This window comes from Chiloscyllium punctatum, chromosome 3, assembly GCF_047496795.1.
Source record: "Chiloscyllium punctatum isolate Juve2018m chromosome 3, sChiPun1.3, whole genome shotgun sequence".
NCBI lineage: Eukaryota > Metazoa > Chordata > Chondrichthyes > Orectolobiformes > Hemiscylliidae > Chiloscyllium > Chiloscyllium punctatum.
This window is the reverse complement of record NC_092741.1, coordinates 23,074,531-23,146,619: the sequence shown is the minus strand read 5'-3', so window position 1 is coordinate 23,146,619 and position 72,089 is coordinate 23,074,531. Positions and strand designations below refer to the sequence as shown.

The 72,089-nt window shown below is 47.1% G+C and overlaps 1 protein-coding gene across 4 annotated transcripts; it reads left to right on the top strand.

Moving 5' to 3' along the window:
• The first annotated feature begins 15,519 nt into the window (after positions 1-15,519).
• Positions 15,520-58,093, top strand: LOC140456921 (vascular endothelial growth factor A-like). Of its 4 annotated transcripts, XM_072550815.1 has the most exons (8): positions 15,520-16,428; positions 20,337-20,376; positions 30,700-30,896; positions 33,958-34,034; positions 36,155-36,187; positions 37,957-38,028; positions 47,759-47,890; positions 57,325-58,093. In XM_072550815.1, exons 1-8 carry the CDS (start codon positions 16,363-16,365, stop codon positions 57,344-57,346), a joined length of 639 nt encoding a protein of 212 aa, XP_072406916.1. In that variant the 5' UTR covers positions 15,520-16,362; the 3' UTR covers positions 57,347-58,093. The 4 variants fall into 4 exon arrangements, with proteins under 4 accessions (XP_072406916.1, XP_072406919.1, XP_072406917.1 ...); XM_072550816.1 differs by lacking the exon at positions 37,957-38,028 and having other exon boundaries at positions 15,537-16,428; XM_072550817.1 differs by lacking the exons at positions 15,520-16,428; positions 20,337-20,376 and adding an exon at positions 23,102-23,265.
• Positions 58,094-72,089: the final 13,996 nt, after the last annotated feature.

Sequence of the window (72,089 nt, the reverse complement as noted above, 5' to 3'; positions counted from 1 at the left end):
GTCGTAGAGTCACAGAGTTGCACAACATGGAAACAGACCTTTCTTTCCAACTCGTCCATGCCAACCAGATACCCTGAATTAATCTAGTGTCTTGAGATGGATAGAAAATTCACTCAAAGCCTGTCGACAAAGAGTAGGAATGAAGAGATCTCTACCCGAATGGCAATGAGAGATGGGTGGGGTACAATGGGAATCAGTGCCAGGACCCCAGCTATTCACAATACCTATATTAATGACTTAGAGAAGGGAACTAAACTTAACATTTGAATCGACTCCACAAAGCTGGGTGGGAGGGTGAGCTGTGAGGAGAAGGCAGAGATGTTGCAGTGTGATTTAGACACATCGAGTGAGCGGGCAAATGCATGGCAGATGCAGTCTAACGTGGATAAATGTGAGGTTATCCACTTCTGTAGCAAAAAGGCAGATTATCATTTGAGAGTAAATTGAGAGAACATTCAATGAAACCTGGATGTCCTCACGCGCCGGTCGGTGAAAGTGAGGGTGCAGGTACAGCAGGTGGTGAAGAAGGCAAATGGTATGTTCGCCTTCATAGTGAAAGGATTCAAGTCCAGGGGCAGGGATGCCTTGCTGCAATTGTACAGGGCCTTGGTGTGACCACACCTGGAGTACTGTGGGCAGGTTTGGTCTCCTTATCTAAGGAAGGATGTTCTTGCTTTAGAGGGAGTGCAGGGAGGGCTTACCAGACTGACCCCTGGGATAGCAGGACTGATGAATGAGGACAGATTGAGTCGGATAGGATTGTATTCACTGGGGTGTAGAAGAATGAGGAGGGATTCTTGTAGGAACTTATCAAACAAGACTAGACAGGGGAAATGCAGGAAGGATCTTCCTTATGGTGGGGGAGTTCAGGACCAGGGGAGAGAGATTAAAGATAAGGAGAAACCCTTTTAGGGCTGAGGTGAGGAGAAAAGTCTTCCCCCAGGGAGTGGTGAGCCTGTGGAATCCATTACCACAGAGAGTGGTTAAGGCTGAAGGATTAAGGAGGAGGTAGATATAGTTCTTGTAGCCACAGAGATCAAGAGAAAGGAGGAAGAGTGAGATTAGGGAATGGAGGTTGATGATCAGCCATCGATCATATTGAATGGCAGAGCAGGCTCGAGGGGCCGAATGGCCTACTCCAGCTCCTATCTATGGACACCCACAGGATAAACTGAATGGATGATGTTGCAGTGAGTGTTAGCAGAAGGCTGAAGGCTCCTGTGTCATCAGCACCAACTTTAAAGTCATCAGGGTGATCCTGGTTAGGACTTGAGAGTAAGACCAAGTGCAGTCAGAGAGGACCAAACTGCGGGCAGCAGAGCACTCAGAGCAGAGGGTATCTGTGGCAAGAAGCAAGCTGATAGGTTTGATTTGTGGTTATCTATACTTCTGGATCAGGAGATCTGAGCTCAGGTGTCTGAATGGGCTGCAGGGATCTAAAAAGGGGGCGATTTTAAAAAAAAAAACTGTGTAAGAGGCAGATAAAGATTACCACTGCTGTAGACCATGTTTATACTGCTTGCAGTTTAAACTGTACTGCAGCTCGCTTCGCCTTTTAACTGGATAGATTTCCAGAGCAATTGCTGGTCTCCCTTCAGCTGGAAGAGGGCGCACTCACCTCGCTCTCTCAGCCTCCGCAAGCTGGCATCCAGCGCCTTCTGCTGGCCAAACGCTGCTCTGCAGGAGGACAATCCTCGCCTTTCGTTTCATCTCGCCGCTGAACAGGGCTGAGGGCTGAGGTGAAAGCAGTTTTTTTTTTGCGGGGTGTTAGCGTGGAGAAATACGTGCATGCAAAGCCGCTTTGCACAAGATCGTGTCCATAGCTACTTAAGAAAGCAAGCGGAGGGCTTTATTTCCTTTCCCAAAGTTATGTGACTCCTTACTTTCCGATACAGGGTGCAGTGGTAGGGATTGGTTTTAAAGACAACATCCACTGTTTGAAAAGAGAGAAAAAAAATGCAGCCGGATCCCTCAAGGCTGAGTTTTAATCGAATTGACCTTTTTAATGGAACCATTAATTTGAACTATGGCGTCCTTTCTTATTGAAAAAATTGGAGAGGTTAATGAGGATATTTTAACCAGATTTGTCACATATTAGACAGATTCAATTAAGATATTAAGAGCCTTAATAAAAGTCAACACGAATTTCTTTTTGGACTCTTGAAGAGTCTAATTCATCTCCCACCCCCCCACTCTCAATTCCCCCCCTTCCCCCTCCCCCCCCAACCCCCCCCCACCAGCACCAGTATCTGCCATTTGTTGATCAGGTCAGAAAGATACTGATTCCTCATTTCTGCCTCCAATCAATTCATTAATAGGATTATGGATTGTTATTCTGTACTGTCTCAGAGCTTGACGTCAGTATCATTTGATATAAGCAGGAGGCTCTATTTTTAAAATGCTAACATCAACATCTCAAAGTTTGCCAATTGTACTTCACTGTAAGTTGCCAGGGTGTTCAGCAGAGATTTTGTTGATCTCGGTTTGTCTGCAATCGTTTTACTGATTTCTCTCCAGGTGCGTTCTATGTTCTTACATTTGTTTTCACCAACCCTGGGGACAGAAACAAATTCCTCTGCCCCTTCTCTCCACCCCCCCACCACCTATCTTTAACTCTATTCCCCTCCCACTTTGCCTTTTACCAACTGTATGCCAGTCACATGTGGGCTTCAGATTACCAATTTTCCGAGATTGGCCCAGAATTCCTAGGATTTAAAAGATCCCCCTCTGGATACTACAGCCAGCAACCGGGGCGAGTTATAAACATGGGCATCGAAAGGAATGGGGTAAGTTGTTTACTTTTTAAAATAACATGTTGCTCTGTTGATACTGGCACTGACCTACAGAGAAGGTGCAGCTCAGAAACAGTCCATTCCTCGTGCCTGGGTTCATGCACTGCTCACCAACTAAACCCTGTCAACATTAACTTTTATAGTCCTGCTCGCCACTGCCACAAGGCAAAAAATGCTCAGGACCATCCAGAGTGCAAGGTCACTGTGTAAGAGGCAAGTAAAGATTACCACTTGCTGCAGGTCTTGTTTATATTGCTAGCACTGTAAACTATACTGCAGCTAATGGGAAATACACCTTGCCAGAGCCACTTCTGCCAACATGGACAGGCTCAGGGCCTGCTCTGTAACACTGGTGGGCCCAAATCTTTGAGAAAGTAAGGGCAGCTCTCTGGAGCACTGAATTAAAGACTGAGATTGCCCCCTTTTTTTTGTTGTTGTTGGAAAAGGGAAATGGAACAAAGGGAGGTAAATGGAAAGGGGTCAGTCAGAAAGTGATTCAATAGAAGTGAGGTTAGAGAGACCAAATGGCAATGAAGAATTATGTTGTGAATGTAAAGACACGTTCAAAAGACACACGTAGACTTGGCTCATGTTCCTTTGAGTGTACAATGTCAGGGTGTTTTAATATGGTAAAATTCTCTGACAGGGTAAAAACAGAGAAACTGTTACCCTTACTGGGGGGATACAGAACTACGGGGGGGGGGAGGGGGGGGGTGCAATGTTAAAATTGAACTTAGGCCATGCAGGAGCAAAACCAGGAAGCACAGAGGGTGATGAGTATTGAGCAGCAATTAACTGTCAATTTGACAGACTGACTGAAACAGTCCGGCTTAATATGGTCAAGAACTAGATTAGAATTAATTACACTTTGAAAAAGGAAGGAGACAGACAGAGAGGAAAATACATTGAAACCATAGAAACCTCTTTTTGTCTTTCTAAAACCTCAGTCTGTGCAGACTTGGAGCACCAGTGTCCTTTTAGTGAAATGCATGAAAAGAACATTTGGAAGCAAATTGGGGGCCATGACAGTACCCCTCCCTACTTTGCCTGTCTATGTATGGGCTTCTTATTGTGTCTGTATCAGCCCTTTATCCCAAAGTGTTGCTCCACCAGCGATTGGACTGTGAAGGGGAGGGATTTACCTCACTTCTGAGCAATCCTCATTCCCCTGTATTAACTCATTACCAGTCTCTCCCACTCTGGTATGGAGCATTAGTTGGATTATCATGAGGACCCTTGTACCAGGAACAGGGGAGGCATTGTGTGAGGCCTTCATTAGAATTGCTTAAAAAGGAAGTCCTTCCATGTGATTTTAAAAAAAATCAAATAATCCCTCCAGAGTGTTTTTTTGTGCAACAATGTCTATAGAGGACTGCAACCTCTCCATGTCTCCATGTACAGGTGAAGAAAACAACACTGCTACGTGTACAGACACACACAGGAGCAGATACAGACATACACTGAAACGTACACAGATACACACATTAATACAGGCAATTGGGACAGAAACCTATATGTACACAAAAAAAGGACAAATATGCAGGCATGCAAATACACACAGAAACCTTCACATCAGTATATGTATCTGCATATTTACTTAAAATGCACACAGACAATAAGACAACAATACGAACACATGCAGACTCACGAATACACAGACACCCATTCCTAAAGATTGGATATAACCCCATAGATACACAATTCCTTCTTATAAACTCGACACAAACCCACAGACACACACAGTCCCTGTTATAGACTATGTACAAACCCACAGACACACACAGTCCCTGTTATAGACTATGTACAAACCCACAGACACACACAGTCCCTGTTATAGACTAGGTACAAACCCACAGACACACACAGTCCCTGTTATAGACTAGGTACAAACCCACAGACACACACAGTCCCTGCTACAGTTTGAAGGAGAACTGGGGTGGACCTGCCAATTACAGTCCAACTCTCTAATATTTAATTAAGTGATTTGGAAATTCTGGGAAACGCACACACCGGGGGACCATTCGCCTTATCCAGTCTGATTTTCTGACGCTTCACACCGTTTTCCGAAGCTCTGATGTCATCGCTTCCACCGCCCCCTTTGACCATTCGTTCCCAGCCAGTACCTTGTTAAAACCAGACAGAACCTCACCTCCTCTCCTTGGCCCCCACCCACCCACCCAAGCATTGTTCTGAATCTCTCTCCCCCATCTCCCTGCCTGGTGAGGAACGGTTTAATGACAGTTCTTAATTTCCAGCCAAGCCACATCCCAGACACAGTATCACAGGGAAGGGGACAAGGAATGGACGTTGTGAGAGACAGAGACGGTGTATACCTGTGTCACTTTGCCTGGCGGCTTGAGTTGGTTGCAACAATTGAAATCCACCCCCCCCCCCCCATCCCCCTCATCCCCCCCAATCCCCCTCATCACCCCCCCATCCCCCTCATCTCCCCCCTCATCCCCCCCATCCCCCTCATCCCCCCCATCCCCCTCATCCCCCCCAATCCCCCTCATCACCCCCCCATCCCCCTCATCTCCCCCCTCATCCCCCCATCCCCCTCATCCCCCCCCATCCCCCTCATCCCCCCCCATCCCCCTCATCCACCCCCCTCCCATCCCCCTCATCTCTCTCTCTCTCTCTCTCTCTCTGCTTTAATTCAATTCATTCGGCCTGATCCAATTCATTCAGAGTGTCAAAGTAACCAAACAAAACTGTCCCGAGTTGTGTGTATGGAGGGGGAAGTGAATATCCGAAAAGCAGAGAACTCCCAACCCCCCACTTCAAGCTGAAATCGATTTGCGGTTTCACTAAAGTTCAATGAACCCGTTGATCCCAACGGTAGAGAGCGGGCGAGAGAGGCACAGAGAGAGAGTGTGTGTGTGCTGCAAAGCACCGGCCCTCCTGACAAATTCATGTCGCTTTTCAGACTTGGCCCGGGTGTAATCAGTCCTTCCCCACGTCCAAGCCAACAGAGCTGCTGCAGACAGTGACAGAACCGTTTTCAAAGCCGGCAGTTTCCCATCTACTGTCTCCAATGCACAATGTCTATAAAACAGGATTCCATCCAGGCCTCTCCCGGCCAGGTGATGGGTACTGTCCCTAACAGAGAGATAGCGGTGGTCCGCTTTATGCTCGGCAAGGGTCTTTTGCCTTTATTGTCTGTCAGGTGGGACCCACCAATGTGAGAGCCAGAGAAGGGGACGTGTGTAACTGCATGTACAGTACAGCCCTCCTGCCTTTTATAATCGCAGCCGGGAGATGGAATTAAAAGGGAAATGCACTTGATCGTTGGGTTCACCCAGTGTGGAGTCCAGGGGCTTATCCAGCCACCACCTCCCTCCCGTTTCCCCAGTAACTCGAGACCCCCCCCCCCCCCCCACCCCCACCTTCCCTTTTGACAAACCCGCTCCTGCAATTATTGGCCACCGTTGACGGTGCTCGGCAGAAGATTAGAGTGGTGCTGGAAAAGCACAGCAGGTCAGGCAGCGTCCGAGGAGCGGGGGGAATCGACGTTTCGGGCAAAAAAAACTCTTCATCAGGACTGACTGATTCAGGAGACTGTCATACAACTTCCCCACACACGCTCCCACAACCCTATCCACTGTCCCACCCTTCGTTAACACATCCAGTTACAAACCCTGAGGGGGGGGGAGAGTGGGGTCCCTCTCTACATTGTCCCCAGCTCCACTTCAGCTGGAGAGACGGAAGGAGACGTACTTGCACCCAGAGTGGGAGGGGGTGGTGGTGAGCTTGAACCCGGACCTCCTAGCTTAGAGGTTGGGACACTACCACTGCGCCACAAGAGGCCTGAAGTCAGCTGCTATTGCACAGCAGCGAGTACAGGGCCGAAAGCAGCTGGGTCTCATAACAATGGTCTCTCCCATCTCCTGGGGGGGGGGGGGGGGGGGGGGGTGTCACTGATGGGGAGAGGGGCTGCAGTGAGAATTTGGGAAGCAGGCTGAACGCTCCCTCTGTCAAACACAGCTCAGTAATTACAGGGGAAAGAAAAAGGGGAATTGAAGACGAAAATAACCTTCACCAGAAATAGCATGAATTTGGCAAGTTAGCAAGAGTTATTCTGTTTTTTTTTTGCCCTAGGCACGATTGTAGAATTTGAGGCATGTTATTCAGGGAGACAGTAACTACTTGCAGTTTTACAAGGCAAATTGATGCCATAAAGCACTCCAAGGTGCGTTCATGGGCGGTGGTCTCAAGCAACGTTTGACAGAGTCACTTCGGGGGGAAGCAAATGGGGTCTGAACCGCTATCTCATAAGGGGCAATGGCACAGAGAAAGGTCGAAGGAGAGAGCCAAAGGGATGGCCTACACTGTAGGGTTTGTTTTTCTTGTGTGTGGAGGGGTGGGGGGGTGGGGAGAGGTGAGCAATTGACCTGGATTTGAAGAATGATGAGTGTTGCAGGGGCTGGAAGAGGTTATGGAGACAAGGGGCTGAGCAGTTCCAACTGAAAATCCCAGAGTGAACTCCAAAAGGACTTGGGAGCTGCGCCAGGTTGGATTCCTGGCTTATAATGAGTGGATAAGGGGAAGGGACAAGCGGAGCTGAGGTGGGAGGGTGGGGGAGAAGGGGGAGTGAGGAGGTGAGTCTCCTGCAGGTGAGTTGTTGGATGCCTACTCTGGATAGCACAAGGGAGGAAGCGGTTGTTTGTAGCTGATGTTATGGCTAGTCACTGACCAGGCCTTGTTGCCAGCAAGCTCAGAGAACCCAGAAGATTGCGTGCAAAGTGCTGAGCACAGCAGACTCCTTCGGCTGTGAATTTTTTGGTGTCACTCTATTCAACCTCGCCCTGCATGAGACAGGGGACGGTAGTTGGTGACAGTGTGTATCCTGGAGTTCACAGCCCGCTCTCAGTCAGAGGGACCCACTGCAGAGAGACTTTTTTTTTACAAAAAAGCATGGAGAGATATTTTCTGATCACCCCGTTCTGGACCAAGTGGGTTAGAGGTTGGGGCACTACCACTGCACTACAAGAGGCCTGAGATCAGCCGCTATTGCACAGCAGCAAATACAGGGAAAGAGGCTGGTCTGACCACCAGCCAGGATGCTTTCTAGGCATGTGATGGACACACTGTCTCAGCCTGATCTAGATCTATCAGCAGTTCAAACACACTGCTGTCCTGCTGCATTACAACCGGCCTCAGCAGCTCATTAGGACCCGGGAGACAACGATTAAAACAAACTCAATAACCTGCATTTTTTAAACTGATAGTGGTTTGGCACGCACTGTAAACCCATCCAGTTCTCTCAGTCACTTGTTGCATCAGGGACTCGGATGGTTAAGTAGTGGGTGGATGATCACGTGGCCTAGAGCTTAATCAGTGATTGGGCGGAGCTCCCTGTGTTACAGACCGGCACCTTCCAAGAAAGAAATCATTTCATCAGGTGGAATGGTACAGGTGCAGAGTGAGAGACTGGGGGGAGTGGTATAGGTGCAGGGTGAGAGAGAGGTGCAGGGTGAGAGACTGGGGAGAGGGAGAGGTGCAGGGTGAGAGACTGGGGGAGAGGTGCAGGGTGAGAGACTGGGGGAGAGGGAGAGGTGCAGGGTGAGAGACTGGGGGAGATGGAGAGGTGCAGGGTGAGAGACTGGGGGAGAGGGAGAGGTGCAGGGTGAGAGACTGGGGGAGAGGTGCAGGGTGAGAGACTGGGGGAGAGGGAGAGGTGCAGGGTGAGAGACTGAGGGAGAGGGAGAGGTGCAGGGTGAGAGACTGGGGGAGAGGGAGAGGTGCAGGGTGAGAGACTGGGGGGAGTGGTATAGGTGCAGGGTGAGAGAGAGGTGCAGGGTGACAGACTGGGGAGAGGGAGAGGTGCAGGGTGAGAGACTGGGGGAGAGGTGCAGGGTGAGAGACTGGGGGAGAGGGAGAGGTGCAGGGTGAGAGACTGGGGGAGAGGGAGAGGTGCAGGGTGAGAGACTGGGGGAGAGAGAGAGGTGCAGGGTGAGAGACTGGGGGAGTGGGAGAGGTGCAGGGTGAGAGACTGGGGGAGAGAGAGAGGTGCAGGGTGAGAGACTGGGGGAGTGGGAGAGGTGCAGGGTGAGAGACTGGGGGAGAGGGAGAGGTGCAGGGTGAGAGACTGGGGGAGAGGTGCAGGGTGAGAGACTGGGGGAGAGGGATAGGTGCAGGGTGAGAGACTGGGGGAGAGAGAGAGGTGCAGGGTGAGAGACTGGGGGAGAGAGAGAGGTGCAGGGTGAGAGACTGGGGGGAGAGAGAGAGGTGCAGGGTGAGAGACTGGGGGAGTGGGAGAGGTGCAGGGTGAGAGACTGGGGGAGAGAGAGAGGTGCAGGGTGAGAGACTGGGGGAGTGGGAGAGGTGCAGGGTGAGAGACTGGGGGAGAGGGAGAGGTGCAGGGTGAGAGACTGGGGGAGAGGTGCAGGGTGAGAGACTGGGGGAGAGGGATAGGTGCAGGGTGAGAGACTGGGGGAGAGAGAGAGGTGCAGGGTGAGAGACTGGGGGAGAGAGAGAGGTGCAGGGTGAGAGACTGGGAGGAGCGGATAGGTGCAGGGTGAGAGATGGGGGGAAAGGGATAGGTGTCAAGTGAGAGACTGGAGGAGAGGGATAGGTGCAGGGTGAGAGACTGGGGGAGCGGTATGGGTGTAAATTGAGGCTGGGGGAGCGGTATGGGTGTAGAGTGAGAGACAGTGGGGAGCAGTATAGGTGTAGAATGAGAGACTGGAGGAAAGGGATAGGTGTAGAGTGAGAGACTGGGGGTAGAGGGATAGGTGTAGAGTGAGAGACTGGGGGAGAGGATAGGTGTAGAGTGAGAGACTGGGGGAGAGGGATAGGTGTAGAGTGAGACTGGGGAACGGTATAGGTGTAGAGTGAGACTGGGGGAGTAGTATAGGTGTAGAGTGAGAGACTGGGGAACGGTATAGGTGTAGAGTGAGACTGGGAACGGTATAGGTGTAGAGTGAGACTGGGGGAGTAGTATAGGTGTAGAGTGAGAGACTGGGGAACGGTATAGGTGTAGAGTGAGAGACTGGGGAACGGTATAGGTGTAGAGTGAGACTGGGGGAGTAGTATAGGTGTAGAGTGAGAGACCGGGGGAGCGGTATAGGTGTAGAGTGAGAGACAGTGTGAAGCAGTATAGGTGTAGAGTAAGAGACAGTGGGGGAGTGGTATTTAGATTAGATTCCCTCCAGTATGGAAAAGGCCCTTCAGCCCAAAAGGTCCACACTGATCCAGTGAAGAGTCATCCACCCAGATCCATTCCCCTACCCTGTGTATGCCCCTGACTAATGCACCTAACATTATGGGCAATTTTGCACAGCCACTTCACCCGACCTGCACATTTTTGGATTGTGGGAGCAAACCAGAAGGAACCCCTGCAGACATGGGGCAAATGTGCAAACTCCACACAGACAGTGCCCGAGACTGGGGGAGAGGGATAGGTGTAGAGTGAGAGACTGGGGAGAGCGGTACAGGTATAGAGTGAGAGACTGGGGGGAGGGACAGGTGTAGAGTGAGAGACAGGGGGATGGACAAGTGTAGCGTGAGAGACTGGGGGAGCTGTACAGGTATCAAGTGAGAGACTGGGGGGAGCAGTATAGGTGTAGAGTGAGAGACTGGGGGAGGTATAGCTGTAGAGTGAGACTGGGGAGTGGTATAGATGTAGAGTGAGAGATGGGGGAGTGGTATAGGTGTAGTGTGAGAGACTGGGGCAGTGGTATAGATGTAAAGTGAGAGATGGGGGTGGGAGTGTTATAGGTGCAGAGTGAGATGTGGGAGTGGTATAGGTGTAGAATGAGAGACTTGGGGGAGCGGTATATGTGTAGAGTGAGAGACTGGGGGGAGGGACAGGTGTAGAGTGAGAGACTGGGGGGAGGGACAGGTGTAGAGTGAGAGACTGGGGGAGAGGGATAGGTGTAGAGTGAGAGACTGGGGGAGAGGGATAGGTGTAGAATGAGAGACTTGGGGGAGCGGTATAGGTGTAGAGTGAGAGACTGGGGGAGAGGGATAGGTGTAGAGTGAGAGACGGGGAGGGACAGGTGTAGAGTGAGAGACGGGGAGGGACAGGTGTAGAGTGAGAGACTGGGAGGAGGGACAGGTGTAGAGTGAGAGACTGGGGGGAGGGACAGGTGTAGAGTGAGAGACTGGGGGAGAGGGATAGGTGTAGAGTGAGAGACGGGGAGGGAAAGGTGTAGAGTGAGAGATGGGGAGGGAAAGGTGTAGAGTGAGAGACTGGGAGGAGGGACAGGTGTAGAGTGAGAGACGGGGGTGGGAGTGTTATAGGTACAGAGTGAGAGACTGGGGAGAGGTATAGATGTAGAGTGAGAGACTGGGGTAGTGGTATAGGTGCAGAGTGAGAGACGCGGGAGTGGTACAGGTGCAGATGAGAGACGGGGGAGTGATATAGGTGTAGAGTGAGGGACTGGAGGTGTTATAGGTGTAGAGTGAGACTGGGGGAGTGGTATAGGTGAGGAGTGAGAGACGTGGGAGTGATATAGGTGCAGAGTGAGAGACTGGGGGAGTGGTATAGGTGTAGAGTGAGAGACTGGAGGTGTTATAGGTGTAGAGTGAGACTGGGAGAATGGTATAGGTGAGGAGTGAGAGACGTGGGAGTGATATAGGTGTAGAATGAGAGATGGGGAGTGGTATAGGTGTAGAGTGAGACTGGGGGAGTGGTATAGGTGCAGAGTGAGAGACGGGGAGAGGGACAGGTGTAGAGTGAGAGACTGGGGAGAGCAGTACAGGTATAGAGTGAGAGACTGGGGGGATGGACAAGTGTAGCGTGAGAGACTGGGGGAGCTGTACAGTATTGAGTGAGAGACTGGGGGAGTGGTATAGGTGTAGAGTGAGAGACTGGGGGAGAGGGACAGGTGTAGAGTGAGAGACTGGGGAGAGCAGTACAGGTATAGAGTGAGAGACTGGGGGAGAGGGACAGGTGTAGAGTGAGAGACTGGGGGGAGCAGTATAGGTGTAGAGTGAGAGACTGGGGGGGAGCAGTATAGGTGTAGAGTGAGAGACTGGGGAGTGGTATAGGTGTAGAGTGAGAGACACGGCAGTGGTATAGGTGTAGAGTGAGACTGAGGGGAGTGGTATAGATGTGGAGTGAGAGATGGAGAGGAATATACGTGTAGAGTAAGACGTGGGTTCAGAAGTGAGAGACAAGGAAGCAGTGTAGAGTAAGGCAGACGGGACGGGAGGCGGCGGGGAGGTGTAAGTAGTCAGTTACAGTTAATAAAACAGAATAGAATACTCATCCAACCCCAAAGGAGAGCACTCAGATTTCTGCTCTCCCGTCAGACCGCGGTATTCCCGCTGGTGAGCGGTCCCTTCTTGATGGACCTTGAATTGAGATTGCGGCTTGCTCTTTCGGGTCTTAACTCCTCCAGGATCGTTGACTTTTCTGGACTTCAGTCTCTCTCTCTCTTCCTTCCATACCTCGCTCGCTGTGGAGGGAACATTGGGAACCGCTGTCCCCTTTCCAAAGTTTGCGTGCGCGGGTTTAATTGAACAGCACGGAATTAGAAATGGACCCAGCGGGGAATTAAACCAATACGGAAAGACCTGGCAGTTGCGAGGTGTGTAAAAGGAGCAGGGGACAGACAGAGACTGAGTGGAAAGCGAAGAAGAGGTAGCGAAGCATATTAAGGGAGAACGGAGGTTATCGTCCCTCTCCCGCTGTTTTCCCCGGACAGTTCTAACGAAAGGGTCAGAGCATTATCTTCACACAGGTAAAAGACTAAAACATACCTGCCCATCAGTCATGGTAATTCATGGCAATAGAGAATTAGAGAAACAGATAGGAGAGCCGGATTATGTACATATAGTGTGCATATATAATTTTATATATAGCGTGTGCATATAATTTTAGTGAGTATAATTTTATATAGCGTGCATATAGTATATAAAGTCTGTATATAATTTTATATAGCGTGCGTCGAATTTTATAGAGTATGTATATAAGTATATATAGTCTGTGTGTATATAATTTTAAATAGTGCGAGTATAATTTAGTGTGTATATAGTTATATAGTCTCTGTGTACATAATTTTATATAGTGTGCGTCTAATTTTATGTTGTGCCTATATAATTATATATAGTCTCTGTGTATATAATTTTATACAGCCTGCGTCTACTTTTATAGAGTATGTAAATAAGTATATAGTCTGTGAGCATATAATTTTAAATAGTGAGTATAATTTATAGTGTGTATATAATTAGATAGTCTCAGTGTATTTCATTTTATATAGTGTGCGTATAATTTATGCTGTGTATATAATTATATATAGTCAGTATATATAATTTTATATAGTGTGAGTATAATTTGAAACTGTGTACATAATTATACGTATATAGTCTATATGTGTGTGTATATATGTAGAAACAGAAAGAGGTAGAGAGAGGGAGACTAGACACAGAAAGAAAGTTCGAGAAACAGGTGACCGGTGACAATTTAAAACCAACACTATCTGACAGGGAAATATAATAGTTACATTCTCAGGGAGAGATAGGCAAAGAAATGGTTGCAGATATAAAGGAGGGAGAAGAGAGAGAGAGAGAGAGCAAGAATATCTCCGTTTGTTTTATTAACCGGACAGCGAGGCAATGAAGAGAAAGGAATGGTATCTGAATTAACTGTCAGGCAAGCTTCAACAGGGCTGACAATCTTCATCTCCAGAAAAGAGACTGGGAGGGGGCTAATTGAGGCCTTCAAGATTAGAGAAGGGTTTAAAATGTGGATTAGGATGCTCAGACCGAGGGCCTTAGGAACAAGAAAAATCCAACGGGGAATTCTGGTGAAACCTCTTTCGGGTTCAGGTGAATAGTATCGATGTGGAATCTGGATAAGCTTGTGGAGGGAGAAAGGTACTGTAGGATATACTGCTCAGGCTTTACAATTCCAGGTCCTTCCTATGTAACCAGTTGTTAGGGTTGGCAGGGCTGGGGCACTGCGAGGTGGTGTCAAGCATTAGAGAGACACACACACATTAGAGGGACTCACACACACATTAGAGAGACTCACACACAGAAGCTTCCATATAGATTGTGAACTGTAACCTGTTGCTGTTAAGTTCAATGTCCACCATCTATGGAGTTTGTCCCACTACATTCAAATCTTATAGTAACAACACAGGCCCTTCAAGTTTATCTTATTTCTTGTACAAAAGCGTAACATCAATGCATTGTGCATCACCTTCACTGCATTAAATGACACTTAACCCTCCCCACATCCCAGTCCCTGAACCCAATGGATTTTTTTTTTCAAATTTCCACCCTTGCTCTTGTATTTTCAATACCAACTCTCCTTGTTAATCCACGGAATTAGGTTTCACTCTCTGCGTCTAACTGTTTTCTCCAGTAATGAAAGGATCTGAGTTACTGTCCATGTCTGAGAACAAAACCATAAGTTGAACAAAATCAAGAATGGTTCTGGAATTGGATACACTGTAAAGGAGAGCTACTCGCTTGATTTGGTTTCAGAGGTGCTGAGTAAAGGTTCACTTGATGCCCTGAGTTTCTCCACAAAGAAAGACGTTGCCCACCTCATAGTGAACGAAGAGCCAGTTGAGAGACTGGGTGGGTTAAAAATTGTTTAAAATGTGGTGTCAGTCAGATAAGCTGTCTTCATTTTAGGTCAATAGATAAGGTTGGGGAGGCAATCTCCCAGACCATAAGAGGAGCCCCTGATTGAAGGTCGATTGGTAGCCGGGACTGGATGGGATCCACCTCAGGATGCTAAGGGTATAAATTCTGGAAACTCCAGGCCAACGTTCACCAGTCCTGCTCAGCTGCCTAGGGACTGTAAGAATCACAAATCTCTTATTTCCTCATGAGAGGCTCTGGGGAAGGGTCACTCGTCCCGAAACGTTACCTCTGCTTTCTCTCCACAGATGCTGCCAGACCTGCTGAGCTTTCCCAGAAACTTCTAGGGGTGGGGGTGGGGGGTTGTGTGTGTTTGATGTCCAGATTATTGAGAGGGGAGTTGAATGCAAAAATAGGAGATAATGCTTCAGTTCGACAGAGGACTGGTGAAGCTGCATCTGGAGTATTATTTACAGTACTGGTCACTGTACTTAGGTGACAATGTTAATACATTGGAAGCAGTTCAGAGAAGATTTATTAAATTAATACCTGGAGTGAGTAGATAGCCTGAGTCTTTATCCTCTGGAGCTTAGACAAGTCAAAGGTGACTTAGTTGAAACAGGTAAGACCCTGAGGGAACTTGACCAGGCTGAAAGCATGTTTTTCTTGTAGAAGAATCTCGAACCAGGGGCAGAGTTGTGGGTCTGTGGAATCTCTTCCTCAAAAAGGACAGAAAATATTTACATATTTTAAGGGAGAGCTCGATCGATGACCAAAGGAAGGCGCGAAAGATCATCTGGGGAAATGCTGGACTGTACTATTGAGATTAAAAATCAGATCAGCCATGGATTTGGGAAATGCTTGAATAAATTCAGAGGGCCGAGTAATTTTATCCAGTTGGTATGTCTCCCAGTCTCTCTGTCACTGCCTCTCTCTCTCTCTCTACCCCAGATAGTGTTCCCATCAGGAATTACCAAAGCACGGGTGAAACCCAGATAGGGGGGCAACACTAGAGACAGAATGAGAGAGAACCCCAAAACACAAGCCGCTGTAAAAGCTCGGCAGTTCTGGCAACATCTGTGCAGCGAAGGCAGTTCCAGCAATTTCTGTCTGATCATACAGCGTCCGCAGTTCTTTCTGGGGTTTGAGAAAACTTAGAATTTTTTAGAGGGGCGGATATACAGGGCATTACGGTTTGTCAACGCCCCTGCGGGCGAGTCATCACAGTCAGAGCCAGTGAGAGTGAGTTAAGAGAAGTTAAACCGAGCGAACAGGACCAGACCCTGTGTTCTCACAAGGCGTGTGCTATCAGAGTACCAACCAGCACTTCCTTCACTCTGTTGCCTGTCATTCTATAAATACATATACAGATTTATTTTTTTTTGTATGTAGGTCTGGATAAAAGCTTTTTAATCCCCATTCTCCAAACTCTGCGCTGGATTTGTGTGGGAGCCGCAAGTGCATCGAGAACCTGGATTTGAAATTTCGCGATAGACCCATTTATATTTAGAGCGAATTTTTGTGTGTGTGTCTGAAGACAAGTTGGGCTTCAAGCAACTCTCTCTCTCTCTCTCTCTCTCTCCTTCCCCTCCTCCCTCCCAACTCCAACACCACCTTCGGTCGCCAGCAGCTGTTTGAGACGGATCCATTCTGACTGTCTGTCTGTGTGTGTCTGTGTGTGTGAGAGAGAGAGAGGAAGGTCTCTACGCCGAGCGAACTTGGGTCTTTTTTGCAGTTGGTTCGGGCGAGAATCTGAAGTCTGTTCGCCCCCGTGGACGGAGAGGGAGCGAGGACAACGGGAAGTGGACAGAGTCAGCAAAGGCGAGAGAGAGCGAACGAAGAGAGAAAATTAATGCTTTATTCACATTCGGAGGATGTTACAGTGAAAACAGTGGATTGACGGCGAGAGATCTCCTTCAACTTTCTTTTTTTTCTTTTTTTGTGTGTAATTGACGACAGTAGAGGTTTTTTTTTGGTCTCTCGGCCCTTCGCCTGATTTCTGTTGGGATACAATATTTAAACCGGCAACATGAAATCGTTTCTAAATTTGCTCAACTGTTTTCTAGTCACCCTGCTGTACGTTGACAGTACGAAGGTAAGCCATCTCTCTCTCCCTCTCTCTCTATGTGTGTCTCTCTCTCTCTGGCTGTCGCTGTTTTGATAATAAAACATTACTCACTGCAGAATGAAAGCGCCTGGAAAGCGGCTCTTTCCCACATGTGCGAGATATACAACCGGCCGTGACACCGGCTGGAGGGAAACCCACAGCTAGGCACAAGATTGAAGCGTTTTCACTTTTCATTTTACTTTCCCTCTCGTTTGCTCATCCCTTCCGACTCTTTCTCCTTCCCCCCCTCTCTCTCTCTCTCTCTCTCTCAGCTTATCCTCTCTCTCTGTACCTCCTTTCTCTCTATCCGGCCACTGTTCACTTCCAAATCTATCTCCCTACTCACCTCCTTTCCCTCTCTCTCTCTCCAAACTCTCCTCTCTCTCCCTTTTTGCGAGCCTCTCTCTAGTTCTCTCTAATTCCGCCTCCCCACCCCCACCTACCCCCCCCCCCCCTTCCAAGCTCCTCTCTGTCCCTCCTCCCATGTCTCTCTTTTTCCAAGTCTCAGTCGCTATTCCTCTTTCGAAGACTCGGTCTCCCGCTCTCCCTCAAAGTCCCTCTTCCCCAGCCTCTGTCTGTCTCTGTTCTACTCTGCGCGCACACAGCCACACACACACCAGGCACGCACACATATGCAGACACACTTACAGATACACACGGACACACATATATATACACAGTCACACACACACACAGACACAGACGCAGATACACACACAGATACGGACAGCCACAGACACACACATGTAGAGACACAGATACACACAGATACTGACACAGACACAGACACACACAGAGACACGAACACACACAGATACAGACACAGACACACATGTAGAGACACAGACACACACACAGACACGAACACACACAAACAGACACAGACACACACATGTAGAGACACACACACAGAGTCACACACATGTAGAGACAGACACACACAGAGACACATACACACACAGACACACACATGTAGAGAGACACAGACACAGTCACACACATGTAGAGACACATACACACACAGACACACACAGAGACACAGACACACAGACACAGACACACACATGTAGAGACACACACAGACACAGAGGAAGTAGAGTCGATGTGAGGCCGTTTTTCCTTTGCGGTTTTCGGGTGAAAGAGGGAAACCCTTGGGGAGGAATTGGGATTGTTCTCTTTATATTGCTGTATAACCCAACCTTCCTCCAAACCCTACACTCCCTCCCTCCCTCCCTCATCTCGACTGGAAACCAGGTGCGAGTTTGACGCCTTTTCGCGAGTTGTGACAAACTTTGAAGGGGGTGAGGGAGTCAGGAGAGGCTGCACAGGGAGAGAGAGCTGCAGCAATCCGCTCAGCTCCCCCACCCCCGCTCCCTGCAGCAGCTGCCCGGGCTGCTCAGGAGCTGACTCTGCGCACCCTCTCCCTCCCAGGGAGAGAGAAAGCTGGCCAGACATTCCGAGAGATATCGCGGCTTCCCAGCAAGGAGGAACTCTACCGCCGCTTCGCACCACAGCCCGGGTGCCTGGTCTGACTGTTAATACCCCAACAGAGCAGGCACTTCCCCAGCCCCAAGATCCAGGCAGACAGGGCCAGAGTGAGGGAGGGAGACTTCAACACACACTCACACACACTCACTCACTCACACTCACTGTTCCCCTTATTCACTCACTCATACAAGGGAGGGAGACTTCAACACAGTCTCCCTCCCTCACTCACTCATACTCACACACACACACAACACTCTTTTCCTCACACACACACACCCTCACTGTCCTCCTCATAAGACACACACACTCAGACACACTCACTGTCCCCCTCATTCACACACATACACACACTTTCACCCTCACTCACTCATACACACACTCACTCACTTACACACTTACTGTCTCCCCCACTTACACACACGCTCACATACACACTCACTGTCCCCCTCACACACACACATTCACACACCTTCACTTGCCCTTCACAACACACACACACTCACTGTCCCCTTCATTCACACACTCACATACAAACTTACTGTCTCCCTCATTTACACACATACATCCTCACTGTCCTCCCCACACACACACAGTCTCCCTCACTCTGTCTCCCTCACATGCTCACCCTCACACCCTGTCTCCCTCACACCCTCACTCAGTGTGTCCCTCAAACTGTCCTTCACTCAATATCTCTCCCTCACTTGATGTCTCCACTCTCTTACACACAGTCATCCTCACACACACTCTCTCTCACTTACTGTCTCTCCCTCACACTCACCCTCACTCATTGTCTCCCTATCTCTTAACACACATTCACATGCACTCATTGTCTTCCTCGTTCACACTCAATCTCTGCCTCACTCACACTCACTGTCTCCCTCACACATTCACCCTGACACAGTCACTCTCAAATACTCTCCTTCACTCATTGTCTCCCCTCTCTTACACATACTCACCCTCACATACTCACCCTCACTGTCCCCCTCACACACAGCCTCCTCTTACAGACACACACAACCTCAAACACTGTCTGCCTCCCTTACACACACACACAATCACCCTCTCACACTCTCATGCAATCACACAGTCTCTTGCACACAGTCATACACAGTCTCATTCACACATACTGTTATACACACAGTCTCACTCACACTGTCATACACACAGTCTCACTCACACGTACTGTTATACACACATATAGTCTCACACACACACTGTTATACGCATACAATCTCACAGTCACACACATTGTCAAACACACACGATAGTCTCCCCCTCACACGTAATGTAATACACACAGTCTCTCTCACACACAGCCTCGCATTTTCTCTCTCACACACACACTGTCTCACCCTCCAATTTGCACAGTCTCTCACGCAGGCTCTCACCCAGACTCACTATGTCTCTGTCTTTCACTCACTCACTCACACACACACAGAGTGTACGCTATACACGGTCCCAGAGACGGAAACCAACAATAACATAATTCACAGGAGAGTAAGCAAACTCTTCCAGGACTGGGCAGTCCATCAGGACCTGTGACCTGTTGTGTCTCCCCTAATCCAGTTCTCCTGATCCGTCTGCAACGTCCTACCTGGTTCCCCCTTCCATCCATCCCATCTCTCTGCCTTACCCTCTCCTCCTACAGCCCCCTCCAATTTTGCCCTCACTTTATCCCCCGGTCCCGCTTGGAGCTGCCGGCCTTTGGCTGGGACCCGAAAGAGGCGGCAGAAGATAGGGGCGCCCTGGAAGCAGAACTCAAAGGGACCGTGCAGGACTGAGTCAGCCCTCACCGTGGTCCCTGACACTCCCAGCCCAGACCCTGCCGGATTCGCTGGGGCAGGTGCCCAGAAGGGTTCAGACTACCCCTACCTCCCCCCTCCCTCCCCCCGGACAACCCAGAGTCCCCCCTGCTTTGGAGAAACTCTCTGCAATGGCGGTGCATTGGACCCGATCTTGGGTAACTCTCTGTGTGTCGTGTGTAAAAGTGGAGCCAGAAGGTCGGATTTCAAAATAAATAAACATTGCTAGTCCCATTTTGACCTGCAGGAGTCCAGTAGCTCTCCCTCCCTCCCAATTTATGGCCAGAAACATGTGTTTCAATGTTTTTTTTGCGGGAGGGGTAGTATCGATGGGCCGAGTGGCTTTCTTCCCCTGTGTGTTTTTAACGTGATTTCAAAATAGTTTAAAATGACACCCCTGGTCTGAAGATTAAACACTTTTTTTTAACAATTGTATCTACCTGTTAGTTGAACCAATGATACACTGAGCGGTGGAAGCCAATTTGTTGTAAAATTAATATACACCTTGTAGTTGTTTAATAACTATTTCTAATCTGACCCTCTTTTTCTTTCCTCCTCCCCCCCCCCGGGTGATATATTTGTTTGCTCCGGTGGTTGGCTGTGTAGATGGCGCACATCCCGAACGAAAGAGCTCGCAAGAGCGAAGGTAAGTGAACCTGTAACTCTAGCGATTTGCAAACCAGACTTGACTGTTCGACCGTGTTCCGCCTGGGATGAGACTTTTCATTGTGGACCTGCCCGGCTCTCCGAGCGCAGGGTTAGATTGCCACCTCCTGGGCACAGGCAGCAGTGCAGCCGACTGCCTCCTGCACCTCCTCCCACCCCCCAGCCCCACCTCCACACACCAAACTGGGATCTGCCTGGCACTGGTCGTGGTGGGGTGATGATGGGGAGGGCGGGAGGTTGGGGTTGGTGGAGGGTGGAAGGAGGTGGGAGTGAACCAATTCCTTTTCAATGGCTATCCATTTCCTCCTGGCAGCCCCGTTTGCCAATGCGAAACTTCCTCTCCCTCTGAAGGGTACAGACTCCATCCATACTTCCCACTGCCTTGGGGAAGAAATCAAACAGCCCTTCCTCTCCCAGTTAAACCCTCTTCCACTGGACAGAAGATATGAACGTTTTTGATTCACAGCATCCACAGTTCTTTCAATGTTTATAAAAATTTGAAGTTAAAAATCACACAACACCAGGTTATAGTCCAACCTTCATTAGGTGGTGTTCCGAAAGCTAGTGCTTCCAAATAAACCTGTCGGACTATAACCTGGTGTTGTGTGATTTTTAACTTGGTACACCCCAGTCCAACACCGGCATCTCCAAATCATGAAAGTATGAATGCATTTACTACCAGGTTCAAGAACAGCTTCTTCCCTGCTCTTATCAAACTTTTGGACAGACCTCTCAAATGTTAATTCTGATCTCTCTCTCTCTCTCTCTCTGCACCTTCTCTGCAGCTGTAACACTGTATTCTGCACTCTGTTCTGCTACCCTGATGTGCTTTGTATCTGTACAGCACCCGAAACAACACTTTTCACTGAATCCCGGTTCACATGACAACAGTAAATCAATCAATATTTGGTCAAATATTTGCCATTAACCCTGTGCATGGCACATTGAATTGTGCGTCGGTGCAAGTCCATTTCCATGTGGGCCTGGCCAATGTTCTTGTTGCCACCTCTAGTTGCCCTTGAACAGTGTGGCCTGTTCAGGTTAAACGTCAAAAACACTGATACAGACACCGGCAGACGTCCCTCCTGAAATAAAACAAAGAACTGTGGAATACTGGATATCTGGAACAAAAAACAGAAACTGCTGGAGAAACTCAGCAGGTCTGGCAGCATGTGAGGAGAGAATGCAGGGTTGACGTTTTGGTTCTGCTGACTGAAGAGGATTTGAAATGTAAACTCCGCTCTCTTCCCGCAGAGCTGTCAGACCTGCTGAGTTTCTCCAGCAACTTCAGCGTTGATTCCAGGTTCTGTTCCTTGATGGGCTTTGCTGGCACGGTGGCTCAGTGGTGCCTCACAGCACCAGGGTCCCAGGTTCGTTTCCAGCCTCAGGCAACTGTGTGGAGTTTGCACGTTCTCCCCGTGGTCTGCTCCGGTTTCCTCCCACAGTCCAAAGATGTGCAGGTCAGGTGAATTGGCCGTGCTAAGTTGCCCCGTAGTGTTAGGTGCATTGGTCAGAGGGAAATGGGTCGGGATGGGTCACTCTTCGGTGGACTTGTTGGGCTGCAGGGCCTGTTTCCGCACTGTAGGGAATCTAATCTAACACCTGATTAAGTAGCTGTCATGGTTACTAAAGCTGACCTTCCAATTCCAAACTTATTAATTTAATTCAAACTCCTGTCACCTCCCCCCGTCCCGTCCCCCCACCCCCCCACAAAGCAGTTATTGGGCAATTAGAACCTAAGACCCCAGATTACAAAGTCACTATTATAACCATTACATCACCATCTGCTCTAGCACGAATTGTAATATCAGGACAAACTGTGGACCCTGCACTTTGGAGTGGAGGACAGGGGGTGCAGGAAGAGATTGGTAGGCAGCATTGCAAGTAGTGTGGGAGGTGCAGCTGGAACACCACACAGCCAAGGTTCAGGAGAGTTTAATCAAGGTATTTGAATTTGAGAGACTTGGATTGGCTACATAAAGAGAAACTGTTTCCACTGGCATTACAAGGTCAACTGGTGTGAAAAGCTGACTCCTGCTTACACTGGATTTTCCAGAACGTCGACACCGTGTGACTTCAGTGATCTCTGGACCTGGAATCATCAGAGCTCTGTCTTTGCATCAGTGTCAATCCCTTTTAGTCTGTAGCTGATTAGCTTGGCATTAAGATTCAGTTTGAGATTCAGCGCTGGTGTATTTGCTGATCGATATAGGCATTGCTAGCTGTTGAGGCAGAGTTATTAAACAGGTATTGGTAACTGTACAGGGACAGCTGTTGGACAGGCACTAATATGTATACAGGCATCAAGACTAGACAAGTCCTGGTAGAGGCTCTCATTACTACAGACATCATTATATGCAACAAGTGCTGATGGTTGTGCAGGTATCTATAGAGACACATATAGAGTTAATACTTGTACAGGTAAAGATACTGATACAGATAACTATAGAGCCAGTGCAACAAGCTTCTGATCAAATTTGAAACTAAACCTTACAATTGTTATGTTTGTCTTTCTATTCACACATTCGGAATCAGGGACTGTGACACTGTGCAAATATAGTGATAATCAACATATTTAAATTTCTTTATTTTAACACAATTTATAGAATGTCACCTCAGCTTCTAACAGGTTCTTGCACCATTGTTTTATTCTCCAATTTCTTTAAGGGTTGCGAGGAATGGTCTTGTGTACTGGGGATATAAACAAGAAAGACAGACTTGTGAATGCCTTCATCTCAAGCTCTACCATATAACCTCAGAGTACCTCCTGTAGTCAGTCATCGAGAGAGGGATTGGATGTGATGTGTGTTTACTTTGAGAAGTAGAGTGACTGTTTCTTGTTTGATGCAGTATTTCATAGAGTCATACGGTAAGGAAACAGACCCTTCGGTCCAACCGGCCATGTTCCCAAACTAAACTAGTCCCAGCTGCTGGACCCATATCCCTCCAAACCTTTCCTTTTCATGAACTTATACAAATGTTTTTTAAACTCTGTAACTGTACACACACCCACCTCTTCCTCTGGAAGTTCATTCCACATGTGAACCATCCTCTGTGTAAAAAAGGTTGTCCCTTTTTTAAATCTTTCTCCTCTCACCTTACACATATACCACCTGGCCTTGTAATTCCATACCCTAGAGAAAAGACACTTGCCATTCATCTTATCTATGCCTCACATGGTTTTATAAAACTCTATAAGGTCACCCCTCAGCCTCTTGCGCTCCAGTGAAAAAAGTTCCACCCTATCCAGCCTCACCCTAAAACTCGACCCTTCCTTCACTGGCATCCCAGAGGTGAGAACTTTATCTGGCAATGGTAGCCAACTCTTGTGGGAATGATAAGGTTGTGTGGGGAGCGGTGAGGTGTGTGTGGCGAGGATTGTCAGTGAGTGTGATAGTGGAGGGGAGGGGCGAAGGGGTGGATAGTTTCTGGAGACCGAACTGACCTTTATGTCTCCAAATCTCAACCAGTGTGGACCATGGTCCACTGTCAGCTGCCACTGACAGGAACTTTTTTACGTCCTTGGAAATGGCACACAATCTTCCCTCTATCAATTCTTCACTTCAGAGGCACGTCATTTATTGGGCCTGAGCAGCAATTTGGAATGTCTGATGACCATGCTACAGAAATGTAAATCCTTTCCTTCTGCTCCCTGGCTCTGAGAGTGGGGAGTTAAAAAAGAAGGGGGTTCCTGACTGCAAATTGGATGATATTGGTCACAAGTCCAGGAGAATAATCACAGTATGGAAACGGGCCCTTCAGCCCAACAAGTCCACACTGACCCTCCAAAGAGTAACCCACCCAAACCCATGCATGGTGGCTCAGTGGTTAGCACTGCTGCCTCACAGTGCCAGAGACCTGGGTTCAATTCCTGCCTCAGGCAACTGTCTGTGTGGAATTTGCACGTTCTCCCCCTATCTGTGTGGGTTTCCTCCAGGTGCTCCGGTTTTCTCCCACAGTCCAAAGATGTGCAGGTTAGGTGAATTGGCCATGCTAAATTACCCATAGTGTTCGGTGCATTAGTCAGAGGAAAATGGGTATGGGTGGGTTGCTCTTCGGAGGGTCGTTGTCGTTGAGGCCCTTGTTGGGCTGAAGGTCAGGCAGCATCCAAGGAACAGGAGAATCGATGTTTCAGGCAGAAGCCTGAAGAAGGGCTTATGCCCGAAACATCGATTCTCCTGTTCCTTGGATGCTGCCTGACCTGCTGCGCTTTTCCAGCAACACATTTTCAGCTCTGATCTCCAGCATCTGCAGTCCTCACTTTCTCCTTGTTAGGCTGAAGGGCCTGTTTCCACACTGTAAGGAATCTAATTTAATCTAACCAATACTCAAAGAACCCAAAATGCCAGTAAAATTGATAACCCGGACAGGAATTTACTCATGTCCCCATCCTGAAAGAAGTTGCCCCACGTCAGTTTGAGAATGACTTTGCTAATTCCCACACAATTGAGAGTGGGTCTGAGAGTGGTTTTGCAATGCCTTATTAATGTTGTGTTATCTATATTACTCCACACCCGACCACCGATTGGGGTGGGCTTGGTTTCGACGGTGGGGGAGGGGAGGGGGGCATGGGGTGGGGGGGGGGTTGCTAGTGGTTATGAGACAGAGAGATAGTGAACTGAATAAACAGTACTGTGTACAGTTGAGAAAAAGAGAAGATAAGATACCAGTGCAGACCTGGTTTTAAAGGCCATCTTTAAAATGCAATTGAGCAGCAACAACATGAGACAAGGTCATACAGTAAAGACTTGTCCTTCACTGACCTGCCTTTTTGCTAACTCGCCGTCGGTGTCCTGCTTTAGAATGCAGCTTCATTCATCCGTGTCTCTGATGGTGAAGCTTTCATTCCTGCAATTTATGTTCCAAATCATTGTCTGCTACTCCCTTTCTAAAATGTAACTTTCTTTGGATTGTGAAATTGCAGAGAGGTGAGTGTTGGCGGGGGCAGGGATGGTTGTGTGTGTGTGTGTGTGTTGGAGTATGAGCGAAAGATTTTGTTTGTGTATGGGAGACTGAGAGAGATTTTGCCTGTGAGAGTGAGAAGGTGTAAGTGTGAAAGGGTTTGTGTGTGTCTGCGCAACTGAGGAACATTGTCTGTGTGTGTGTGTGTCTGTGAGAGAGAGAGAGAGTGAGAGATTCTGTCTGTGATTGAGAGAGAGTGTGAAAGCTGCTGGTGTTCTAAGATGACATTACTGGAACAGCTGAAGGACAATACTGAAGGTCAGAGACATAATTGTAAAGGTCAGTCCCTCAATTTGGTTCAGATGGGATTTCCATCACAATCATGCAGCATGGTTTATCGTTCTGTAGTTTTTGATTCTTCTAACTTAGAGCCCCTCATTGGAACAGTCCACAGAAAATCAGGACAAATTAAGTGACTTCTTTGGGTGTTAGTGATGCTGTGGGCTCATGTTATAGGGAGTGCTCCCCACTTTGAAATACTGTCAGGGGGACCAAGGTGGTGAACAGACCCTCAATTTCACCTTGCATCTGAAACGGGGGTGCACTTCTGACAGTGCAGCTGTCCCATGCCATGGCTCAGGCCTGTGATTGTGGGCTCAGGTATCTGAACCTCAAACTGGGGGCGCCTCTCGCCTCGAGCTGGCTAACATCATGGAGGCTGCATGTCACTGTGGAGTGGGGATAATCACATTCGAGGTGTGGCGAGGCCTTGAAGCGGTCTTGGAGGACATCAGGATCTTGAGGGGAATGAGAAGGTGATCAAGCCGGGGTTGGGGGAGGGTGGATTCACACCCAGAACTTAAGAGTGTCGGGTACCATTCCTGATGCCATCCTGTCTCCTTTACAAACCGTCTGCCCACACACCCCAACTCCACCACGTTGGTACTGGGCGTTCCTTGCCTCGGGAGGCAGTCCTGAGGTGTCGCATTCTCTCACACACATGCACAGATATAGTCATAATCTACACTAGTCCCACTTTCCTGATCTAGGCCCCTAGCCTCATCTGTTATGGCACTTCAAGTGTCCATCCAAACACCTTTTTATTTTAACACATTCTGAGGTTTCTTGCCTAAACATTCCAGACTCCCACCACCCTCTGGGTGAAAAATGCATTCCCTCTAATCCCCTGTAATTGTACCCCCTGCTTACTTACCCTTTACCTAAGGGGAACAATTATTTTCCATCCACCCTGTCCATGCCCCTCATAATGTTATACCCCTCATGCAGGTGCCCCCTCTCAAACTTCTCTGCTCCTTAGAAAACAACCCGAGCTTATTATAACCTAGCCTCTCTCCATCACTGAAATGCTCCATCCCAGGCAACATCCCGGTGAATATCCTCTGCATCCCCTCTAGTATAATCACATCCTTCCTACAGTGACGGGCCTAGCTCAACACACAGTACTCCAGCTGGGGCCTAACATCCCTGCTTTTATAATCTCTGCCTCGACTGATAAAGGTGAGGGTCCCGTATGCCTTCCCCACCACCTTATAAACCTGCGACCTTCAGGGATCTGTGGGCAAGCAACACCTTGTGTTGTGTTTGACGTCTCACCTGGATGATGTCAAAGGAAGGGGACGATGTTGCCATGGATACTGCGAACACCCGAGTTTCTGAGCCGCTGAGAGTCAGAACTGAGCAAACAAAAAAAGAGGAACCCAGTTTTCCCAACCACCATCCGTCACGACACGCCAAACCGTAAATCGATGACTTTGAAACTCAGTAACCACCGTGGACTACATTGGTTGCTCTTAGTTGAATTTGCCGCTGAGGATAGTGGTGGTGAGAGGTGGTAAGAGAGTCTGTGACATCGTGAGACAGCCCAAGTACCGTTACTCCAATGCGTCAACTCATAAATTCCTTAGAGGACTGGACAGGATAGATGCTGATACATGTTTTCCTCTCTTGGAAGAACACAGTTAGAGATGGAGGAGCAGGGTGATGGTTCTTGGGGATGAGGAGAGTTAATAAACTAAGAGATACATGGATGGGATAAGTGTGGAGGGTTATGGACCAAACACAGGCGAAGGGGACTAGTTCAAACTGTGAAAACTGGGCAGCATAAGCAGGTTGGGCCAAAGGGCCTGTTTCCCTGGTATCGACCTCATTGACTGAGGGGAAGTCTCTTCACTCAAAGGGTTGTGAGGCTGTGGAATTCTTTACCTCCCTTCCCAGAGACCAGGGGATGCTCTGTCTTTGAGTTTGAGAGAATCGGTTGATTTTTGTACTGTCTGGGAAGGCGTGGGGAGTAGATGGGCAAATGGCGTTGATGTTGGGGGGTCGGGTGGGGGGGGGGGGGCGCAGTCTTGGATTTGTTAAACACAGCTGGTATCTAGAGGGTCCATATAGCCTGTCTTCTGCTCTCCTTCGGCCTTTTAGCCGATGTATCACAAAGACTATTGTCGATGTTTTCTTGTCAACCTTCGTAGAGAGATGTCTGGAGAAGGTGGGATTTGAACATGGGCCTTACAGATCAGAGGCAGACGACACCATCACAAGGGTCCCCTTCGAGGTTATTGTGTGCACAAATAATAGACCTGTGTTCTTAATGTGTCTCTCACAACATCAGGGTACAATTTGGCAGCCATTAGTGTTGGGTTACAATTGAGACAGCACTGGGTTAAAACATCGAGCCAGGCTCAGAAAAAGACTGTCCCTTTTTTTTCTTCATTGTGCTTAGTTTGACCATTCCACAGCCCTGCAACACTCTCTCATTCCCTCCACCCCCTCACAATAGAGATAAGAGGCTGTTTGTAATTGCGGGTCTGACCTCAGTCAGTAGGACCCACTCCCTTGACAGAGGGCTGACAGTCTGTGAGCTGACACAAGCCAAATTAAACCATTTCGTTATCGGGTTAATCAACATTCTTATCATCCACGCGACTCCGTATAATCTACGCTAACACACTGAGCGCTGTCTCCAGGCAAACAGAAGCACAGTGCAGACAGATGGTTTCCTCAGTCACAGCCCAATGGTGGTGACAGGAACCGTCAATGTAGTGCGCTACATGGCAGGGCTTGGCAAATCCGTAACCACTCCAGTTTTGGGAACGACCTGTATCCCGTGGGAATGGTGTAATTAATCCAGGGATTTGTCACCTCGTGCCTTGCACAGTTCACCCTCACAATCCCAATCCCACCGACCCAGACCGTCTCCTGCTCCTGTCAATCTGCCTTACACTTTGAACTGACCAAGAGTCAGTGACACATCCCCCCACCATCATTCGTTCCCTTCCCCCTCGCCTCACACCACCCTCCCTCTCCCTCCCCCCATTCCTGCCCTACCCACTCCCCACTCCTCCTGTTTCCCCCTCCCCGCACTCTTCCCCTTCCCCTACCCCCAGTCCTGCCCTCCCCCCTCCCCTACTCCTCCCCTTCCCCTCCCCCATTCCTCCTCTTTCCCCCACCCCCCCAGTCCTGCCAATCCCACTCACCATTCCTCCCCTTCCCCACCCCTTCCTCCCCTTCCCCTTCCCCCACTACCCCTCCCCACCCCTCACTCCTCCCCTTCCCTCCACTCCACTCCTCACTCCTCCCCTTCCCCCTCCCAACTCCACCCCATTCCTCCCACTGCCCCTCCCCACTTGTCCCTTTCCCTCTCCCCAATCCTCCCTCTGCCTTCCCCCTGCTGCCAATCCCGGCAACCCCGCCAATGTTGGCCTAATAAAGGAGAAGCCCCAGACCCTTAAATCCAACACCCCCAACACCCCCCCCCCTCCCAATTACTCCATCTTGCACGTCCTGACCCACCAGCGCAGCCCTCTGTCTCTGAGTTTGGTTTCCCAGCTCCTGATCAATGGTGACGTGCATTTATGTAGCGCCTACAAGAGGGTGTCACATAGCTAGGCATCCCACAGGACGGCAGTAAAACCGGATCTGAGTTTTAATGGAGGAGGCAGAGATAGCATGAGGACACATCAGGCCCGGGGAACTGAAGCCGCTGAACGAGCGATTAAGTTCAGGAGTTGTGTAAGGAGCCAGATTTTTGGGCAGGAGGGTTATCTCCTGAGGGCTGTGGGATGGGGACGGTTATAGGCAAGGTCACCGAGAGATTTGAAAGTGAGCTTGGGGATTGCAACATTGCTGGGTCAGAAGCCAGTCAGTGCGCTGATAAAATCAATCTTCTTCAGTGGTTAGCACTGCTGCCTCACAGCGCCCGGGATCCGGGTTCAATTCCAGCCTCGGGTGACTGTTTGGATGGAGTTTGCACGTTCTCCCCGGGTCTGCTTGGGTTTGCTCTGGTTTCCCCTCACAATCCAAAGATGTGCAGGTTAGGTGAGTTGGCCACAACTAAATTGCCCATGGTGTTCAGGGATGTGTAGGCTAGGTGCATTAGTCAGGAGTAAATATAGAGTAATAGGGTTGGGGAATGGGTCTGAGTGGGATACTCTTTGGAGGGTTGGTGTGGACCTGCTGGGCTGAAGGGCCTGTTTCCACACTGTAAGGAGTCTACGATTCTCTATGAACACCTCCCTCCACTCAAGACCCAACACTCTCCCTTCCCCACCCTCAGCCACTGCGTGAATGGGTCTGAATTGAGGAGGCCGCAGGGTTTGAAGTTGAAGCCGGACTATCCCACTGGACGTGCGGAGTGGCTGTGTGAGCTGAGCAACCTCCAGTGAGCAGCTGGCCTGTTGTTGGCTCGGTAACGGGGAAACGTTCCAAAGCCGACACAGGGGAGGCTGGGGAAACTTTGCAGGTCTGGCCGCATCTGTGGAGAGAAATCGAGTTAACGGTTCATGTGAAATCTTCTGACATCTGTCCTATATCTATCACCCCTCAATTTAAAGCTACGTCCCTCGTGCTAATCGTCACCACCTGAGGAAAAAGGCTCCCACTGTCCACTCTATCTAATCCTCTGATCACCTTGTATGTCTCTATTAAGTCACCTCTTAACCTTGTCTTAAACGAAAACAGCCTCCAGTCCCTCAGCCTTCCCTCATAAGACCTTCCCTCATCGGTCATCAGGTTCATGGAGGTTCATTTGTAAGCACTAGTTTTCGGAGTGCTACTTGCCACAGGCCATTCAGCCCATCAAGTCCACAACCGATCCTCCGAAGAGCATCCCACCCTACACTATCCCTACATGACATTCAAAAGCTTGTCCTTCCAAATAAACCTGTTGGACTGTAACCCAGTGTTGTGTGATTTATAAATCTCTCTCCACAGACACTGCCAGACCCACTGAGTTCCTCCAGCATTGCGCATTTCAGCTGCGATTTTTCTTGTGTGAGAGGGACACATTCCCCACTTGATTCTGAAACCTTGTGGGTTTTGTTTCCTTTCTGTTCCCGGCCACATTTGACAAATCACCTTTTGCTCCTTCCTTTCTGTTTTGCAGTTATCAAGTTCATGGAGGTGTGGAACAGGAGTCATTGCCAACCGATGGAGATCCTCGTGGACATCTTGCAGGAGTACCCAGAGGAAGTGGAGCACATCTTCAAGCCTTCTTGCGTGCTTCTGAGGAGATGTGGGGGATGCTGCAGCGATGAAGGGTTAGAGTGTGTGCCCACAGAAGTGAATAATGTCACAATGGAGGTAAAAGCTAGTTCCAGTCCTTCGATGTAAAATGGGTCATTACAAAGGGATGATTCAGTATTGCCACTCTCACCTTCTGGTCCAGTTTTGAGCCCCTCTCCGATATTTCTTTATTCACCAGTCCATCCGTGACGCAGTCGTCCCTTGGTTGTGCTTGCCCAACAGCATTGTGGGTAATCCTACTCCACTTGGCCTGCAGCTGTACACGAAGCCAATGACAGGGAAAGGATGATGATATATTTCCAAGTCAAGAATTGTGTGTGTTATGACGGGTATGGTGCTCTCATTACCTATGCTGTTCTTGTCCTTCGAAATGATCGCAGCCGTGGATTAGAAAAGTGCAATCTTTGTTAGATGCTGCAGTGCATCTTACCAATGCTGCTCTTGTGCGTTGGTGGTTGAGAGACTGAAATATTAAGTGAGTGGAACACCAGACTGATTCCTAGGATGGCAGGACTGACGTATGGAAAGAGACTGGATCGGTTAGGACTTTATTTGGGCGGCATGGTGGCTGAGTGATTAGCGCCGCTGCCTCACAGGACCAGGGACCTGGGTTCGGTTCCAGCCTCGGGTGATGTCCGTGTGGAGTTTGCACGTTCTCCCCGTGTCTGCGTGGGTTTCCTCCAGGTACTCCTGTTTCCTCCCGCAGCGCCATTGGAAATGCAGGATTACAGGGGTAGTGTAGGGTTCGATGCTGTCTGGAGGATCGGTGTGGACTTGATGGGCTGAATGGCCTGCTTCCACACAGTAGCGGGTTTAGAAGAATTAAGGTGGGATCTCGTAGAAACCCATAAAAATTTGCCAAGCCGAGACAGGGGGACCAAAGGAAGGCCAATGACTGAGGAGAATCAGGAATGATGGTCTAAGGACACAGGGTCATCCATTTTAATGAGGGGTAGGGGGTAATTCCTTCATTCAGAAAGTGGTAAGCCTATTGAATGCTTTGCCACAGAAAAGTGGTTGAGGTGAAAACATTGAATGCTTTTCAAAAAAGCGACAAAGGTCATTATAGAGTCATAGAGATGTACAGCATGGAAACAGACCCTTCGGTCCAACCCATCCATGCTGACCAGATATCCCAACCCAATCTAGGTCCATTTACCAGCACTTGGTCCATGTCCCTCTAAACCCTTCTTATTCATGTACCCACCCAGATGCCTTTTAAATGTTGTAATTGTACCAGCCTCCACCACTTCCTCTGGCAGCTCTAGGCCAAAAAAAAAGGGATCCAAGAGCATGGGAGGAAAACAAGACAAGGTGACCGAGTTAGACAACCACTCATGATCGTATTTGAATGGTGGAGCAGGCTTGAAGGGCCGAATGGCCGACTCTTATTAATGTTTTCTGCGTTTCTAATGGAACATTCTGGAGAGAACAGCCCCACCCCCTCCACCGGCATCAGCATCATTGATCCCATGTGGGCAAGTCCGTAGCCCCTTGGTGGTTGATGCAGTGGGTTCCGTACACTTGCAGACTTCCCCAGGCGATGCTCACAGTGAAGGGGCCTCTGGAGCTGCAGCTGTCAATGTGACTTTAAGACTGTGGGGAAGCAATTGTAGCTAGGCCTCAAGGTCAAATGCCGGTCAATTGCTACTCGCGAGGGAAGATTGCAGAATGCCAGGTGCTTGTAGCTTGCTGTCTCTGAGTTGGGTGGGGGTGGGGGGGTGCGGTCAGCATGAGGACTATCTCGTCAACACCAATTAATATCGACACAAAATGGCTGCCCCCCCTCCCCTGAGCTTCCAGGTTCCAAAGTTTGACACGAGTTGTCCTTCTATATTTATAGATTTAAATATTTATTTATAAACCTCTGTTGGCTGTCAAGCTCTTTGGAGCGTCCAAAGTGTAGTCGTGTAGAATATAGATGATGGAAGTTGATCCTTTCTCCCACTGGATGACAATAGTAGATCCATGAGTGACCTTGTCTGTTTTAAGACAGGACGACTTTCTCAGGTTTCTGCTCCCATGTACCAGCCGACAGCACAGCAGAAGGCCATTTGGCTATGCTGGCTTTGAGCAATTCTACTTTGTTCACTCACTAGTGAGACACAGGTGTTGCTGGCTGGGCCCAGCATTTATTGCCCGTCCCTAGTTGCCCCTTGAGAAGGTGGGGGTGAGCTGCCTTCTTGAACCGCTGCAGTCCACCTGCTGTGGGTAGACCCACAATGCCGTCACAAAGTGCTCTCCCCCACTCTCTTTCACTCAGACCTTTGATTTATTTTGCCTTTATCATATGTATTATTATTTATTGATATTGCCTCTACATCCTTCATTCTTTTGAGCACTGGTGGCACAGTGGTAGTGTCCCTACCTCTGAGCCTGGAGAGCCAAGTTCAAGTCCCACCTGCTCCAGAGGTGTTTAATGATTAGCAAGCACCTTCCTCGAATGGTTACCATATAGGTTGCAGGTCGTAGGAGATGAAAAGATTTCTCCCCTCTGCTCCCTTTGCCAATGACCTCAATTCTCTGTCCTCTGATGACTGAGCCACTCGCTAATGGAAACACTTCTGGTTATCGACTTGTCTGGAACCCTCTTTAATCCTGGCCACCTTGAGCAAATTACAGTGTTCTGAAGGGAGTGCTGCCAAATTTCTGTCGAACTGGTGACCCTTCTCCCTGGTGTCACATTGGAGCAGGGTCCTGGCGACACTGGTCTCTACAGTAATCAGCACAGCATTCCAACTGTAGGGAAACAACCTCTTGTAACACGGAGTCACAAATTGTGTAAAACCTTTGTAGCGCTGTATTCTGCACTCTGTTCTGCTACTCTGATGCACTTTGTATGGTACCATCTTCCTGTAGACTATGCAATACAACACTTTTCACTGTATTGCGGCACATGTGACAACAATAAATCAAATTCAGACTTTGTTCTTGAGGCTTGTGGCACAGTCATATTTATTGAATGTGTGTGTGTGTGTGGGGGGGAGAGAGAGAGAGAGAGAGAGAGAGATTGGAAGGAAGCAGTCCTGTGTTTATTTCAACCTTATTAATGTGGAATTATTAAGGATTTAATATTAATTCCTTAATGAATGTGCAATTCTCTTTTCTTCACGCCTAGGTAATGAAAATCAAGCCTCACTACGGGAACCATTTAAGTCAAATGCACTTTGAGGAACACACTAAATGTGTTTGCAGGTGAGAGAGTCTTTTCATGCTTTGTCTCAGTGTGTTTTACATGGGAAGCCCATCCTTTAGTTAAAACATTACACATGATTCCCTGCTCTGTTGTACACAAGTGGGCCAATTGTATGTTACCTCAAGCTATCTTGGTCAATCAGGCCATTCAGCATATTACTCCAGAGCATAGAGCAGGGCAGCGGTAAAGTTTATTTGCTTCTCAAACACCAATACCTGAAAGCCACCTCTTCCTGCATGTGTTTCACTGCTTTAAAGACAGCGTGAGTTAAAGCAGGGAGCAGAGTGTTATCTAATCAGTAGTGTTTCCTCATCGGTATCATGTGTGACCCACTGTAACACCAAGTCCCAGGGGGGAAAGGACAGTGTGTAACCCACTGTAACACCCAGTCCCACAGGGGGAAAGGACAGTGTGTGACCCACTGTAACACCAAGTCCCAGAGGGGAAAGGACAGTGTGTGACCCACTGTAACACCCAGTCCCAGGGGGGAAAGGACAGTGTGTGACCCACTTTAACACACAGTCCCAGGGGGGAAAGGACAGTGTGTGACCCACTGTAACACCCAGTCCCAGAGGGGAAAGGACAGTGTGTGACCCACTGTAACACCCAGTCCCAGAGGGGAAAGGACAGTGTGTGACCCACTGTAACACACAGTCCCAGAGGGGAAAGGACAGTGTGTGACCCACTGTAACACACAGTCCCAGGGGGAAAAGGGCAGTGTGTGACCCACTGTAACACCCAGTCCCACAGGGGGAAAGGACAGTGTGTGACCCACTGTAACACCCAGTCCCAGAGGGGAAAGGACAGTGTGTGACCCACTGTAACACCCAGTCCCAGAGGGGAAAGGACAGTGTGTGACCCACTGTAACACCCAGTCCCAGAGGGGAAAGGACAGTGTGTGACCCACTGTAACACCCAGTCCCAGGGGGGAAAGGACAGTGTGTAACCCACTGTAACACCAAGTCCCAGGGGGGAAAGGACAGTGTGTGACCCACTGTAACACCCAGTCCCAGGGGGGAAAGGACAGTGTGTGACCCACTGTAACACACAGTCCCAGAGGGGAAAGGACAGTGTGTGACCCACTGTAACACCCAGTCCCAGGGGGGAAAGGACAGTGTGTGACCCACTGTAACACCCAGTCCCAGGGGGAAAGGACAGTGTGTGACCCACTGTAACACCCAGTCCCAGGGTGGAAAGGACAGTGTGTGACCCACTGTAACACCCAGTCCCAGAGGGGAAAGGACAGTGTGTGACCCACTGTAACACCCAGTCCCAGGGGGGAAAGGACAGTGTGTGACCCACTGTAACACCCAGTCCCAGGGGGGAAAGGACAGTGTGTGACCCACTGTAACACCCAGTCCCAGAGGGGAAAGGACAGTGTGTGACTCACTGTAACACCCAGTCCCAGGGGGGAAAGGACAGTGTGTGACTCACTGTAACACCCAGTCCCACAGGGGGAAAGGACAGTGTGTGACCCACTGTAACACCCAGTCCCACAGGGGGAAAGGACAGTGTGTGACCCACTGTAACACCCAGTCCCAGAGGGGAAAGGACAGTGTGTGACCCACTGTAACACACAGTCCCAGGGGGAAAAGGGCAGTGTGTGACCCACTGTAACACCCAGTCCCACAGGGGGAAAGGACAGTGTGTGACCCACTGTAACACCCAGTCCCAGGGGGGAAAGGACAGTGTGTGACCCACTGTAACACACAGTCCCAGAGGGGAAAGGACAGTGTGTGACCCACTGTAACTCCCAGTCCCAGAGGGGAAAGGACAGTGTGTGACCCACTGTAACACCCAGTCCCAGGGGGGAAAGGACAGTGTGTGACCCACTGTAACACCCAGGCCCAGAGGGGAAAGGACAGTGTGTGACCCACTGTAACACCCAGTCCCAGAGGGGAAAGGGCAGTGTGTGACCCACTGTAACACACAGTCCCAGGGGGAAAAGGGCAGTGTGTGACCCACTGTAACACCCAGTCCCAGAGGGGAAAGGACAGTGTGTGACCCACTGTAACACCCAGTCCCAGAGGGGCAAGGACAGCATGTAACAACCTACTATAATAACCAGTTGAAATGAAATTACACATTTAATATTTGTAATGTTGTGTTTTTCCAACAGACCAAAGAAAGATAGACATGATGCAGCAAAAAGGTAAGAATTGTCATTGGTAAAGACCTTAGTCTGACAGATAAAGCTAACCAAAGAATCATTGGCACTCTATTTGATGGGCATATGACTTGTCTCATACTTGGAGAATCTTGGAATTTGTTTACTGTTTATTGACATTTATCTAAACAGTGAGGTTAAAGATGTCCATGAATATAGCATCAGCTGACTTTGGTAATAGTATATTGGCCTTAGCTAGGATAATGCTTTCCATCAAATATTATCAGTGTCAAACAGTGTACAATCCACCAGACTCCCAAATCTGTAAGTCCATTCTGTCATGCAAATTGGCAAACCTCGTTGTATTGTTTGGCTTACAATGTTTTGGGAATCAAGTAGCATTGTTGCTTGTGTGGGATCATGCTCTCTCACTCCCCTTGCCAGGGATTCAATGATTGAACAGATCATTTAGAAATGAACGCAATATCTTCCATAAGGGCTAGTGGCTCTCAATGCATTACTTAACAACATCATTTGGCTAAGTTTGTTCTTGCTGGGAGAATAAGTAATAACAACCCTCTATTAATGTGAGACAGTATGTTCTCCATTGTGTATTTAACAGTATAGCTAACAGTTATGTGTAGCCCCAGATTAGTTATTTTGCATTTGGGTCTTGTAATATTATGGGGTGAGTAACCCAAAGCAGCCCAGCACAATTCCCACCATGGCGGACATAGGCAGTTCACAAACAACCACATGGTTAAATCACATCATCTCTTTCAGGTGTTTGTTGCAGAATAGATTTCAATGAGGGAAACTGGGGAAGAGCTCTCATGGTCTCAATCAGAAATACTTCCCTGAGATTCTCACCTTCCCACCTGGGAGCACAGAGCCTCAGTCTCATGTAGAACGCAGCGCCCTCTGACAGTGCAGCTCAGTACTGCACTGTAAAGGAACCAAAGTTGAGAGAATCCAGCAAAAGGAGAACAGTGGTAGAAGATGCCTAGTGGCAATCCAGCCTTCGTTTCTTGAATGTAGTGTATCCCAAGTTGACCTTAGCTATTGTTGGATACTTCCATCTCCAGTCAATTGCTCTTTTCCTAACCAATCAGCTCAGTCTTTTTCCTTAATGAAATAATCATGTGGAAAATAAAAGCTTCTCAGATTGATATTGCTCCAAAAGAAGCAGGAGCCTAGGAGTACTTTCTTGGGCCTCATTTATCTTTCCTTTCAGATGTGAATCCACTTGCTTTCCCTTTCTTGTTTCATGGGAGGTTGGCGTTGCTGACAGGGCCATTGGCTTCGAGCCTGACCCTAAGTGTCCATGAACTGTTAGGCCATGGCAGAGGGCAGATAAGAGTCAACCACAAATCTGTTGGTCTGAAGTCACATGTAGGCCAGGCAGGGAGAGGACGGAGGATTTCCTTCCTTGTGGACACTAGCGAACCAGAGAGGCTTTCGCATCCATCAATGATTATTTCCTTGATTTGAATTGCTAGTCCATTGACATTGCCATAATGCCACCATCTCAACGATTCCTCCTTTAGTCCCCATTGTGGCTGTTAATAATTATTTGCTTAATTACTGAACTAAATGAAGATGTTGAGGGCAACCTCTTCTCAGGGCAGGGAGATGAACTACACCCAGAAGGGTAATGTGATGTCACTTATCCAGCCACAGTCCCTCTGGCGATGGGTCAGTGGGAGGCTACCTGAATTCACATTGGTTGGGCCCACCTCCATTCCCCCCACCCCGCAGCTGCTAGCTGCCTCAGGGACCTTTTGCTAAACTGTAGAACTATGCTCTTTTTGCAGCAAGCCGAAGAGAGGGAAAAGAAAGGGTCAGAAACGAAGGAGAAAGAAAATCAGAGCGAGACAAAGCAGGCCGTATGTCAGTCTTCACTTTCCCATTCAACATTCCATGCCTGGCCTGAATAATTATCTCTGAGTTGACGATTAATTTTTTTAAAAACAGGGGTGGGTTAATACCAATGGGGGCTATTGGGGGTGATCAGAAATGGTGACTGGGAGAGCGAAGCTGAAAGAATTTGGCATGAAAAATCAATTGCATTCTCCAGAAACTCTTATCAGTTTGGATCTGTACAGGAGTTGGACGATCAACCTTAAAATGTGATGAAAGTTATGAATGATTTGTGTAACTAATCATTACTAATCACGCTATAATGATGCACCCTGCTATATCTTCATGCCACTACTAACACTGATCACTTACAAGTTGAAGAATAACTCACCCCTGTCTTCATTTTTGGCTTCAAGTCTGACTAGGCAAGATGAACGTACCCATCTGATCACTGGTGATAACAGCCTGTCTTTATTTGGTCGCGCCCCCCATGACCTGTTGGAAATTCTGATTCCCATTGCAATACAATCAAAAATGCCCAAAATGCTATCGCTGGGATACGTGTAGCATTAAGGCACTGAAAAGTTTAGGATGAATAATATTTCAGCAGTTTGAATCAGGCTTTTTTTTTCCTGGAAGGGATAGTTTTTGTTAACTATTTCTTGGACTTCAGTTTGGAGTCATTTCGCTTCTTTGCAAAACTGGCTTCCCTTTACAGGTAGTCCTCCAAATTTGGTGCCATCACTAATTTGCTTATTTATTTATTTATCTAATTATTTATTTATTGGTAGATCCTTCTTCAGTTAGTTTCTGGCATCTTCTATTGGTTTTCACTGGGATGCAACTGTTCACAATTGCAGAGTAAGGGTGTAGCCACCTAAACCACTCTCCTCTCATGTGAACCATTCTGAAAGGAGAATATTCCAAACTTGTGGCCAGAGTTCTCTATTTGGAGCCCGCACTCCTCAAAACAGACCTTCTAAAATAACCACTCGATGGGCTCAACTGGGCAACACTGCTCCTACTTGTTTTGCTTCATCTGAAGTTGATAATTCTGCCGTGTCGATTTAATGATGTGATTTCTTATCTTGAATAATGGATCGGTTTGTTTTGTTCTGGTGGGTTGCTGGCTATTCTGAAATGTGCTTCACACCACAGATACAGCTGGAGGTCAATCAGCGCCTTCATCACATTCCACCCTTCAACTTGACATTGGCTGAACTTTTCCGAAATTGCATGTCTCCTCCCGTCCCAAGTTCACTTGTAACCAATCGAGCAAGTTCAATCGCTGTCAATCAGTATTTTCTGATTTTATTCTAAAACGGTCTGGCTCAAAGTTTAGCGAGTATATCCTTCATTTTGGACTCTGTAATAGAGGAGGTGCCTCATTTTGGTCTATGGTATCAGTATCGTTCTTAGAAACTTCAACTGGATCGCCTCCTCAACCTTTCAACTTGGGGAAATATTAGGCATGTCTGTAATCCGTCCACATGATTACCAAACCCCCTCAACCTGGGAGATGGTGGCTAGGTTATTAATCCAGCCACCCAGGTAATGTTCTGGAGACCTGGGGTTAAAATCTGCCATGGGAGATGGTGGAATGTGACTTCGATAAACATATCCAGAGTCGTGATGACCAAGAAACCATTGCAATGGTTGAAAAAACCCATCTGATTCACTGGTCCTTTTTAGGGAAGGAAATTTACCTGGTCTGGCCTGTGTGTGACTCCAGACCCACAGCAACGTGGTTGCCTCTTATCTGCCTTGTGGACAATTTGGGGCTGGGCAGTAAGTGCTGGCCCGGCCAGTGATCCCAATGAATCAAAAGAAACGATCCTGGTATCTTTCTTGTGAATCAATGCTCTAGCCCCCTGTCTTCAATGCCCAAGATATGTGGGTCAAAACAGAAACATCACTTCAAAATGTTAGTCCCTTTAAGATATTATATCCTGTTCGCCTTTCTGTGCACTAGTTTTTAGTGATTTGGAGAAATGAACATGGAACAGCTCACACGCCTCCACAGATGCTAGTCTATCTATGAACTTTTTTTAGATTATTTACAGTGTGGAAACAGGCCCTTCAGCCCAACAAGTCCACACTGACTCGCAACCCACCCAGACCCATTCCCTTACATTTACCCCTTTACCTAAGACTTTAGCATGGCCAATTCACCTAACCTGCACATTTTTGGACTGTGGGAGGAAACCGGAGCACACAGGGGGAATGTGTAAACTCCACACAGCGAGTCACCTGAGGCAGGAATTGAACCCAGGTCTCTGGCGCTGTGAGGCAGCCGTGCTAACCACTGTACCACCCGCACTTTTGACATGCTTTTGCAAATGCACGTGAAATGTTCAGCAATTTGACATCGAGCTGCAATTTGGAATGTCTTCCATTCAGCGGAAACGCACATCATTTGCCATCAAAAGCATCCAGTTGCCATCTTTAAAATTGATTGCCCTCAGTTCCTTCAGGAAGTCAAAGTGTCAAAGTTTTTTCTGATTTTGAACAGTTCTAAACTCTGACTGCAAACCCAAAGTCCTCAATTGCTCCCCGTATAACATGCTTTTCATTCCTGGGATTGTTCTTGTAAACCTCCTCTGGACCCCCTCCAAAGCCAGCATATCCTTCCTTACATACAGGGCCTGAAATCGCTCACAATATTCTGAATGTGGTTTGACCAGAGCCTTACACTTACCTCTTTCCACCCCCCCCACCCCCCAATTGTCTTGAAGTTCTGATATACTCCTGGTATTTTCCACTGATGCAAAGTACCTATTCAGTTCTTCCACCATTTCCTTGTTCCCCATTACTTGTCATCCAGCCTCATTTTCCAGCGGTCCAATGTCCACTCTTGCCTCTCTCTTACCTTTTAGACTTCTTGTAATCTTCTTTATTTTACTAGCTTACCCATATTTCATCTTTTCCACTCTTATGTCTTTTACAGTTATCTTCCACTGGTATCTAAAGGTTTCTTAATCCTCTGGTTTCCCACTAATCCTCACCCCATTCTATGCTTCTTCGAGTCATAATACCGTTATATCTGACTCCAGCTTCTCCCTCCCAAACTGTAGGGTGAATTCTATCATGGAGTGGTCACTGCCCCCAAGGGATTCCTTCACCTTAAGCTCCCTAATCAAGTCTCCCTCATTACACACCACGAAATCCAGAGCTCTACCGCAAGTCGTTCCAAAAAGCCATGTCATAGACATTTTACAAAGTGTTTTTCTTGGGATTGCCACCTACCTGATTTTCCCAGTCCACCTGCATAATGAAGTCCTCTATGATTATTGTAATAGTGCCTTTCGAACATGCCTTTTCTATTTCCTGATTTATTTTCTTCCCCACATCCTGACGACTGTTAGGTGGCCTGTAAAAAGCTCCCAAACAGGGCCATTTTCCCTTTTCAGTTCCTCAGCACTGCCCGCACAGATTCTATGCCTTCTGACTCTCTATCACTTCTTGCCATTGACTTAATGTAATTTAGTTTTCCGATAGGCCACGTAATCAATCCTTGGTTCCCAGCCCAGATCCCCTTGCAGCCACATCTCTGTGATACCTGCAACATCTTACCTGGCAATTTCAATCTGGACTGCAAGTTCATTTACCTCATTTTGTCTGCTGCGTATAACACCCTCAGTCCTGCGTTGACTGTCTCATTTTTGTTCAAAGTGTCATCAAAGTGCATGGCAGCATTCCATAAATGTATAAAAACTGCCGTCCCAAATCTCTGAGCTACTCACCCTCCCCGCAGCCCTCTCAAAATTCCAAGCTGTCTTCTCCCACAGCTCCACACTGCTCCCCCCCCCCCACACCCCCACCCCACTACAAATCCTTCCAGAGAGATGCAAGCATACCTCTGCCCTCCTAGTATCCTTGATGGACACTGCTGTGTAACTCCACCGCCTCAGAACCTTAACTCAGAAGATGGTCTTTCTGAACCTGATCCTTCACTAGAGTCAAGAGAAAGTGAGGACTGCAGATGCTGGAGAGTCAGAGTCGAAAACTGTGACGCTGGAAAAGCACAGTGGGTCAGGCACTCCTGATGCAGGGCTTATGCCCAAAACATCTTCTCTGTAGAGCTGGGCTGAGAGGTGGCAAATGGAGTTTAATGCGGACAAGTGTGAGGTGATTCACTTTGGTCGGAGTAACCGGAATGCAAAGTACTGAGCTAATGGTAAGATTCTTGGTAATGTAGATGAGCAGAGAGATCTCGGTGTCCAGGTACACAGATCCTTGAAAGTTGCCACCCAGGTTGACAGGGTTGTTAAGAACGCATACAGTGTTTTAGCTTTTATTAATAGAGGGATCGAGTTCCGGAACTATTAGGTTATGCCTCAGCTGTACAAAGCTCTGGTTCGGCCGCACTTGGAATATTGTGTACAGTTCTGGTCATCGCACTATAAGTAGGATGTGGAAGCTTTGGAAAGGGTGCAGAGGAGATTTATTAGGATGTTGCCTGGTCTGGAGGGAAGGTCTTACAAGGAAGGGCTGAGGGACTTGAGGCTGTTTTCATTAGAGCGAAGAAGGTTGAGAGGTGACTTAATAGAGACACATAAGATAATCAGAGGGTTAGATAGGGAGGACAGGGAGAGCCTTTTTCCAAGTATGGTGACGGTGAACACGAGGGGGCATAGCTTTAAATTGAGGGGTGATAGATATGGGACAGATGTCAGAGGTAATTTCTTTACTCAGAGTAGTAAGGGTATGGAATGCTTTGCCTGCAACGGAAGTAGATTTGCCAACTTTAAGTATATTTAAGTCGTCATTGGACAAGCACATGGACATATGTGGAGTAGTGTAGGTTAGATGGGCTTCAGATTGGTATGACAGGTTGGCGCAACATCGAGGGCCGAAGGGCCTGTACTGCGCTGTAATGTTCTATGTTCTATGTTCTCCTGCTCCTCGGACATGGCCTAATCTGTTGTGCTTTTCTGGTGCCACACTTTTTGATCTTCGCTCGACTCATCAGACCCTAGGCAGCTGATACAATAGCAAGCACAGAGGGCCCTATGGCTGGGGTAGCAGACCCTTCCAGGGTTGGGTGGGCGGAAAGCTATGAGGGTGAGTTAGTCTGGGCAGAGGAGCCAGAAGTAGGGTTGTATCAGACTCGACAGGCTAGCTGTGACACCCCGTCCACCAATACTGCCAAACTGTCTCCAGCACTTCACTGTCTTTATGCCCTATTCTTAAAGACTGAGGTGGTATTACTATCCACCATTCCCTCCATAGTTGTGAAATAAATAATAACACTCACCCTTCCCTGTAAGATGCCAATAAAGCTGATGCTGACGTGTCTGTTAGACTAATTGAGGCTGCAGGATTCTAACAACTGAGGGGTGTGGGACAGTATATCCAGGAATGGGGATAACCATTAGGGGTCAAGAAAAGCACAGCAAGTCAGGCAGCATCCGAGGAGCAGGAAAATCGACATTTCAGTTTGGAGCCCTTCATCAGGAATGAGCAGTTTTTATACATTTATGGGCATTCCTGATGAAGGACTCCTGACCGAAGCGTTGATTTTCCTGCTCCTCGGATGCTGCCTGACCTGCTGCGCTTTTCCAGCGCCACTCTAATCTTGATGCTGATCTCCAACATCTGCGATACTCGCTTTCGCCTACAATCATTAGGAGACCCACAGGGAGTCACATTGGTTTTGGAATGAGACAAAGCAAAGGTTTCGTCACTGGAGCAATCGAGCATTTCACAAGTGTAAGGGAAAGGGAGTTGCGTTTTCACCTGACTCACTATCTATGTGTACAACATAGGCATGGCTACAGTGTGGGGGGGTGGGGGGTGGAGGGGTGGGGGGTTTGCAAAGATGAGATGGTTAATGTCACTGAGCTGGCTGAACCAGAAAGCCTGGCTAATGTTCCAGGGACCGGATCCTGCTAACCTGCCCTCCTGCAACTCCAGGCGATTCTCCCAGATCCCCACCGACTCGGAAAATAAATGATTGAGTTCAATTAAGCAATGGCAGTGCAGGCAAGGTGTTCCACCTGCAATAACGCACTGTCTGGTGCGTGACCTCCCCCCCACTCCCATGGTGATCTGAGACAAACCCGTCTGCGTCTGCGGCACATGGAGTTGGCCTCCGAGCTGAACGCTGCTGGAGGCAGCTCACTGCAGACACTGGTGCACCAAGGAGCGGATGGGAGAGACAGCCAACTGCACACTTAGACGCTGAAGGCCCATTAGGGAGAGGGGCATCTAATTTGGTCAGTGGTCAGAATTTAGAGATGGAGGGGTTGTCAGCCCTTGTGGTTTCTTGTATGGACGAGCAGGCGCGGTAGGGTGGATGAGCAAATGGGTCAAGATATGGGAATCTGTTCCACTGAGGCAAGGTAATAGGAATCTAGCAGGAGTCAGGGATAGTCTTGATAAGCCAAGAGTCCAGACGGCTCTGCGTATTCCAATGCAGCAGGTTTTAGGAAATCTGCCCTGAGACTGGATTGGAGCTTGCAGTGAGAGTGGAAGGATCCAATTATCATGATCAATATGGGTGCCAGCAACATAGAGAGGAGCAGGCTAAAAGGTTGGTTCAATGCCTTATGGTGCTGTGGGTTAGATCAGTGGATCGTCTCTGATCCCAAAGCTCCGAGTTCAAATCTCATTGCAGGACTCGAAGTGGGAGGAACACATGCTCATTATGTGGCCAAACAGATTGAGTGTCAACTTTGAAATCCTTCCCAAGTTACGTCATTGGCAGATGGCGAGAGTGGGAGATTCCTGGCCAGTCACATGATGGAAAGCAACTGGAGCCTCTACGGTCTCTAACCAGAGCTCTCCAGGCTCCAACATACTTGTGAAAGAAAGTGTACGTTACCACAATAACCCAAGACCCCTTTGGGGAGCTGGATGGCTTAGTTTACTGGATGCCTTTCCCCAGAGAACAATGGCAATCAGGTCATTGAATGCATCTCAGGCTGAGCTGGACAGATTCTTGATCTGCAGGCGAGTCAAAGATCATAGCTGGGGTGGGGTGGGGGAGCAGTCACAAAGTACAGTCGAGGCTACCATCAAGTTAACTGTGACCTTATCAAATGGGCCGAATGGGCTCAAGGGACTGAATGTCTTATGTGCACTGCTATTTCATGTGTATATTTATAGATATTTTCCTAATCAACCTGTTTAGAGATGTACTGACATGCCTCTGGGTCGTGTCAGACTTGGGCTCAGAGGTAGGGACACTACATCACAAGAGCTCTCAAAGACACTGCTGCATTTTGATGTCCAGATTCCCTGCTTACGAGACAGTTACTTTAACCCACTATGTGCATTTATATGCTGGAGGCAATGATATCAGTGCATACTATGTTGTTTGAGTCTTGCATGAGTTCATTTGATGTTAGTTGCTCAACAGATGTTTAGTGCTCTGAAAGCAATTAAATTATGCTTTGTGACCATAAATGATGTTGTTTGAGCTTTGTATGGTTTCGTCTGATCATTGATGAGGTCAGTTGATCATACTTTGACTGAATGGGATATGAAATGATGACTGTAAATCACTTTTGATCACAGATGATCACGTTCAAACTCATTGGGCAAATCCAAAATGATGTTGAAGCTTTCTGGTAGCACTCCTGCCGATTTGTCACATGATCAACTCAAGGGCACAGTTTCCATAGATGGGCCGAATGGTGGTGCGTGGAGGGACCCCTTTAAAGTGGAGGACCTTTTGCGTCTTACAAAGGCTCATGACTTTGTTGCTCGTCACCTTTCTCCGGCCTTTCACCATAATGAAAGCGATCACTGACATGCCACATTTTCCTCTATTGGCAGCTTGTTTGCCTGTGGCCAGCCAATGGGGGCCAGGCAGCTGACCTGAAAGGGGTAGCTGGCAGATGAGCGATCCTCTTTCCCCTTCCTCACACACCCCCCCCTCACCTAGCTTCTCACTGCTCACCTCCCCCCCCCCCCCCACCCCCCCACTTCCTTACCCATTCCATTTGTCTCTTAACTCACCATCATCCCTTGGATTTTTATGAAGGTGCTGGCCTGATGAAAATCATAATTGGAATATTTCTGATATTGCATCAAGAAGTGATGCTGTTAAAGGTAAAGAACTATTTTCAGGATTAGAAAGTCCGACATTTATTGCCCTTTCTTTGTGCCATGGGAAAACGAATCACTTACGGTTTGCTTGGCTTCGAGCACAGTTAAGAGACGTGGGGTTGGAGTCACACATAGGTCAGACCTGGTAATGACCTTCCCTAAGCAATATTCACCAATCAGTTGGGATTTAGCTGGTGCTTTGACTAACCTATCCTCCCAGTGCCCAAAGCTTTGTCCCATAACTCTGTGAATTAGTCCTCTTCATGTTCAGTTGTGCTTAGAAAGCTAATTTGGGATCAGATTCCATCAGCTTTTCAAGTGGTGTATTGCAGGTGGAACAAGCTTCTATGGAGAAAATGTATCCTGCTTTTCCCTTTACCTTTTTGGTCAATTATTTTAAGCTCTTGGCCTCTGTTTACTGTCCTGTTTCCCAAAGTTTCTGCCCATTTATTCGAACAAAGCCCTCAGCATTTTGAATACCCTGTGTTAGGTCTCTAATTAACACGCTCTGACCTCAGAGGGATAACACCACCTTCTCTCCCATCTGAATGAACTCCGTCAGCTTTGGTAAACCTGCTGCAAAACACTCCCAAATAGGAACCAGACAGAACTCCAGAACAACCAGTCATCCCCAGGTCTCCATGACACAGACCTGGTCTGTCATTCATCAAAATTAATGGTTATTTCTCTTGATTGGCTCCTCTAACCATATTAATGCAGTAAATACGGCAGATTACAGGAGACGCTGGCAACTGTGTGGCTTTTCTGACTTGTAAGATTATTCAGTGACTCAGAAGTTATTCTGTTCCTGCTTAATCTTAGGAACTTTTCAGTCATGAAACGGTTAAAGCTCTAACAATGGTCTTGGGGTGTTAGCGCCAGCAAAGCAAATGATTTTGAATCCCTCTGAAGTTCATAGATGTCATCAGAAACCCTCGAGTGTGGAAACAGGCCATTCAGCCCATCGAGTCCATACCAACCCTCCAAAGAGCCTCACACACAGATCCACCCCATACCCAGCATTTCCCGTGGCTAATCCACCGAGACTGCACACTACAGGTGATTTAGCCAGTCAACCTAACCCGCACATCTTTGGATTGTGGGAGGAAACTGGAGCAAACCCACACAGACGCAGGGAGAATGTGCACCCAAATTGAACCCAGGTCCCTAGCGCTGTGAGGCGGCAGTGTTAACCACTGAGCCAAACTGTTTTCTCTCCCCAACACAAGAACATAAGATCCAATTGAACAGTGATTATCATTAGTGTGTGTGTGTGTGTCTCTGGCGAGAGTGAGTTTGTAGATCAAAAGTGTAATGAGAATTTGGAGATTGTCCCACGCTCCTAATCAGACGAAGGCCGAGTGAGACAGATGGAGAAAGAGAGAGGGCCCAAAATGTGAGAGCTAAAGAAAAGATTTGCAAGCTAGCATGTGACAAAACGAGTTGGAGGGGGCAGTGATTTGGCTTTAATGAGCACCTTCTCTTTAAATGTATTTCCCTGGTGCAGCCTGTAGTTGTTAGAAGTAGTGCATTTCCAACGAGAAAAGATGCCAGCCTTAAACGTTCTCTCCATCTATCTCCTCCTCCCTGTACCCCGGCTGAGCTGATAAGCGAGCACCTTGATTGTGGGATTTGCATGTCTAAATGTTACTTTGCCGACGTGCTGCAGATTTAGCGATCTTTTCTGTTACCTTTTTGCAGTCACTGTGAGCCTTGCTCAGAGAAGAGAAAGCACTTGTTTATTCAGGATCCACAGAGCTGTAAATGTTCGTGTAAATTCACACATTTACGTTGCAAGTCAAAGAGGCTTGAGTTAAATGAACACAGTTGCAGGTTCGTCAGAAACAAAGCTTGCTTCATGCTTTTTACTTTATTACTTTTTGATAGTGTCAGTGCTGTGTGCTCTCTTTTTATGGCGTCGGTTCTGTTATGGGCAGGGCAATCACCTTATTACATACCCATGGTCCACTGGGAATCATGAAACATGAACTGTTAAATAAGGCTCTGGATGTCTCCTGCTTCTGAATATCAGGGCTGGAAAGGTAAAGGGTGACAAGCCTCATGGAGAGGTCAGAGAAGAGAGGGGTCACAACTCGAGGAAGAGAGCCACTCACTGGAGAGGTCAGGGGTCACCACCGGTCAGGGGAACCAGAACCAGGAGAGGGAGGTTAGACAATTGTTTAAGAAACTTCACCACATCACTGACCAAATTCTGTTTTTTCAAACTCAAAATGCGACGCAGTGAATCAAATGGACTTCTGAAGAAAAATTGTATTCCTAAGGCCTGATTTTGTGGCAACCCAGTGAGACTATTGGGACCTCATTGCATCTAGATACTCCCCATACCTGGTCTCTCTTCACTCTTTCAGCTCCAAGCCAGGGACCTTCCCTAGATACAGTGCTTAAAGAAAACTCCCAGGAAAGATGTGGCAGTGGCTTAAGCTTCCTCCTCTCCTTTCTTGGCTGCCTCCTCCATCCTTTGCCTCCTCTCTTCTCTAGACATGGGTATGTAATAAGCAACTTATCATATGGGCAAGAGGTCGGATCTCCTTGATGTCGGAAGAGTTTGCCAAACAAATATCCGTTCTTCCTCATTGAGATCGGAAGCCCATATGCTAAGTACCTCTGGCCTTGTTTTGCTCTGAAATGTATTATCTGCATGCTGGCTGTCTTGAATATATTAACATTATTGTTCTTCTTTATTTGCCTGATATTCTGTGGTGGATAGCAACTATTACATAATACCGTGTCCAATCCTTGGCATGGGTGATGTTTAACGTGGCTCAACACTGCTCCCTTTCTGCCCCCTGAACTGGCATGATGCCAGGAAACAATATCTTAAAAGCAGGAACAGAATACAAAGAGGTGTGTGTGTGTGTTATTGGTACATCTTCAGCTTTGCCCCCCTTGGCTGACCACCTTGTTACTCAGAAAGGCCTGTGGAGTTGACTTTGTAAGTGATGGACTTCCTTAGTAATAGCAAAAGGAATACACTCCTGCTCCACCATCCAATAGGATCATGGCTGACCAGACATTCCACACATTCACTTTCCTGCATTTTCCCCATCACCCTTGATTCCGATAGGAACATTAAATCTGCATCTGCTCTTCCCTCGTGATACCATCATAGTTCAGTATGCCTCTGATAACCAAACTGCAAAGCACCTTGGGACATTCCCTCTGTGTCCAGGGCTTTGGCTAAATGGAAACTGTGGTTTGCCGTAGGGCCTAGTCCCAAATTTGTAAATAAAGCAAACAACTGCGGAGATCTGAACCAAAAGTAGAAATTGACCTGGTTCTCGAAATGCTGACTCTGCTTTCTCTCCAAAATGTAAGACCCCCCTTTTTTCAGTTCCCCTTGACCTCAGCGTTCACCCAGTCTAACCAAACCTAACATACCTCTTTGTTACCATTACTAGAGAGCATGGGGAATTTTAATCAGCTTAATACTGCCCACGTCATGACACAAAGTTCCCTCTCATGTGGGCACAGCTAAACTTGCACTCTGAATGATGAGGAGCAAGTGAAAATTAGAGTATTCCTGATAATCTTGCCAATTCTAACTCCTGGAGGTGTTAGTGGTTGATTGATGATCAACGCTGGAAGTGAAGTTCAATACGGACCTTTACCAAAGGCACCATCTCTAAACTGGACAGGACCAGTCTTATTGACCAGGCCTCAGCATGAGTCATCACTGAAAATCTAAGTCCTCTATTTCTCTAAGCACTTTGGTTTGCCCTTAAGATTTTTTGGGGGGAATTAGACTTCAACATGTTAATCATCATTTGATTGTTGTTATATCAAACTGCCCCTCACTCTCTTTTTGTGACGTGTAGAATGACCCACTTTTTCCATTCGCTTTCCTGGTAAATTAGCCGAAAAGAGTTCTGCCAGAATCCCATTTCTCGTTCCTCATGGGCTAATTATTAACTTGTTGTTTGAACCTTACACCACAGTCAACAATCCGCATGGTTAGGTTCATCGATTGTCCTCTCTCAATCTTGAAAGGTTACATATGCCAATAAACCCCAGTTCTTCAAAGAGAAATTCATTAACCTTCCCTTCCTAACTCTCTCTTACCATGGCTGTTTAATAACTGATGCTAATGATAAAGGCAAACAAATAGTGCATGACTCTGACAGGTTGACGGGGAGGGGTAGGGGTAGGGGGAGAGTATCTAGCTCTGCCATAGCACCTCGGCTAAATTATTACTGACAAAGCCAGCAACACATGAGCCATCATTGCTGAACAAGAAGGAGAGAAAAGACTTTGAAAATATTAAACATGATTCACATGGACAGAATCCTCGGTTATATTGGCCAGGTGATGTAGTTGATGATTTGGTTGGGCACATTAACAACACCTCTCCTTCACTTCCTTTAAGATCCCCAGACACGTCTCCAAACACTCCCTGTATTGACCAGAAACCTGCCTATTGTTTCCTTTGGCCACTCAATCACCTTAACTCTTTGGTTGGGTAGAACTTACAAACCAACCCAAACATATAAATAGAAAGCAGGAATCATGAACAGTGCTTTGCCTGGAGGCCCACTGAATATGTTACTTAGTAGGGTGACGAAACGTCTGGAAATGAACCTTCCAGCTCAGCGAACAAACCTACATCCAGAACCTCAGCCTGAACTACAAATCTTCTCAGAACTCGCTAAGAACTTACAAACCTCATAGGTATGCCAACTTCACTCACCCCATATCTATTCCAACATAACATGGCACCTATTGCCCAGAGGGTTTTCCGTTGACCCTGCCGAGATAATATAGATTAAGCCATAACATCTGCATATCTTGGATAATTGGCCATTGGCTCTGGCCAACACAAGTGCCAAGTGTCGCCACCAGTTCACCTTAAAATCTGATGGAACGTCAAAGTCTTCAGCTTTACGTTAATGGAGAGGTGAGGTTAGGGTTCTCTCGTCCCTCTTACTCCAGGATCCCCCATCTTCCTCATCCACAACCCTACAACCACTCCCACAATCCTATCCAAGGTTAACAAAGTGGTGGTATAAATGACTCATAATGCACACCTCTTTTATTCATTTCTGCAGGTAACAACATTAACAGTAGTTCAGCATGTGGGACCGCTTGGCATTTTCTATTGCTTTACCTTAAGCATGTGTAACCGGAAATAAGTTGCTTACCTGGCAGCCATTTTGTTGCCCACCCTGCCCCCACCCCCGACCCCTACAGATCTCCAGAATAACACCTGTTTTCTCTTTCCTTTCCACATTTGTATAGCATGGGACACTCTCCAAAGTGGGGCTTTTGACACAACATCCTGCCTGTTTGATCTGGTTGCCCCATTGGCATGTTAGATGTGCTAGAGGGTACTGGCATTGAGAGGCAACAGAGTGACCTCCAGTCAGCTTTGTTGAAGCCTTGGGACCCTCCGTCAAGGCTTGTTTTGATTATAATTCAGAAGCAGAGGGCCTTTACTGAGCTTTAAAAGAGAGGAAATGAATCTGACAGTAGGGGGGGGCAGGAGACGCCATTTTTGGTTTTCCGGAAAGCTAGACTGAGGATGGGGGTCAGCGGAACTGAGGTACTGATCAAGCTCTCCTTGAACTAAACAATGAAAAGGATTGGAGGGGGTCAGATATTCCAGAGTTCAAATATCCAGGGGAAGGTGTGAGTGTGAGTAAGAGACGGAACAAAAAGTCTGGATTTGATTGCAGTGATGTTTGCATAATGGGGAAGAGATTTTAAGGACAATGATATGTTTGGAGTTAGACGCTAAAAGTAATGATCAATTAGAGAAAGAAAGGTCTTGATATTCCCATGTTACTTGCCCCAAGTGTAAATAGAATCCTTCAGTTCATGGATCTCCTGCAGTCCCTGCACACACACCAGAGAAAGTGAGCCACTCAGTGCTAAGAGTCTGGGAGGCTGTAAAGCAATCCTCCCTTCTTTCCTGCCCCTGTAATGGGCAGGAGCTTGGTGTTTCTTTCTAAGTGGCCAATGCTGCAGGATTTGGAGGACTTGATGAAGTGACCTCCAACTGCAAGGCCCACAGCCTTTGCTGCCAATGATCGGAGCATCACGCTGGCTGCTCACTGAGGCCTGAATCTCACCAAGAGGAGATTCCAACTCCTCCTGGCTTCCTCCCAGCCCAGGCCTGGGTGGGGGTGGTTTGTGGCTCTTGTGCTAACCCTTGCAGCCTGGTCCTGCAGGCTGCAGTAGTCAAGAGGCCCTGACTTTTGAACTGCATCTTCACGGCCAGGACACAAGGCCATCTTCACCCACTGTCCCGGGAGCAACTGGAAATTGGACGCTCATCAATGGATCGAAACGAAAAGATGTAACAACACATTAGGATCTGAAGCAATCTCTTATATCTGAGAAGGTTATGCTACAGGGTCAGGACAGGCAACAGGTAGCCCTGGGCTGATGCGAGGGCCCTTTTCTTGGAAGCAAAACCCACGTGAGGTGAAGATAGGGCACAAGCATTCCCTCCACGGGGGTAAGGTTCTTCTCTTCAATGAGAAGCCAATGGATGTGCTTTTCCAAGATCGACAAATCTGCTCCACAGATGAAAGGAAAATCTGAAACATGGGAACCGGTGAAGGGATGAAAGTGTACAGCATGTTCCACTCGATCCCCAGGGAGCTGCATGCCTTGAAGATCGAAGGGGATTATTTTGAACAGGCGAATCCTGACTCACTGATGAATGACTCATCAATAGTTTAGGGAGTGATGATTCACAAGGACAAACTGCCACGGCTGGCATGTGTGCAGAAGGCCCACCTGAAAGTGCCAAGTTCAAAACTCCCCTAACCCCCGTCCCTGTGAAAATAAGAGACCCCGTAAGATTAACGTCAGACGGTAGTCACTATCTCCCTTACAGCTCCCCACAAACTGGTGTTCGCCTCAAACATGCACACGATCGAAAGCCAATGCGCCCGTGAGCTCATCAGAATCATAGAGTCATAGAGCTGTGCAGCACGGAAAGACACCCTTCAGTCCACCTTGTCCATGCCAACCAGATATCCCAACTCAATCTAGTCTCTTTTGCCAGCATTTGGCCCATATCACTCTAAACCCTTCCTATTTATATACCCGTCCAGATGCCATTTTAAATGTTGCAATTGTACCAGCCTCTGCCACTTCCACTGGCAGCTCGTTCCATACACGTACCACTCTCTGTGTGAAAACGTTGCCCCTTAGGTCCCTTTCCCCTTTTACCCTAAACCTATGCCCTCTAGGTTTGGACTCCCCCATCCCAGGGAAAAGACCTTGTCTGTTTACCCTATCCATGTCCTTCATGATTTTATAAACCTCTATAAGGTCACGCCTAAGCCTCCAACATTCCAGGGAAAACAACCCCAGCCTATTCAGCCTCTCCCTATAGTTCAAACCCGCCAACCCTGGCAAGATCCCTGTAAATCTTTTCTGAACCCTTTCAAATCCCCAGTGTTCTTCCTGCTTTCCTGCAAGTGACCACAATTAAATGACTCGGCAGCATAATGGGCATGTCCCACTTTATCAAATGCAATCTGGGCAGGACCTTTGACCCCCCCCTCCTTGGTCACTGAGGCAGTTTCAGGAATTGCAAGAATGTGTGAACAAGCTGTTTTATTAGCTCTTTGATAGCTGCACCATGCACTGCGACAAGAGTTTACACGGAAGGGCAGAATGTTTGCAAGTAATCGCATGGACTGAACTGGTAGGGCTTCATTAGCGGCTTTAATTGAAGCCGGAACGACTTTTTATTTGCCTGTCAATCATTAACGTTGCCTCGTGGAGCACGTGTCGACCTCCCGGCAGCGGTTGTGTGACCCCTGCTCCAGTAGAAGGGCAGAACAATGAGGAAAATAAGGAGGGAAGGAGCAGCAAAGTGAACTAGGAGAAGGAAAGGTAGGAGGCAGAGGTGAGGGAGTGAGGAAGGAGGCTTTAAAAGGAAGACGCAGAATCAGAAGGTGCTGCAGTCAAATAGACCTCTCAGTAGCAGGTCAACTTTCCAAACAATCACCAACCCATCCCGACTAGAGGAAGCTTCAATGAGGGTAAGGGTGCCAAAATCACTGCGGACTAAAATGGCTGCTTCATGGCACACGGTAAAACATAGGCTGGTTACAAAGCTAATACCAATGAGACCACAGTGACACTGAGGGACTGATTTACACCTGCCAGTTGTATAGGAACTAAGGTCCTCACAATGTCAGGTATTGTTAGTCAGGTGGGAGGGGGAGCTAAAAACAGTTCTCACTTCCTGGGATAACAATAGAGAAGGTCACATGGTGCTGACCCACGGCTGTAAGCCTCATTATGTTTGTTCACAAGCAACGTGTTTGCCCCTACTGGGGGCAGAAGCTGTCATGGTATGGGGTGTAGGGGGAGTGGGGAATGGTTCCTGGGGCATTAGCCCTTTCCGTTCGTGTTCTTGAACTGTTGGCTTCACCACCGACAACATTAAACGTTCACTTCCACTGAAAACAATCCTGTTATCCACCATCAGAATTTTTACAACTAACTCTGTAGATTGTCGCATGGACCCTGAGCAGATGACACCTCTCCACCCCCAGCCTCGTCAAATCAATGCTGGTTTTTTTTTTTGGGTTCCGGAATGTTGTCTTGTAAATCTGGAGTGCGCCGTCCGGAAAGGGCGGTGTGTCAGCAGATTCCACGATAACTTTCCCAAGGGAATTAGATAAAGGGGAGGGAGGAGGAAAAGAAAGGACTGAGGTCGGAGTGAACGTGATGGGGGTAACAGGAAAGATTGAGGAGCTGACTGGAAAGCTCTTTCAGACGGCTGGCAGTCTGGGGCCCAATGGTCTCCCTCTGGGACGATACCATTCAATTGACTTGTTTTTGATGCAAAAGTGGATAATTTCACTTTCACCTGAGGGGCCAGTCATCTGTTCATTTCCATGGCAACACTCTAACCAGGTGTTAACAACTTGAAAAAAAAGTTACGGTTAACTACTATAAATGCATTGTGATAATATTGACAAATGTGGGTTTTGTTTTACCTTTGTGGAAAGGTCGTGTTTGCCTGATCTGACAATGTGATAGGACAGTAGAACCTGTTGTTGGTCAGGCCTTGTATGACTGTATATATGATACCTGTAGCTGTCTCACAGTCACATGCTGTGTACCCTGTAGTCCCTTGGGAAAACTGGCATTCCTCAACTCACAGCCTCACCCGCTTACCTCCATCCCTGCTCCTCAGTCAAATCCGACACTGGTATTTGACTGAGCTGTGATTGAGTAATGAGACAGTATTCAAAGGGCCATCATTTTCTGGGAAGTGGTTACGCCAAATTGCTTGTCCGTGGGCTTGGAAATTCCAACAGGATTTCCAAACGGGATCATTGCATCCTCCATATGTGACCTTCTTCCCCGGCAACTGAAAGCAAAGATTTGGCAACACAAAAACAACATCCCCTCAAATAAAGGCAAAAGTTCTGCGGATGCTGGAGATCTGAATGCGAAGTTAAACATGCTGGGGAAGGTGTCCCACAGTTATATCTCCAGCAAGCCCATTGAGTTTCTCCAGCACTTTCTAGTTTTATGTCATGATGTGAAGTTTTGTTTAATGATTTAAGTTATTTTTCTGAATGAACAATGGATGAACCTTTTATCTGCACTGACAGACTCCGCAATCACATTCCAAAGTTAATTTAATGATGTATGGGACCAGATAGACTTCTGTGTAGGACTTGCTGTGTGGGCTGCAAGAATTGCCAGTGCCATCCAAGCCAACATCAGTCAGCTTCCCTGCCTCTTTCCAACCCACTTCCCCAAAACTGGTTGCATTCCAGGTTTATTTACTTTAGTCAACTGATAAATAGTGGTTAGCACTGCTGCCACACAGCGCCAGAGACCCGGGTTCAATTCCCGCCTCAGGAGACTGTCTGTGTGGCGTTTGCACATTCTCCCCGTGTCTGCGTGGGTTTCCTCCGGGTGCTCCGGTTTCCTCCCACAGTCCAAAAATGTGCAGGTCAGGTGAATTGGCCAGGCTAAATTGCCCGTAGTGTTAGGTGAAGGGGTGAATGTAGGGGAATGGTTGCTCTTCGGAGGGTCGGTGTGGACTTGTTAGGCCGAAGGGCCTGTTTCCACACTGTAAGTAATCTAATCTGATACCAATAGGGACAGGAAGGCTGAAGAAAGCAGCAACCAAGGTTCTGAGATGGATGAGCAGCCAATACTAAATGATGGATCCGCTCAAAGGGCTGATTGGTCAACTCCTGCTCCTATTTTTTTAAAAGATTTCCTACAGTATGGAAACAGGCCCTTTGGCCCAGCTAGTCCACATCGACCCTCCGAAGACTAACCCACCCAGACCCATTCCCCCAACCTATATTCACCCCTGACTAACACACCTAACACCATAGGCAATTTAGCATGGCCCATTCTCCTGACCTGCACATCTTTGGATTGTGCGAGGAAACTGGAGCACCCGGAGGGAACCCACACAGACACAGGGAGATTGTGCAAACTCCACACAGACAGTCGCCCGAGGCTGGAATCGAACCCGGGTCCCTGGTGCTTTGAGGCAGCAGTGCTAACGATTGAGCCACTGTGCTGCCCTATGTTTCTAAATGCAATCCGCCATGAGCTAAGTGAGAGGGGAGGGGTGCTGAACTCCTCTTCCTATGTTCCTGGATGGCTCGATGAGGGATTAAATTTGGCTGCTCACCCCCCCTCTGGGTGGGGATCTGACCAGATTCCCTGTTTCTGGGAGCTTCCCGTGTTGGAATCTGGTGTCTCTCCCCATCCCGCGGCCTCTCTTTTCCCCCTTCCAGTCCCTCCATCGCCAAACCTTTTTTTCCACACACAACCAGCTGAAATCCAAACCAGTTGCTGTAAGGTGGGATCATGCCATGCCTAGAGTTGAGAGTGTGTTGCTGGAAAAGCACAGCAGGTCAAGCAGCATCCGAGGAACAGGAGAATCGACATTCCAGACCCTTCGCCAGGAAAGGGCTCCGGCCCGAAAACATCGATTTTCCTGCTCCTCAGATGCTGCCAGACCTGCTGTGCTTTTCCAGCAACACTCTCTCAACTCTGATCTCCAGCACCTGCAGACCTCACTGTCTCTATGCCTTGCCATCAGGCTCAAAAACAGTTGAAGCTGACCTGTTCCAGCGAAACCAAACACAAACCAAGGTCTGAGACCACTAGAGAAAGTGAAGTGGGACAGTCTGTCAGAACACAGATAAAGGACACAACTTTGTGTTGGCTTGACCTCTGATGTCGATAACCTACTGACCCCAGTGTTTTGCTCCTCTCTCTTTCTCTGTTTCTCATTGCAGGTGTGAAAAACCCAGGAGATGAGAGTGGAGGCATAGAAACAAGATATATTTTCTGTCAGTTTTTTAATCATTGCTTATTTTAAAAAAAAACAGTGTCTTTTTTTTTGAGAAAGAAGACAGGGACATGAAGGATAGAACGAGCACAGCACTTTGAATTCAATAACAAAAAGATTTCTGGAGACAAATTTAAATCAAACAAAAAGAGTCATTCCTGGGAAGAAGGCCTTCTGTGACTCGTGGTGATACATAATTCTAAAGAGGCCTGGTATTATTGAAACACATGCTGCTAAAATTACTTGGAAAACTGATGGTGAAGAGATGAATCCAGACTTTCTGGTTCTATTCATTGGGTCAATCTTTATAAGACATAAAGAAAAAAAACTCAAGCTTGCGAAAGACTTCTCGTAATGACTGAAGATTTGAATATATCTTATATAACTATATGGACGCTTAAGAGCTTCAAGTCAAAGACCCGCCATTTTCCAGGGAATGATGAGCAAGGAAAAAGACCTTTTAAATGGAAGGGTTGGACTTCAGGCCGAGGTGAGTGTGAAGATGACAACATGTGCCTCAAGACTCTACTTTTCAAAAGAGAATTGGAGACCTCAGCTCGAACTAACAGCACCCTCGTAACCAAATCTGGCAGGGACTAGAAGCCAAACCAACAAAGAGGACCCGACCGGGAGCCCCGCACGCCACGCTTCTCCAAAACCCTCTCTGCTGGGGAGAAGATTGTTTCAATCCTCTACACCGCGCCCCCCCCCCCCCCCCCCCCACCCCGCCAAAACCCCCAACTGACCTACCCAACCCGCACCAACCCCCACCCCAACAACTCTCCGCCCAACAGCAGCCTGGGTCCAGCATCTCCAAGGAACGGTGGTGAAAATCTGGGGTCGCGACCACTGGAACATTCAAAAGGGATATCCGGGCCGCAACCAAGCAACAGATGGGGGAGACGAGAAAGGACTGCGGAGGTGTATTACCTGACAAAACAACGAAACCAAAGGGCTGGGAGGGTTCTGCAGAGGAAATGTTTTTTATTTGCAGGCTGGAAATGTTTTTTTCTGCTGCTTGCCTGGCCGTACCTTTAGACAGGCCGTGTGTGTATGTGTGTGTGTGTGTGTGTTTATTGTGGCGGGGTGAGGGGATGGGGGGGCAGGGCGGCAGCTGGTGACTTTAAGCCAATTGGCCGTTTTGTTTTGTCTTCGAGATTATAAACTCCCCGCAACCCTTCCCATTTCAATTCTAAAAAGAAGACCGCACCCCCCGCCAACCACACAATGAACAGCGAGTAGTTAACGTTTCCCTGTCGTACAGCTGTGACTCACTAGTCTCTCCTATAGATTTCATACAATTCTGTGGGGAACGGGGGTTTGGTGGTGTCGCATTGACATTTCTGATCTGCTCCCTTGAATGATTGCAGTTGTAGAATGTTGCTGAGGGTGAGGGGGGTTGCGGTGGGGAGGACGGTGTTGGAGGTCAAATGGGGTTACCCGGCTAAAATCGGGTGCAGTCCAGCCTTGTAGAACCAAAGGCTGGCTGTGACTGAAGCAAGGAAATAACCAAAACAGGGCCAGCCACTGCTGAACTCACTTTGGCTTCTGCACTGGACGAGTCCTGTCCTGTCAGAGTGTTCACCACAATCCAGCAATATGCCCCTCCCCCCCCCCCCATACATTAACAAACATACGGGAGCAGAGGGGGGGCATGGACTCCATTTAATTAGGAGAGAGAGGGGGCAATGAGACTGTGCACCGTGGATGTACCCTTCATTAAGTGTTCATCCCGTATGTAAGAAAGGGCCTTGAGCAGTGGGTGCAGACAGAACTCATCCCTAAAACGATTTGGGACAGAAAGCCAAGGTCCCAAGTCAAGCAGTAGCAGTCATGTGTGAGAAAATAATGGAGATAATCACCCGAGCTCTACTGATCCTAAATCCGTATCCCGATGGGTCTTGTTTATGTTGGGAGGGGGAGTGGGTCAGTCAGTGAAAATATACTGTGTAAACTTCTGTTAAATTCTTCAACACAATGGAACTGAATCTTGTGAAGCAGTGTTAAGTATAAATGCATTCGTTGGTGTTTCGTCGTCGTCATGACAATTCATGTACTCTCTCCGGCACGGCTCCCCCTCCCTCCCCCCAACCCCCGCCAAACCTCCTTCCCGCTCCCTTCTCACACCCCACTCCCCCCCCCACCCCCAGAGCTCCCAGCTTGGCACTGACTCGGCACCCCACCTCCGCCGCCAAGCTAGAACTAAAGGCTAAAATCCAATATGGCGGCAGCAACCCCTACAGCATGGGTCTATGGGTAGCGGTGACCGGCTGGAGGAACTGCTGACCACAACAGCCTCCTGTGCACACCCCCCCACCCCCTCACCCCATCCCCCCCACCCCCTCACTGATCCCAATCTTGTGAATTGAAGCACATTCCTGCACACATCAGGTTGTACGGCGAGCTGGCTTGCTCCACATGGGAGGCCAAATTCTGACCTCCATGAGCTGGGTAGCAAATGAATACCCTGGCCAAACAATAAAAAAAAATTCAAACAGGATACATTGCATGCCAGAAACAGCCCTAATCGCCAACATTTCCATAGCGTTTAAATTGATTAGAAAATCAAAGCAGGGATCCATTACAGACAAATGACCTGATTTGCTTTTTCTTTCCTTGTATGGCACTTGGCCCAGGTGCTGCTTTGCAACATGAGACAGAAACACCTAGCTCAAATGTACTCGCTCCTAGACCTGCTCCTCCTTTCCAAGACACCCTCCCCTTCCCTGAAAGGCTGAAGTTTGAAGGACAAACTTAAAATCTAACTGTTATGAACTGCTGTGTACTTTGGAATTAAGAAAATGGTTGGATTAAACTGCTTATTCAGCCTGTTATAAATTAAGAGAAGGAGGGGACGTAAGAAAAATTCACACCAGTGATTCTTTGCGCAATGTTTATAGTCACATTTTTAGTATATTTTTTTGTCACTTAAAGTATATTTATTGGTGCTACTGTCTCTCTGTTCATAATTGTTAAAAGAATACTGTTTAAATATTAACAATATTATTTTGTGTAGTTAATTATTCCGTAGCATCACATATTTATTTTTAAACTAAAATATGTTAAGTGTTTTTTATTAAAAAATTGTAATTGTAAATTCTTTGTTGTGAATCCATTGGTAAGAGTGAGGGGACAGGGTGACGGTACCATTCAAGAAAGGTTTGGATTAATGCAACTATTCTCATAACACTTACATCTTAGATGATATTGAGTCCTGAAAATAGTGTTGCCTCCCATTAGCTTACCGTTCACACAGCTGCCATCCTGGATTTCATCCTGACAGAGGTGAGCAGATTTCTTGCCAGTTTCTTGGGTTGTGTGATGGATGGAGTGCTCTCATTTGTGAAACCAATATGAAGTCATCTGGTTGGCCCATATCCCTCCAAACCTTTCTTATTCATGTACTGATCTAAATGTCTTTTAAACATTGCAACTATACCTGCATCCACCACTTCTTCTGGAAGTTCATTCCACACACAAACCACTCTGTGTAAAACAGTTGTCCTTTTTAAACCTTTTCCCTCTCACATTAAAAATATACCCCCTAGTCTTGAAATCCCATACCTTAGGGAAAAGACCCTTATCATTCACCTTATCTATGCCTGTCATGATCTTATAAACACCTATAAGGTCACTTCTCAACCTGCTATGCTCCAGTGAAAGAAGTCCCGGCCTATCCAGCCTCTACTTATATCTCAAACCCTTCAGCCCCAGCAACAGCCTGGTAAATCTTTTCTGAACTCTCTCCAGCTTAATAATATCCTTCCTACAGCAACGTGACCAGAACTGGACACAGTACTCCACAGGAGACCTTGTCAACGTTCTGTACAACCTCAGCATGACATGCCAACTCCGATGCTCAAAAGTCTGAGCAATGAAGGCATGCATGCTAAATGCCTTCTTAACCACCCTGTCTACCTGTGATGCAAACAAGAGACAAATGGCCAACTCCATTATACTCTTCTACCTTACAGTCTTATGTGCATCTTGACAATAAAAACCTGTCAGAAAAACCTTGCTTATTGTAATGCTTATTATCAAATCCTTCTTATGGAAAATACTTATCCAAAATTCTGAAACAAATTAACTAGTATTCTCCTATATAATTGAGTAACGTCAACCACTTTGTCTTGTATTATTGCACATTTCACTATTTTACCACCCAGTGCTATCCATTTAATCCCAATTCCATGTTTTCCGCCCTGATAATTTTCCTCCCCAATAAAATACCATCGAGCTGCATTTTAAGTAACTGAGCACTGAGCAGTTCAAACTGCTTGTCTTTTCTGACGTGTGAGTTCCTGTTATTTTAGCTCACATCTGCTGGTTATTTGCACCCAGTTTGCCTGGATCAACTACCAAAGCATCGAAAACTTAGATTCTGAAGCCTCCTCTTTCATTCCCGGCGAGAACAAGTTGAGCTCCCTTAGGCTTTCCTGGTGAAGCCAATTCCCGAAACCAGGAGTCAAGTTCATGAATTGCTTCTATTAAAAAATCCAAGGACAGGAACCATTCTGTTTGTGACTTAGAATATTGCATACACACACACACACATACAACACACAGACACACACAAACAGGCACACACACAGAAACACACAAACACACAGGCATGCACATATGCACACACAAAAACACACGCACACACCATATGTGTGCACACACACACGTGCACACAGACATGCATGCATGCACACAGACACACATGTGCAAACACATAGACATGCATGCTTGCATGCACAGACACACACACATACACACGTACACACACGCATGCGCACCCACATGCATTAACAGACCCTCACCCACACGCACACAGATACATGGACACACATGCACACAAAGGCACACATGCATGCACACACAAAAACACGCATGCACACACAAAAACACACACACGCACACACAGAGACACACCACATATACATACACACACACTCACACACATTGTGCACTACACACACATGCACACATACACACACACACACACACACAGACACACCACACATACATATACACACACTCCCACACATTGTGCACTACACATACATGCACACATACACACACGAACACACACGCACACAGCGCAGTACACAAATGCACATATCCCACACACACATACACACAAGTGCATGCATATACATGCACACATATACACGTACACGACAGAGACTTGCACGCACACACAAACACACATATATCTATGCCTGATAAATAGTCATGATCACAAACTAAAGGGTTCGAATGAGAAGCTGAACCAGACTCTATGTTCACATCGATGTGCAGCTCAATGGGAATACTGAGTTTGCAGGCTGATCTCTGTTACCCCAGTGCCTTTTCTGCAAGCTTATTCACCTTTAAAATTGCCATCCGTTCCCCATCTGTACAAACAGGCCTGAAAAGCACAGGCCTCCCAGGTTTTGGCCTGATCGATGTTTACACCAGTACTTCAACTGGCCTGTCGGCAGGTCAAAGGTCACATGATGGATGCATCCATCAAATCTCACACCCGCAGTCAGAGTGGCTACTGTATAAACAGTCAATATAAACCTAACAAGGGCTGACTCTGGGCAATTAATCCTCAGCTGTTGGTCAGGCTCCTGGGGGGGGGGGGGGGAGGTGGTGTTGGTGAGAGGGGTGAGAGGGGAGTTCGGTGAGAGGTGCAAGGCAATTATCCTCAGCAATCAGGGGCCCACTGGAAGAAAGAGAGTCACTTTTGCGATCATTGGTCGTTTCCCATCAGCCACATGACCTGCAGGAAGGCCGGGTCCAAAGACAAAGCTCAGGCCCTCTTTACAAAAGGAACCCTGGCTGTCAAAACCACTTCCTTTCCATGTACATATCCCGGTGCACAGTACACTAAGCAAGACAGAGGATGATTTTCACATCCCAAGTATAGCTGTGAGAGTTTGGGAAAGCACTGAAGGATGTCTGACGTGCAGTAAAGCTCTTAACTGAAGCATTTACAGCACAGCACATGGTGAACAGCCACTGAAATATCTTGGGCAAGCAGATCAGTGACTTTATTTTGCGGTCTTGGCTGAGGGATGACTTTTTTTCCCAGGTCTGCCCCTCAGCCCCACAGAGGTTTCTGTCCAACACTCACGGACATGTTTACATCCAGTTACCTCAACCAGAAACTACAACCTTATTTCAAAAGGTCCCACACCACTGCCGCACTGCTCTCGATAATGTATTGAAAGTTGGTTAACTCAAAATCTGAATGAGAAAAAGACCAGGAAAGATTAGATTACTTACAGCCCTTCGGCCCAACAAGTCCACACTGACCCACCGAAGTGCAACCCACCCATACCCCTACACCTAACACTACGGGCAATTTAGCATGGCCAATTCATCTGACCTGCACATCTTTGGACTGTGGGAGGAAACCCACACAGACACGGGGAGAATGTCCAAACTCCACACAGTCAGTCGCCTGAGGCGGGAATTGAACCCAGGTCTGTAGCGCTGTGAGGCAGCAGTGCTAACCACTGCGCCACGGTGCTGCCCAATGTTAGAGTCATGGAGGCCTACAGCACAGAGACAGGCCCTTTGGCCCAAACTGGTCCATGCCGTCCAAAATGTTGTCAAACTCGAAAGGGTTCAGAAAAGAGTGACAGGGTTGGAGTGTTTGAGCTATCAAGAGAGGCTAAATAGGCTAGGGCTATTTACCCTGGAGCATCAGAGGCTGAGGGGTGACCTTATAGGGGTTTATAAAATCATGAGGGAGCATGGATAGGGCGAAATAGTCAAGGTCTTTTTCCCAAGGTAGGGGAGTCCAAAACTAGAGGGCATAGGTTTAAGGTGAGGGGGAAAGATTGAAAAAGGGACCTAAGGGACAACGTTTTCATGCAGAGAGGATAGTGCGTGTATGAAATGAGCTGCCAGAGGAAGTGGTGGAGGCTGGTGCAATTACAACGTTTAAATGGCATCTGGATGGGTATGTGAATAGGAAGGGTTTAGAGGGCTTTGGACCAAGTGTTGACAAATGGGACCAGATTAACTGAGGCCTGCATGGATGTGTTAGGGTGAAGGGTCTGTTTCCGTGCTGTACAACTCCATGATGCTATTCATGAACATATTGACAGGTCATTTTCTTCACAATTATATATACAAATCATTGTGTGCATTCTCTTGTGTATAGTGTGGGTTATTCAATACAATACCTAGGGGAGATGATTTTCATTCTTGTGCATATAGAGGAGGCAAAGGCTTAGTAGTACCAACATTAGACTACATAGAATGGCTGTAACAATGAGCTCCATCTAAACAACCTGAAAGTTTTGTCCTTAAATTTCTCCACAGACTTCAATGGATTATGATCTGTGCATATGATTGTCTCAGATACATTACTGGTAACACAAACATTGAAATATTGCAACAGCAGCACCAAGCTCAAAGTCTCCTTCTTAACTGTCGAATATTTCTGCGGATGAATGTTCAACTTCCTGGAGAAATACCCGATAGGTCTTTCTATCTTCTCGTCGTCTTCCTGTATGAACACAGCACCGACGCCCACATCACTCACATCAATAGCCACCTTGAATGGCTTTGCATAATTAGGTGTGGCTAATAACGGGGCAGTGGTTAATACAGCTTTCAGACTGTCAAATGCCTGGTCACAGTCTGCTCTCCACTGAAACTTCTTGCCCTTCATTAGCAATTCAGTAAGTGGAGCAGCCACACTGCTAGAATTTGGCACAAATTTTCGATAAAAACCACTCAATCCCAGGAATCGTACTGCTCTTTGTTTTTGCATTCTGTGGGGCCATTTATCAATGTCCAATAACATGGCCCAGGAAGGTGACTTGGGCTTTGACAAATTCACTTTTTTTATCAGGTTTATCACCAAGCCTGCCTCCCGAAGTCGATCAAACAAGTCTGATAAATGTTGCAAATGTTCCTTCCATGTGTGACTAAAAATCAGTGGGTGGCACGGTGGCACAGTGGCACAGTGGTTAACACTGCTGCCTCACAGCGCCAGAGACCCGGGTTCAATTCCCGCCTCAGGCGACTGACTGTGTGGAGTTTGCACATTCTCCCCGTGTCTGCGTGGGTTTCCTCCGGTTTCCTCCCACAGTCCAAAGATGTGCAGGTCAGGTAAATTGCCCGTAGTGTTAGGTAAGGGGTAGATGTAGATGTAGGGGTATGGGTGGGTTGCGCTTCGGCGGGGTGGTGTGTGGACTTGTTAGGCCGAAGGGCCTGTTTCCACACTATAAGTCATCTAATCACCAGGTCATCTATATATACGACACAATTGGGTAATTCTGAAATGTGGTTGGCACATTTTTCATATCAAACAGCACGACCTTAAACTGATACAGTCCATTGGGTGTTACGAAAGCCGAAATTGTCTGCCAGCATCCTCTGAGAAAGTCCAACTTAGAAATATAAGTTGCTTGACCCACCTTTTCAACACAGTCTTCTGAACGTGGAATCAGATATACATCAGTCTTTGTAACTGCACTGACTTTGCAATAGTCCACACGTAAGTATTGGGTACCATTTGGTTTTGGCACCATGACTACGGGTGAGCTCCAGTCTCTCTAACTCACTTCAATTATGTCGTCTTGGAGCGTGCGTTCAATCTCCTTTTGAACCTGGGCCCCACTCGAGAGGGTTAAGTCTATAAGGATGTTGCCTAATCGGAACAGCATCTCCTTTATCTATATCATGCATAATTAGGTTCGTACTTCCTAGTTTATTTCTGCATATCTCCCCAAGTGATTGTCATTTCAAGTCATTTCTATTTTCCCATGGAAGGTAACTCAATAATTTATCCCAATTTTTCACAGCTTCCTCATTGTTCAATTTAATTTGATGAATGTTCAATTCAGAATCCACTGAACATAGTTCTTCACTCTGTGTTGGAACCAATAACACAGTCTCCTTTTGCTTTCCTTCCTTATCAAAATACCTTTTGAGCATATTCACATGACACACTTGTAAGATTTCTTTCTGTCTGAAGTCTTTATCAAATAGTTCACCTCACTCAATCTCCTTTCAGCTTGATAGGATCCACTAAACCTCGCTTCTATAAGTTTCACCTATCACTGTATTAACACTAACACTTTATCCCCAACAGAAACATTGTGAGTTTTCGATTTCTTGTCTGCTTCCCGTTTCATTGTATGCTGTGATACTTTTAAATGCTGTCCTCTGTTCTATTTAGCCGTCTCTAAAATCTGACACATAGTCCAAATATATGGTCTCTGAATTCAGACTTAATAATTTCTCCTTAATCAATTTTCGTGGTCCTCTCACTTCATGCCCAAAAGCTAATTCAAATGGACTGAATTTGGTTGATTCATTTGGTGCATCTCTGATCGCAAAATGTACAAAAGTTATTCCCTTAACCCAATCATCTGGATCGTCCTGACTATAAGTCGTCAACACGGTCTTTAATGTTTGATACCACCTCTCTAGCGTTCCCTGCGATTCTGGATGGTACACAGTAGATTTCAATTGTTTTACTCCTAAACTGTCCATAATTTTAATGTGAAGCTGACCCCTTGATTTGGTTGTATCTCTGTGGGTAGTCCATATCTAGTGAAAAATGTGAGTAACTCCTCTACAATCCTTTTAGCTGTAATACTGTGTAATGGAATAGCCTCTAGAAATCTAGCGGACACATCCATTATTGCTAACAAATACTGATTCCCACTTTTTGTTTTAGGTAGGAGTCCTATGCAATCAATTAAGACCCCTGTAAAAGGTTCCTCAAATGCAGGAATAGGTAATAAAAGGTGTAAGTTTTATTACTGCCTGTGGTTTTCCAAATACCTGACATGTATGACATGTCTGATAAAATTCAACTTGTGCAGTCCAGGCTAGTAAATGTTTTTGTATTTTAGCTTGTGTTTTTCTTACCCATAAACCACCCCCTACTGGTAGTTCGTACGCTACCCACAACGCCTCTTTTTTATAACCCACTGGTGATACGATTTGATGAACTTCCGCCCATTTCTCATCTGCCTGAACATGTGATACATCTAGATTCTTCTTCCATGTATGCTTTTTGATACAATTGATTCAGTTCATCATCTTTCTGCTGTAATTCAGTTAATTTCTCTGAACTGAAGATTTCTACTTTGTCATCTATTTGCTCCTGGTTTGTCTCCACCATTTGATCAAACAGGATCTCTGCTAATTCCACTTTGACTTTCTTATTTGTACTCCTTGATCTCTCCTGTTTCAACTGATGACTTTGTGACCTCATTACCACGCAGGTAGGAAAAATCCCAGGATGTGTGTCCTGCAATAGCTCAGTTACCTGAGTTCCCACTGGCTTTTCAACCACAGGAGGCAGCACTCCTACCTGTGAATCAGCTATTTCATTAGCAAGGATAAATTGTATTCCTGGAGCTAAACGTTTGTCCAGTACTCCTACCATGACTTCTCCACTCTTCCCTGGACACTCTAACCTCACTCTACATAATTGAGTACTTCTTGTCTCACCGTGAATTCCTGTTACTAGCGCCTTTTCTGGCAATAATCCTTTAGAGGTACATACCTCCTCATCTTTCAACATCAACATTGAGAGGATCCTGTACCTCTTAACATTGTAACCTCTTTACCTGCTGCTCCTGGCCAATGTGAGTAAGCTTTACCTTCACAGGTGTATGGTATAAGATATGGTACTTCCTTCCTCCTTAACAACCTCCGACCAGTTGTACATTCTGGTGCCACTTTCTAGCCTCCACTGTGCTTTCCATTACCACTCCAACAAAATTTCGCTGGCTTATCCTGTTTTCTGACAGCTGGCTTCCTGGTGCTTTTACAAACCCAACAACACTGTGATTTCAGGTGGTCTACTTTATTGCAGTGAAAACACCAGAGCTTTTTTTAACTTCTCTGTCCCCTTCAAGGGCTTCCTTTTTTACCCTGTGGTAAGTTATCCTTATGGTCTTCACTGAGATCTACCTTTCCCTTTTCACGTGAAGATTTCTGTTTTCCCCAAGTTCTATCCCTCACAGGATTGAAATGGATTTTGGAAGCCTAACTTTGACTTATGGACCAACTCATAAACATCAGCCATTTCAGCTGCTAATCTTGGCATTTTAACTCTCTGCTCCCTCCTCACTAAGCTTACCTTCAGACTTCATCTCCATCCTTTTAAGCTGACTTTCCTGTCTAAGTGCCAATTTCTGAAGTTCAAACTCCCTCTCTTTCTCCCTTTCCTCTCTCTCCTTTTCTCTCTCTTCTCTCGCTCTTTCTCTCTCTCTTCTCTCTTTTTTTCTTTGTGCTCCGCTAAAGCAATTTGTTCTTCTTCCCTTTCCTCTGCTTTAAATTGTAATTCAAACAGTTTCATTCCTTTTGCCTGCTCCCTGTCTTTTGCCTCTAATTCAAGCTGCTTCATTTTCAATTGCATTTTCACCATCTCTAAAGATTCTGATGGCATTTCCAGCACATTTAAATGCTGAGCTATTGCTGTAGTTATCTCTCCTTTCCACGTGGAAGGAGGCAGCTCAGCTCCAGCTAATTCAGCAGCTTGGCCTTAGTCACCTTTTGTAAAGCCCCCAAAATCACTTCTTTCACCCCCAGAAAACTCTTGGTGACTGAAAGAGCCAATGCTATCCCAAGCACTGTTTGAACCAACTACATTCTACACCCACGACAAAAGACACTGACACCTGCCACTTCGAGTCCAGCAACCCTAAACCCTAAACACTAAATAGAGCAAATCTTGCAAAAAGCCCCCAATCTATTATGGACCAGGCCAGACCCCTTCAAAACATTTCAAGAAAGTAGCCCAGATCCTAACTTTGCTAGTAGTATTAAGCAGGTGTAAAGTGGATATTCCAGGAGAGATGTGGCTGGTCAAACCAATTCGTTTTAAACAAAATAAAATTTATTTACAAGGTTACCTGATGAAACACAAGCAAAAGAGAACAGAGTACAAAATAACTTACCTATCTGAAAACCCAACAGCTCATGCCAACCTTATGATGCTGTTCCAAATACGAGCAACATCCCCATAAACACCCCTTGGGCAAAAAAGGTAAAATCCAACACAAAGTCTTACAAGAGAGATGTTAGAGAGAGAGAGAATTAGCATGGACCTGGTTCTTTGACCAGCAGCCTCAATAAACTGACTGACTGCTTGCTCTGAACAGCCAGACTGCTAAAACCAAACTAAACCAAACCAGGACCAAGCTGAGCTGGGAGAACTGGCCACTCCCCTTTCATTGTACAAGGGTTTTTTTTTAAACTTAAAAGCGTCTTCAAGTAGATCAACCCAGACATTTCGGCAACTCTGCCTCGTACAACTCTTGTGAAAAACAAAATGACAGCACAATCATGTTAAAGGAGCAGCAGCATCACACTATCTATTCTCTACAATGTAAGTATTCACATGAATGTTTCCAGGGTAAGATATTCTTTGTAATATATACACTATATTATTTATAAAAGATGTGCTATTCTCTATAATACATGCAGCGTTTTTGAAAAAATTTATTCATCGAATGAGGGCATCACTGGTCATACCAGCATTTATTGCCCATCCCTAATTACCCAGAGGGCAGTTGAGAGTAACAACATTGCTGTCGGTCTGGAGTCACATGTAGGCCAGACTAGGTAGGGATGGCAGTTTCCTTCCCTAAGGGACATTAGTGAACCAAATGCTTTTTGTCTGACAATGGGCGTACATTGGATCCTCAATTCCAGATTTGTATTGAATTCAAGTTCTACCATGGCAGGAGTTGAACTTGGGTTCCCAGAACATTAGCTGGGTCTCTGGATTAACAGTTCCGTGATAATACCACGAGGCCATCATCTCCACAATGAAGGGGATGGCGTGCTAGCACATTCCAGAGGAAACCACATCACTGTAGGCAGGTTTCCTACCTTAAAGGACAGGGGTGAACCAGGTCAGGCCTGTATGACAATTGTGATTGGTTTCATCGTTACAATTAGAGTGATATTTAATTCCAGGTTGCACGAATTGAATTTAAATTACAGCATCAGCCCTGGTGGGATTCAACCCCAATACCACAAGCCTGAACCTGTGCTCAGCAAGCTCAGTGTCAAAGCCATTATATCACCACCCCTTCTTTACTCAAAGCTGAGATGTTCCCATCCTTCACAGCCTAGTAAAAAAAATTCCTTTCCTTTTCTCCAACTTTACTGTCTGCTGTCTGAAAGATGAATCTTATTTGCTCAACAGTTCTCTTCAAAAATAAGAACCACACTGCCTGCGGTCTAATCTGTCTAATAATGTCTGTTGCCCAACAATTGCATTCCCTTTAACACCTTCTCCGAATGAATCCTGGTTCCTTTGGCTTTAATAAACCTTTCCCGCTGTAACCGTGGCTTCAGTTGCGGATCTCCTGCTCTGTTGGAATGCGTCTGCCTCAGCATCAAAATTGCCCCGTTGTCACTCTCATTTTGTGACATCTGTGCCGTTTATGACCTTTGTTGGCATTACTTCTAACGTTCTTGGTTCTCAGCCAACAACGATGACCATTCTCACTCTGAAAGGTAAGTTATTTTGAACTTTTAGCGTTTCTGGTTCGTAACTGCACTGTTTATTATTTTTTTTTAAAAGTCCCCTTAACCACGAGGGTTACTCCTTTGCCTACACTGCCTTCATGTCCATTTACTATCTATGGCTGAACGTTTAATTAGGTCTTATACTTTATCAGTATTCAATGCAATCTGGAACTGCTAGGTCTGGCTCCAGTTAGCTTTGAGCCGAGACTTGCTCCTGCAGCTCTCTTTGCACATCTGAAATGCTTATTCCCTTGACTAGAGCTGCCTTGTAGAATCTTGCCATGAATCTGTCTTTTCAAGGCTTTGTTGTTCAGTTTCTCTTGTTGAATATCTGCCAGAGTTATTCTTAAGAATGCAACGGGAAATTATGCCTGGGTTCATTGGAAAGCCCCCTCAGATGTTCACAATAAATAAATCAATGGTGATGAGGCAGAGACACATTTCTAAGTTTGCAACGATGCAAATTGCCAAGCAGCATTCGGAGGGTTTATTGGTGAATGGGTAAGCACATTGAAGACGAAATATAATGTGGAGAAATGTGAGGGTGTCCACTTTGGGAAAAGAAATGGATGTGCAAAGTATTCGCAGAATCCCTACAGTGTGGAATCAGGTCATTTGGCCCATCGGACCCACACCAACCCCTTCAAAGGGCATCACACACAGTGAAGGGAATAAGCATTTCAGATGTGCCAAGAGAGCTGCAGGAGCAAGTCTCGGCTCAAAGCTAACTGGAGCCAGACCTAGCAGTTCCAGATTGCATTGCATACTGATAAAGTATAAGATCTAATTACACGTTCAGCCATAGATAAGTAAATGGACATGAAGGGGCCCTGTGTGTGATCCACCCCATAAACCTGGACTTCCCATGACTAACCCACACATCCCTGGACACTATGGACAGTTTACCTAATCTACACATCTTTGGACTGTATGAAGAAACCAGAGCACCCAGAGGATACCCACACAGACATATTCCACACATGCAGTCTGCCAAGGGTGGGATCGAATCCTAGTCCCTAGCACTGTGAGGCAGCAGTGCTAACCACTCAGCCACTGTGCCACCAATTCCTTAAATGGTAAGTGGTTGAAAACTGGAAATATACAAAGGAACCGAGGTGTTCATGCCTGTAAGTCACTGAAGACTAATGAGCAGGTACAGCAAGGTATTAGGAAGGCTAATGGAAAGTAGCCTTGAGTACAGGAGCTCTGCTTCAATTG

Excerpts from the sequence above, each read along its gene's own strand:
- LOC140456921 (XM_072550815.1), top strand. The coding sequence starts at position 16,363 with ATGAAATCGTTTCTAAATTTGCTCAACTGTTTTCTAGTCACCCTGCTG. Across the intron at positions 30,897-33,957 it reads TGAATAATGTCACAATGGAG|GTAATGAAAATCAAGCCTCA; the intron begins GTAAAAGCTAGT and ends CTTCACGCCTAG. Across the intron at positions 36,188-37,956 it reads AGACATGATGCAGCAAAAAG|CAAGCCGAAGAGAGGGAAAA; the intron begins GTAAGAATTGTC and ends CTCTTTTTGCAG.